The sequence below is a fragment of the Lycium barbarum genome, chromosome 7 (genome assembly GCF_019175385.1).
Source record: "Lycium barbarum isolate Lr01 chromosome 7, ASM1917538v2, whole genome shotgun sequence".
NCBI lineage: Eukaryota > Viridiplantae > Streptophyta > Magnoliopsida > Solanales > Solanaceae > Lycium > Lycium barbarum.
In genome coordinates this window covers 8,354,936-8,427,024 of record NC_083343.1, presented here as the reverse complement: position 1 = coordinate 8,427,024, position 72,089 = coordinate 8,354,936, and the positions used below count along the sequence as shown (strand labels likewise).

The window sequence follows — 72,089 nt, the reverse complement described above, 5'->3', positions numbered from 1 at the left end:
TATTTATGGAATAATTTTTTTAAAAAAAAAATCTGCGATTCAATTTAAAACTTCCCATAAATCACGTATAACGGTTGTTCTTCCATAACAGCTCACGAATATCTCTCAACTTTTATCACAATCAAAACTTTTTGAATTCAAAAACCACTAAAGATCTAAAACTTCCAAATACAAAAAAATAAGCATTGGAATACAATAAAATATGGTTGATTGTTTAAGAAATATAAAGTTGTAGTATGCGTATATACAATGGAATATAATGAAATATATTAGAATGGTTTCATAAATTAGAAATACAAAATGCAGAAATACATTGAAATACAGCGAGATACAAAATCTTGAAAACAAAGTGGAGCAAAAATAGGCTATATATTTGGAACATTCACTATATTTACGCAAAAAAAAAAAAAAAGATAAATACGTTGAAATACAACGAACTAATACTCTGAAAATTAAATATACTGTTTGTTAATATACTGAAATACATTGAAATATACTGAAACATTTTATCAAACACTAGGTGGGCATGAAACTCCACAACTCTCATCAATGGTGTATCTATACCAACAACTTATTCTCTTGCTCCTAGATGATGCTACACCACCTAAGGAACTATTAACACTGTAATAAAACATGTTTCAGCTCTCCTTTTTCTCTTATTCGACATCTCTATTTCCTTGGTCATCCAAAAAAGAAATCCATTAACAACATTATTTCTCCATGACCTTCATGTTTTTTCTCTTTCCCTTCACTAATTTCATCAACACTCTCAATATGAGTCATATACCCACTTAAAAAAAATTGTTAGTTTCTCAAATCTTCATAACGAGAAACTGATATGAGAATTGAAAAACGGATATGAGAATCGAAGATGTGATAGAAACTGATTTGAATAATGGAAGAAATTGAGAGAATTGGGGAGTTAATTGTTGTGTATTTAGGAAGAGAAAGTATATTTAGGAAGAGAGATAAACATGTAGTGTGTATGTAGGGATATGGGGGCAGCACAGTTAATTAGTAAAAAGTAGGGTAGCTATGAATTGTAAAATTTGAATAATATAGCTACTAAACTTAAATATTAGAAAGGATAGTTACTATTCATAAATAAGTCTTAGGGGTAGCTACACCAAGTAAATTTCCCTTAAGACTTTTACTTCTGTAGTATATTGGGTTTAGGCTGGACTAGAAATTTATTTACAATGGGCCTTTAGCCCTTTGCTCCTTTAGGCCTTATTGGTATTAATTTCGGTATTCGGTATTTACCGAATACCGAACGGTATAATTGTAAATACCGAATACCGAAACCGAAATATTAAATTTTATATTTCTGTCCCGAATACCGAATCGAAAACCGAATTACTGAATACCGAAATAGTCGGTTCGGTTCGATAATTCGGTTTTCGGTATTTTATGCCCAGCCCTAGTCTTTAAGTTTTGCACTTCGCCTAATATCTCGAGGTTATGGGTTTGAAACCCAGCTCAATAAAAAGAAAAAAAAACCGCAAGGCATAATTATGCCCATGCAAATTTTGCCTTGGGCCTTAAGGCAGAATTCTGTCTTAAAATTTATGCCTGAAGGGCAAAAGTTAACAACGACCATTTTGAGGGACAAAAATAAAGATCACGCCCAGCGAAGGGCAACCCTGCAAATTGCCCCAGACAAGTCCCCACATAGTAGCTTAATAGATTGAGAAACCACTTATAATGTATAGGATACTTTCATTTGGTACATGGAATAAGGTGAGATATCCTATGATTACGTCTGAGATTCAATTTATACTGTGTTTGGTTGATTGTATAAATTTATTCTCAAACTTAATTTTGGATATCCCACCTAGGGCAACGCCCAGCGACACTAACACCACGTATAGTGATATGTCACAATTCGAGGTATTTTGGGTTGTCACAATAGTGATATGGGCATAGGCCGACGTGGTTGCAGACTATCGACATAGGCCAACGTGCAGAGTCTTTGAACGCAAGTTGCCCCCGAAGCAATTAGGTTGAAGGCAAAAAAAAATTTGCTAACACCAACAAATTATAGTGATCAGTATCTAGAATCACAAGCTAATAAGTTCCCACTCGTATAAGGTAAGCAGAGGCGGATCTACATGGAAGGTTGAGAGTGCACGTGCACTCCCACCCTTCGGAAAAAATTATGTATATATATATATATATATGTGTGTGTGTGTGTGTGTGTGTGTGTATATACCTTGAGAAATTAATATATATTTAATTGTGCACTCTAACTAACGAAAGTGTCTTTGGGGCACGTTGGTTGCAACTGCTGCTTCCCTGACATGTCAACCCGGATCGAACCCGAATGTCAATTTTAATTATTTTTTTGAGCCTATTTTTAGGAAAACAATAAGCATTAAGTGAGTTCTCCCAGATTCGAACCTGCACTGTCACCACATATTGCACAGCCTTAGCCATTGAACTATCTCTTTCATTTGCTTCACTGTGTTAAATTTTATTTATTACACATATTTGACCTATGTACTTGTATTTTCGCCACTGCTACGCTATTAGTGACCGGTCCGACACAATATTATCCCTCAATCGTCATTAAATTTTTTGTTGGCGTTTATGTTAAGATAACAGTGCCTCCGCTGTCTTAAAATCCTGGATCCGCCTCTGAAGGTAAGTAAAGTCACTAACAGCCTAATGGCAAATTAGATTTTCCTATTTCTTCTTTTGGGTTATGTCTAGGTTTCATTTTAATTTTGAGTTGGATGAAAGTCACATCGTTTCACAAATCATATGAATCATGAAGTGTAATATAAAAATTATCCAAATAATTGAATTTTCCTGTTTCTTATTTCACGTCAACAAAATAATTCTCAGAGTCAGTATTATATGGGACCAGATAAGACAATGAAATCTAATTGAATTATTGAGAATTTTCTTTCATGGTGGGATTCAAAACAAGTCAGATAGTGATCTTTGGTTCGATTTAATTCACTTGTTTCAACTTCTACGCTATAGCCATAAGATAACTTATAAGGAAATCTTTCATAGAAATCAATTAGACCTTGTAGTTTTTATTTATTTATAATGCATGTTTTATTCAAAAAATTTAAGAGCAATGCGACTTGAATGTTTTTAACGAGAAAAACTAGTGTTACTTAAAGTTTCAATTTCGGGCGTGATATATCTTCTTCTTCTTCTTCTTCTTTTTTTTTTTTTTTGACTTAGAATGTCATAAAATTATAAATTTGGATTGGTTTTTTTCCTTCTATTTAAGTGTTTTAAGAAAGAAACCAAGCTACGGCAGATTAATTTAGATGACAAAGTTTCGAGTTAAACGAAAACATAAACTAAATAGACTATACTTTTTAGTAAATATGGACCGCAAGTAGAAAAAAACAATCTATAGGGATGTATGTATTTAATTTTAAATATATGAAATATGTTTAAAACTGAATCATGTTATAAAAAGTATTTAGCGTAAGCAAATTATATATTAACTAATCATCAATGCCAAATGGAGCATTTGGCAACTTCTTGAACTTTTATGGCAAATGAACTGGTTTTCCTTTATTCGAAGAAATTACTGAGAAGGGATGATGGGCGATTGTGTTTACTTTAGGTTTTATGCTTTTTAGAAGTTTTTAGCTCTAGTTAAAACTTTTTAGGCCAGTAGAAAATATAGCAACTTCTAGTACTCTTTATTTTTATTTTTATGTTATATAAAGCTGACCTGACATGAATTTTAACTGTTTCAAACATGTTAGTGAGATTCATATAGCTGACTCTGACTTATTTGTAACTGAAACATAATTATTGCAATATTAGAGATAAGAATCATTATAGATAAATTCTCAACTTCTTTTGATCTCCATTTTTTTACCCGTAACAGGTATTGGTATATAGCTGGATTTCGTTCTTTCCTTAGCATAAGGTCACAGTTTTCTGCACATACATTTCTTGAAAAAAACAAATAGTCAATAGCTTAATTACAAGAAACCTATTATCCATTTACTACATATTTTCCAGAAATCTTGCACACCTACAAACTGGAGACAGAGACATATCCCACTTCCTTTCGTTTTCTCGTGTCTTAATTATGGAGTAGTACTAGCTAGTTCTATTCAAAATAATTGCCATTCTGCAACATGGACAATGTGCATTAGATTCTAGCCATGGCACCAAACACTTGGAATGAAACTTGTGAGCACATGTCAACTGCATTAGGTTATCACCAATCTTAAATTGGTCTAAGCAAATTGCACATTCATCTTGTTCAGAAGATTTCCAAATCATTTTTGCCCAATTGAACTTCTTTGATCCACTTTTCTTTAGTCCTGAAAATACTTCTCTCTGCAAATTGTCCACCCCGAGATTTGGCCTATTATCCACCATCCCTTGCCTTTGGTTTAGTGATTGTGTATTTTTGAGGCTCCTGAATTCAATACCACAAAATGAACACACACAATTAGTGACTTTAGGATAGATGGTCAAACAAATGTTTGGGTAGAAAACTAAGATATTAGCAATCATATAACTTATCTAACGAATTCAAGTTATATACGCTGACCATGCAAAAACATTTTCCTCTGATGGCAGGCTATTACCATTTTTAACTGGTTATCAATTAATGTATATTATAGAAATTTACCTATAATTACCTTATATAAATAACTGTCAGTACGTTGAAGTTAAACTCTTTGATATCATGAGCCAATATCAAGAGAGGAGAAGTGAGATTTTCACCTTTTATTTTGTGATTTCCATCTTGCACTAAGCCTCTCATCCAACCTTTGCTTGGCTTCTCTAGCAGCTTCACCTAGTTTCTCATCTTGGTATGCTTGGCTTGTTGCACCCCTTTGCTGTTAATTCAATGATGCAAGGAAAAACACCAGAATTAGTATAACAACTAAACCTCAGTTCGGAGCAAGTTAGGATCGACTATATGAATCTTCATTGTCCAGATCGCTTCATTTAAGCTCGTCTCAATTCAATATTAGTATCATGTCATTACCTCCACATACAATTTTAACTAGGGTAGGTGCAAACTTTCCTAAGAAATACACACAAAGAATCAGAATCTTGTCATTATAATAGCCAACAACAACAATATCTCAATCTCAAGTAAGTAATTGAGGTCGGCTATATGAATCCTTAATTGTCCATATCGCTCCATTTAAATTCATCAGTTCAATACCAGTATCATGTCATTACATCCACATAAAAATTTAACTAGGATATATGAAAATTTTCCTGTAAAATACACACAACAAACATGTATTAATTAGTACCTTAGATGAGCTTGAGCTGAGAGAGTATTCATGGCTACTAGTGTATAGACAAAAAGAAGACCTTCTTGTGGATGAAAAAACAGAGGTTTGAGATGAATCTAACCATCCACTACTTTGATGAAATCTCCTTCTTCTAGCACATTCAACACCAGGAAGCATGCCAGCCATTTTTACAAAGAGTAAAGAGAGAAGGAAAATATAGTGGAAAATTAAAAGGTTACATTATACAGTATATAGGCCTAACTCTCTTGCAACTATTTCAAGTGAAATGAGAGACAGAGCAAATCTTTCTCTTCCCATAGATTCTGTGTGATTAGTATTCCCTCCGTGCCGATTTATATAAAGGCAACAGAGGGCGAGGTCAAAATACTTAATTTTGATTATGAATTTGTGTATAAATTTAAATTTTTAAAATAAAATTTAAATATTTCAAAACAACACAAAAAGTACTAAAAATCAATATAGTTAATAATTTAAAATATTTTAAAGAAAATATTGTTTAAACATTATTTGCCTAAGCAGTAACACTTTCACGTAAAATAGGACAAGGGGAGTATGGGATAGTTAGCATTTTCTTTTAAAAACATATGTCGCTGTTCTTGTTTTTGTTGTTTATGATGGAAAAGACAGCTCCTGAATGCATGAAGTTTCTTCGAAAGTGAAACCTTTCTTTTCATTTGAATCTTGAATACAAGGGCAAAAATAAATAATTTTTCAACTAAAGTTCTTTGGCAGACAGAAGAGGTCCCTACCATTTCATTCATTTTTTGATAAGCTCTCATTTTCAGCTGCACTCTCCTATTTTCACATGCCTTCCCCTTAAATAGAAGGATGTAATAGGAAAGACATCACTTTTTTCTCCTTTTATTTTTATTTTACTTACCCTTTTTTTCTTTAACTTTAGAAAAGATCCAAATTAGAAAAAAGGAAAAGGAAAAGGAAAAGGGAAACCAGGTAAGACGTGTGTGTTCAGTATTGAGGAAAATTTATTCTTGAAAAATAAGAAGTCGTTTGGACATGATTTGAAATCATACTATGAAATTAGTGATTTGAAATTGAAGTTTTGTTTAGACATGCAATTCGAATTTTTTAAGTTGTGTTTTTGATTCTAGATATAAAAACTCCACAAGTTGTGAAAACCATCAAAACTTTTCCAATTCTTATACAATCTTACCAAATGAGCAAATCATTGTTCATAACAAAATTCATACACTACTAGAAGACAGAAGGTCTTTCTAAAAGATACCACATCAAGTGATCGAACTTTAATTCAATAAAAAGAAAAATTGAATATGAGTTGTATAAGTAAATGCAGTTGGTAAATGCTTGGTAAAAGTAGATTTATTATGAATATACTACCAACTTGAAAATATTTTAATATTTGATATAAATGGTTGGTAAATATATCAACCAACTTATGGGTCAAATTTTACATTTCAAATGATTTGAAATCATGAAGTGGAATCCCAAATCAAACTTTTTTGGAGAATTTGGGATTTGAAATCATGATATGAAGGTTGAATTTGAAAATTTGTGCAAATTGCATAAACAAACGCTGATTTGAAATCAAAATATCAAATCATGATTTCATATCGTGTGGCCAAATGCTTACCAAGTGAACCTATTACTTATTTTCTCATGCTCGAATAGTTAGTGGAAAATATTTTTCAAAAAGCTCCCACCCTCACCCACCACCCACCCCCTATACCAAGGAGCGGGGTGTCGGGGGTAAAAAAATATCACTTTTTATAAAGTTAAAATAAAGTATATAAAAAGTGTCACACCTTGAAAATTTTGTGTCATTTGCATTATGAGTAAACTAACATAGGCTCAAATTGGACATGAAGCCCTTATAAGGTTAAGGAGGGTATCCAATGATTCTAAGTATGCACCTTGAGGTTTCAAAGTCATATAAAGCGGCAAAAGTAAGGTTGCTGAAAGATTGGAATTTCAGCCATGTTTTGGGAAGATTTCGTATCATTTGAGCTATATATTGCTTAGAATTACCTTGAGGGGTAGCTATAGGGACCCTTAGATAGTTAATGAAGTTTTATACAAGTGCCAAGAAGGTTCCAAAAGGATTGGAGGTCAAACAAATCGAAAAGAGCGCATTTTTGCGAAACCTGGGAAAATGGGGCCATATGCGGCCGCATACTCAGTATGCTGGGCCGCGTATTGGCAGAAAACTCACCCAATTTGCTGGCCTCACTTCCCAACCTCCTTCCCATGGAGAGGAAGGAAGATGCGGCCGCATATCCCATATGCTGAGCCGCATCTCCATCGCAAGTTGATGCGGGAGGAGCGACTTTGACAGCTTTTTAAATCCCAAAAGATCCCATTTTATATCAACCTCCCACACTTATTTCCCCATACTTATAGAGAGTTATTTAAGGTTCCATAACATTCCAAACCTTTCCATATCATCAAGAGAGAATACCAACATCAAAGATAATCCATGGAAGGTGATTGTTCTTGTTTCTCTTCAAGGTGGTGATGAACTTGATCTTGGAAAGAGTTAAGTAAGGTATAGTTTTTCCATTATAAGGTATGTTCTTCCTTGTATTTATATGATAGAGTTGATGTAAAGGTTAGTCACCCTTGGAAAGGAAAAAAATTAAAGTGGAGAAGTCATAAAGTGTTAAAGTGAAGATGATGACTATGAGATGAACTTGAAAGGGGGATTTTGGATAAATTTGAGATTAAATTGAATATAAATTCTTGACTATGATATTGTGGATGTTATTATTGTTGTTAGGAGCGGTTTTGTAATATGGTGGAAGTCGATAAAATAGGGGAAGTGTTGCTCAAATTTCGTTAGCTCGTTAATTACACTATTTGAACTTAAGAGTGTTTTCAAGACTTAACCTTAGTATGAATCCTCTTGAATGTAGATTTTGCGGACTTTGGAGGAGAACGTTAAGTAGTTAAGAAGACGAAAAGGTATGTTAAGGCTAACCCTTTCTTTCTAAAGGCATGATTTTTCCTTATTGTGAGTCCATCTAAGATGTCCATAATATCCTACTTTCTGGAAAAGCTAGAAGCTCATAACTCTCAATGTCCTCATGATATTGTTGACAAATACTCTCTATATTGATGATGATTTTGATGATGATAATGATGGTGATGACGAGGATGATTCCATAATATGAAATCGGAGGTTCACCGACCTTATGTCACTCCGATAGAGTTGTAATGTTTCCTTTGGATTCTCATGTATGTTATATATGTATATAGTTGTTTTCCAACACCGAGCTTATATGGCCGGGTATGATATCTATTGCGCGCGCACCACTGCAGTTGGGTACGGACAACACCGAGCCCTGATATAGCCGAGTAAGGACAACACCGAGTCTTATTATGACCGGGTATGGGCGCCACCGAGCCTATATGGCCGGGTATGTATTATCATATGTATATATGTATGAAATGTTTCCTCTAGAGAAAGGTTAAGTATGTATGACAATCGTCTTAAGAGGTATTATAAGGTACAAATTGTTCTCTTTATCTTATGTTATCTACATGCTTTCATCATGTTGCTATTCATGCCTTACATACTCAGTACATTGTGTGTACTGACGTCCTTTTATTTGTGGATGCTGCGTTCATGCCCGCAGGGAGACAGACCAGATCCCTAGGTTGCTTCATCGGTGATTGCATAGATGTGTTCCATTTGATTCGGGGCTGCAATTAATTAGTACTATTCTTTTGTGTACATACTTGGGCATGGCGGGGTCCTGTCCCGTCTTTATGATATTACATATTCCATGTAGAGGCTCGTAGACAGATGTACATAGCTAGATATCCCATAACCTTATCGGTCTACATTTGTATATCATTTTTGTGTAGCCTTGTCGGTTTGTATATATGGGCATAGTTAATGATGCTTACATAAATGTGCCTTTGTTCGATGGAACTTGTGTCTTTTTGGTTCGTGGTGATTATGAGTTAGTGATACGCTCAAATTACACCTATTAATGGCGTAAAGCGGACGTTGTCAAATATAGTAACCCAACAAGGTTGGGGTCGAATCCCACAGGGAATATGGAGAGAAAAGAGTACTAATCGTATGCGATACCAATCTTTAAATGCTTTAATCCTATTCCGGATAGTTTGAATTGATTGTTGAATAATGTAATTGAATACTTTGACTTAGAATGTAATTAATATGAGAGAGAGACTAAGGTTGTGTTTCCCAATTTGATTAGATATTATGCTTCGGATTTCAATGTGATATACTTCTAATGGTTGTTCTAAGAATATGCACTTGATCTCTTAAAGACTTCTTAATGTTTCCCAACAGTTAAGCAGTATTTCCTCTTTATGATTCTTCCGAATATAAAAGAGTTACAATCGAAGAGCGACCAATAATGCCAATTTAGACTTATTCTTATTCCTAAGTTAGTCTATTAAACGAGGGTTAACGCCTCGAGTCATTGTTATTCAATCTTACCAATATTGACTCTCTTTCCCAAGAAAAGTCAATATAATGGCTTCGGCTAATGCTTGCAATCATTACCCAACGTTACAACACAAAGATAGAATAAATAACAACAACCATTATGCATATATCAATAATAGAAATCCATTCACATAATACCCATCATGGGATTCACAACCTTAGAATTGAAATTAGCTACTCATAATGTTTCTTGACAGAAAAAGCTTAAAGATTAACATAATACACTTACAATACTAATACAAGATGGAATGAGAGTGAAGTCGTTGCCTTAAATGCTCCAATCACTTCAAGATTAAAAATCTAGGGTTTATGCCTCTAAAATAAAATCTGAATAATGAATTAAAACCCTACATTATGTATTTATAAAGCCAAAAATCGCGCCAAGTTTCTGGACAAAAATGCCCTTACGCCGCATTGTTACGGACCGTAACTCAGGTTACGGTCCGTCCTTCATTTCGTCATTTGACCACTTCGACGTTACGGCCACCATGCGACGGACCGTACCCTGTGTTACGGTCCGTCCTTCTGAAGCGTAAGTGGTGACAATTACTTGGCAACTCTCTGGAATTTTGGATGATGTTACGGTGAAGGGTTACGGACCGTAACATGAGTTACGGACCGTAACACTAAACCGTAACACTGAAGATTTTATTGAAACTCTCTGGAAATTTAGCTCATGTTACGGTGACATGTTACGGACCGTAACATGAGTTACGGACCGTAACACCTCACCGTAACACTGATGGTTTCAATGAAACTTTCTGGAAATTCAGGCCTTGTTACGGTTCAAAGGTACGAACCGTAACATGAGTTACGGACACCGTTACGGTCCGTAACATGAGTTACGGACCGTCGCTTAGCTCAAATTTGTCCGTTTTTCCAGCATTACTTCTCATTTCCGATCCTTAGTTAATCAACCCTATAAAACACAAAAATAACATAAGAAACAATATAAAAACACTTAAAATCAAGCAATATTTCTAGTTACAAAGGCATAAAATGTGCCAAAATTCACGGCACATCAGTTAGCCATGTGGCTCACCTAGGTATGATTATGAGAGTATGATGAGAGGTGCTCTGTAAGTTAGCTCCGAGTGCCCGTCATGGCCCTCCGGTTGGGTCGTGACAAAAAGAGAAAATTGGGAGTAAGAAATATTTTTTCCATTTTTTACAAATCTTTTGATAAGTAAAATAAAATATATTAAAATGGGGGCAGGGAGTGGTGGGTTCAGAGGGGGGCGATTAGGAGGTGGGTGGGAGGATAGTGGGTGATATAAGGGCAAGATGGGAGGTAGGTGGTGCGTGGAAGTGAAGGTGGGAGTGGAGGTCAGGGGTGGAAGTGGTCAGAATGGTTAGGGTAGGGTTAAACAGTGAGGTGGTGGGCGGGGATGGGGGTGAGTTTGAGGGTATGGAGAAGACAATTAACATGGAATGTCACTTGTCCGACTTTTTTCTCCCTACTTCCATTAGGAAAACGTTTTCCAAAAATTTTGACAAACCGAATATAAGAAAATTGAAAAACATTTTCTGAAATATTTTCCTGTATAATATATATATATATATATATGCAAGTTTTACAGAGTGGTGGTTAGACCACCTATGTTTTATAGGCGGAGCGTTGGCCAGTCAAGAACTCTCACGTTCAGAAGATGAAAGTTGTAGAAATGAGGATGTTGCGATGGATATTTGGCCATACGAGGAGAGATAGGACAAGAAATGAAGACATCTGGGACAAGGTGGGAGTGGCCTCTGTGGACGATAAGATACGGGAAGCGAGACTGTAATGGTTCGGGCATGTGCAGAGGAGATGCGCGGATGCCCCAGTTAGGAGGTGTCAGAGACTGGCTATGGACGGTTTTATGAGGGGTTAAGGTAGGCCGAAGAAGTATTCGAGAGAGGTGATTAGACAGGATATGGCGCAGGTCCGACTTACCAAGGACATGATCTTTGATAGGAGGTTATGGAGGACACGGATTAGGATAGAAGATTAGTTGTTTGTCGCGTGTGTCATACTAGTAGCCTTAGTATTACTCTTGTTGTCGGTTGTCCTTTGATTTATGCTACTATCTGTTGTTTCTTGTGCTTTGATTATATTATTTTCTGTGGTAGCTACTGCTCCTTTCAAATTGTTTTATCATGGTTTTCTCGCTTTCGTTATTTTCATTTTCATACTGCTTTGAATTGCTTGTCTTATCAGACATTTTCTTTGTCATGCTTTCTCTTGAGTCGAGGGTCTTTCAGAAACAGTCTCCCTATCTTTCAAGGTAGGAGTAAGGTCTGTGTACACTCTACCCTCCCCAAATCACTTACAAAATTAAAATTTAAAATTCATTTGAAATTTATTAACTCTAAATCTTACATTTTCTTGCCGCAAGAGGTCTACCATCATACCGTATTAACTATAGGTGTCATGACCCTAATTTCTTAAACATACGTCTTAAAGATAGTTCATAAGCTAGTAAATACTCCAGAAACAATGGCAATCAATATGTCTAAATCATAGCTTAATATTAATACATCTGAAACCTCAAATGGCACAACAAAAGATGTCACGACCCAAAATCCATAAACGTATATCTTAAACATAGTTCATAAGCTAGTAAATAACTCATAAGCAGGGGCAGGGGTCACGTGTCCCTCCTAACCTCGGGAATACCTTGTACATATATGATGTATATACCTTAACGAATGTATATGTATTTAAAAGGACCCCTGAGAGATATCCACTGCTTTGGTGCATTTGGTTGTTGTGCCCCTTACTTCTTTAATGACACTTAGGTTTGAATCTCGCTTGCAGCACCTTTATTTCTATTTTTTATTGAGTTTCTTTTGTTTCCTTTCTAAACCCATTTTCCTTTCTTCCAATTTTGAAGTTTATACTTTATACTACTACTACTTTACCAATAACTTAGCATAATTATTAAATTTTCAAAGAGTTGCATGCCAAACTTTCACATAATAAGTGACATATATATAATATATATTAAGGCAATGATCATTGGTGCCTCCTCCGCGTCAAAATTCTGGATCCGCATCTACTCATAAGCAGAGGAAATAATAAGTCTAAATCATAGTATCAATACCATCTGGAACCTCAAATGGTGCTAAATCAGAACTAATACGTAACGTTGTCATGGAAAATGTCACAATCCAAGTCTGTGGCACATATTATGCACTTCGGCCTAAGCCCGCATGGATAAGTCTCTCGGGTATGGAATAAAAACCACTTGGAGGATATGAATTTTCGCCCCAACTTTGAATCAAAATTATGATGACGCTTATGAGGCGGTGGTAGAAAAGCAAAGAGGCCAATTCTCAGGTGTCGCATCTTGCACTTTTTGGCCTTTAAGTGAGGGATGTCATTTTGTCTTCTTGGCATAGCAAACTTCAAAATGAAAACACATTGTTCTTCATCATCAAATTCTTTCATAACCTCGGGTAGTTAAATTTCCATATCCCCACCAAGTACAATGTAGAAAAATGATTAGAATATGGTCCAATGCGCTCAAATTTCAAACCTGCATGAATTTTGACATTCTCACCTACAAATGAACTAGAGTCCTCAAAAATTATTTTGTGAACCTTTTTATGCAACTCTAATATCATTTCTTCAACTTCGGCATCATTCACTACTTTTGGGTCGGTTGGTTGGCAATCCACCATTAGCTCTTCAAAATCAATCTTTGACCTCTTCTTCATTGAAAACCAACTCAAAACTACTGTAACCCATGGTCCTTTGATATTGAGCATCACATGCTTCAATTTTTGCATTCAAATCGGTCTCTAATTCTCAGATAGCAATTTCAAGTAGCTCTACTTCTTGACTTTGCTCAACGTGAATTTTTAGAAATTCTTCCATCATTCGCGAAATGCCTTCACAGTGGTCCCCACAGACTTCAAGTTGTTGAGCTTGATTCATTAGCTAATCTTGGCTCAAAATTTTCACTTTGTCAAGTTTTTCTTCATTGTGAGAGTCGTCTAAAGCTTGTAAAAATTCTCCCATGGTGAAATTTATGTTTCGGATAGTTTCATCATCTCCATATTGATCTTCTTCCCACAATTTGACCACAACTTGCCCATATTTTTCATTCCTCCCCATCATGCTATTTATTATTTCCTCAATTTCTTCTTTTTGAGAATTGGAGATTTCTTCTTCAAGATTTTGCTCTCCTTCTTCAAATTGAGCCACTTCTTCAATTCCACAACTCTCATCATGGTCACAAGAATTTCCGGCCTCACCTTTCAAGTTTGAAAGCTCTTCTTCAACCAATTCATTTTGAGAAGTGGACACATCTATGAAAATTGAGGAATTGACGTCCTCAAATGATTTGTTCATTCTTTTTATAGCTTCCAATTTTTTCAAAGTGGATTGATGGACTAATTCTCGCTACTCATCCATTTTAGCTTCCCGTTCCAAGTATGTTTGGAGCATTGACATGATGCCTTCATATCCGGCACTTTGCCCTTCACTTGTCATGCCATTATTCCTAACAAACTCAAAAGCACAATTAGCATTTTCGTTAGAACAACTTGGGGGAGGGGGAGCAAAATAATTGGCACAATCACTCCAATGTCAATCTTGACCACCACATATATTGCAAATACTCTCATCATAGGATTGAGATGGTGCACACATCTCTCTCCCGGGAGTATTTTCACAATCTTGTCAAAAGTGGTGGGTCCTCCACAATACGGACATGGGTTATCAAAATATGAATTGCAACCATCAAGCCCATTTTCATTCCAAGATGTCATAGTAAAAAAAAAAAAAAACTAACAAACACAAAGAAACACGAAAAATCACATATTCACAAATTTGGATCAAAGCAAGTAACCTTAAATTCCAAACTAACCCAATACGCCAAATTATTCCCCGGCAACGGCCCCAAAATTGATTATGTTCAAATCCACTCAAAAAGAAAGTGTACACAGTAGTATGCAATATAATTTACCCAACTATGAGTCAGGGTCGAATCCCACAGGGAAAAATATACTAGACAATCAAGCAAGTAAGAAATTTTCACTTTCTACTCTAAGCCAAACACTTTTTAATATTTGATTTTTGGTTTAACAACTAACAAAGATAAAACTAATTAGAAAGCGGGGAATGATCAATGGTCACAAGCATGGATACAGGGAAAATTACGCTCAAGTAACGATCCTATGTATTTTATGATTTTACAACTAAGAGCGAGTTTATGTTAATAGATAATATTTTCTAAAATCTCATTGAAAGTCTTTCAACCAAATCAATAAATTTCACTCTAAACTTTTCCAAGCTTTAAGGTGTGATATTAAGTACTACCAACTGAATCTCAAGTTAATTTTTCTATTCCTAGCTCAAGTTATTAGATGGGGTTTAAAGCCCCTAATCCTTGTTAATTAATCTTTCCGAACCTCAGTTTTCCTCTTCCAAGCTCAAATCGAAGTAAATGGGCGAGTCCTACGGTTAGCTAATCCCTTAAGAAACATTAAAGAACAAAATTAATTAAAGAAACAAAGACCCACTTCATTAGAAGTAAAAATCATTCAATACATAAGCAACACAAGAGTTTTGATCCAAACTTTAATCATGAATATTCCCATAAACAAGATACAAGTGAAGAAATAAATACTACACACTTAGATGTTCAATACAAAGCAAGAAATTAAAGAAATGAAGTAAAGGTTTACGAAAGTGCTCAACCAAATCTTCAACCTCAAAGTGTGGTGTAAAAACCCTAGCTCCCAAACTTGTGTAAATGGCCAAAGATGAAAATAATGTCCTCCAAGTCTTGATTTTGTAGACCCCAACTATTTCAAGTCAAAATATGACAAAATAAACCCAAAGTTTCAGATTTGCAGATCTGGCCGTTTTGTATTTTTGGGCAATTTTTCATTTTCTTCAATTTGGCCTTTTTTTTTACTTGTTTTCACTTGGTTCTTTCCCGGTCACTTCTAAATCACATAAACTTGTAAAATAGTAGTAAACGACATTAAATGCACGATTTAATCAATTAAACATAACAAAAATTTAAGCATAAAGAAGAGATAAGTTGGTAAAAATACCAACTTATCAGTTACGTCACATTGAGTTGAAAAGTGTGTGTATCATGTGAACATAAGTTATACCTCATAAAGTTCTTCACTATCCTCTCTTAGTCCGATGTGACCAACTTATCAGTTATGTCACATCGAGTTGAAAAGTATATGTATCATGTGAACATAAATTATACATCATAAAGTTCTTCACTATCCTCTCTTAGTCCGATGTGATATTCGCCTAAAGTGTCATATGAACCTCATCTTTAGAAGCTTGCTAGTTTAGAAGCATGTCAATCCTTTTTGACCCGCCATCCGACAAGAGCGTCACATATACCACCTTTTAGGAACTCAATGTCCTCGCTTATAAGGTTTTCCCTACCATCTATTGAGGGAGTACTGGATCTAATACCAACTTTGTCACACTCAAGTCAATGGGATATTTTTTCTGTTTTGGGCCCAGACCTATACAAATTTGTCTTTCGAGTTAAGTCACATCGAGCTTCGAACGTGCACGTAATATGTAAACTTGAATTATGCCTTATAAAAAAACTCTTCAATTTCTCCCCCGTTCTGATGTGTAATTCGCCTAAGGTTTCATGTGCATCTCAGCTTCAGAAGCTTGTCAACATAGAGGCCTGCTAGTCTTGCTTGAATCCCCTCATGTTGGCGACTTCCGTTAGAGACATCACATACGTGAAACAATATTGCAAATCTAACAAGTATCATATCTTATAATCTCATTGTATCTAATTAAAACATTTCCAAATGACAAATAATTTCCATAACCTAGCTAAATATTTGATGCTTGTATATACACTCATCTCCTTGTATATCACTCATCCCATACGTATAATAGCCGATTGACTTCTTGCAACATATTTATCTTGATACATTTAAAGGAAAAGTCTCAACATACGCGTGTTATTCGTGCAAGCTAACTATCCAAAATTGTTTTTCCCGCTCCTTATTCATCCGATTTTTTCAACCTATTCAAATTCATAAATCTTGAGGTTAATTATATCTATTGGTCCCATCTCTAAATTTTGGACTTTGGTCCTTTAAATTTTGGACTTTGGTCAAGTCAAAGTCAACTCAAAAAGTCAAGTATAGGTCAACGGAGTTAGAACACGCAATAAGTTTCATGAACGATTTACCCATAAATTAAGGAGTCAAAACCTATAATCAAAATTCATTCTTGCCACAGTTTACTTGGTTTAATCCCTTAATTTGTGTTTGAAGAACTTAGGGTTAAAATTCATTTTAGAACACTTGAAATTTCAAGCTTTATTCTTAAAAATCCATGGGAAGTCATGTAAGTAACTCAAGGAAGCTTCTAGGATTGTTACCTCAAAGTTCCATTGGTAATTCCTCTTTAAAGGGTTACCCATAGCTTAAAAGTCTCAAACTTGAAGAAAATGAGTACTTTTTTGAAAAATTAATACTTAAATAGTTACGGTTAACCGCGATCATATAACCGGTCACGATCATGGCCTAAATGGGCTTGGGCCTAACTTCTCACAAGTGCGATCATTTTTATCGCATTCGGGAGCCTAATTGATTAACGAACTCCTCGTGATCACGGCTCAAACTCCGTGTTCTAGGAGCTTTCGTAATTGCGACTAATGACCGCCATCGTGGTGCACCAACACTAGCGCCAACAAAAAACTATAATATCCATTTTGGGTCCAAGTAATCTGAAACTCACTCGAATTTCTCGAGTCTCGATCAATCCGAAAAAACCCAACAAATCCCATATGATAAATCAACTTGTACAAATTCTCAAAACACTAATTAAGATGTAAATACTCAAAAAGCAAGATTGGGTTATTACAACTGGTAACTATAATATTAATTACCTATATTTTGAGTATAGATGGCCAAAATTGATACTCGCTTTCTTCAATTTTATGAGTTTTTTTTTTCCTTCCTGTTTCAACAAAATAATTATATTTTTAACTTTTCATTTATTCTAATGACATGATTTTAATTGTCACATAAATATTATATCATATTTAAGGTTGCAAGTTTCAATAGTTTTCCTTTTTCTTTAAATTTTGTTTTCAACAAATATACTATCAATAAAATGAAGCTTTACGGGTAGTAAGGGGAAGTATTTTCAAATCATCTCTTTCTCCTCTCTTTATTTTAATTTTAAATTTTTAAACATGGATGTTTTTTAAGTTTTAACTGGTAGCCATTTGAAAGATAAATCTTATTTTTTCTCTTTTTTCTTGTAGCTTAATAAATTTATATCGGACAACAAGGGGCCAGTGTAAAAGCCAGCCACGTGACTAACCAAACGACCAAACTTTATCATTGGCAAAACTTTACACATGATTAGACATGTGTTCTGTCAGGTTCCATATTTCAATGAAAATAAAATTGTTGGGGAAAAAAAAAACACAAGAATCCTTCATTTAACTTTTTTACTATTTAAAATTTTATATTAGTTAATATTTTTATTTTATTTGAAACTGAACCTTTTCTCTTTTTAATATCTTTTTATGAAAGTTATATACACCAAAATTCGATCGTGTCCTAGAAGCAAAGGAACAAGTGGTTGAGTTTTTGTTCCAATTTTCTGATCTAAAAATGATTTATTTGCCATTTTTATTTGTAAATTCTGTTGGATCGTGTTGAATCCGCGATTTGCAAATATAAACATAAATCATAAAACCGCATTGCATACAAAAAGAAAAAAAAATCATCAAAAAGTTTTTTAATATTAGGGTCCTTATAATTAGGAATGGATGTACCAGCTACGGATTCAGCCAAATCGGTAATTTTGGCTTAGATCTTGTATGTATTAATAAATATATTGAATTGGAACCAATAGCTTAAATGGTTTATGGTTCAGTGGTATTTCGAACCCATTAGATTTAAATATTTATTCTGCGTCTGCTTATAATTAAAGTAATGTTGAATTATAACATCAAGAAAATCATAGGATGGAACTCTTAATATAGTTTAGTGTTTAACTTGAACGAAGAAGTTTTCTTAGAAAATTTGGCCAGTCTACATTGTTAGCCACTAACTTGTATGAGCAATTTTTTTAATGAAATATAAGTCAATGGTCATTTACTATAGTATAGGCCAGTCTTCATTGTTATAATCGATATAATCAAGGTTGAGATTACATAATTAAAGATACCATATATTTAAATAAAAGGGATGGCTGTCAAAATCTTAAAAAATATAAAGGCTGACAATCAAGAAGGTATAAAATAGAGAAAATGATATTCTACAAGCTTTTAGAAATATTTAAAGGAAATGAAGCTTTTTCTATTTAAAATAAAGCAAATAAAAGGGATTAGGGGTAATCAATGTGATGCCTTGCAGAAGAATAGGCTATTTTATTCTTTCGTATATGAATTATTATGAAGGGAGATTGATTTAACGATTGATAAAAAGAGAACAAGTGGGCAAATTTCCTAATTTAGTTTGTTATATTTAGTTTCTCATACTTTTATGGGATTAGAATTTATTCTAATCTCTCTTTCTTCTTTTTTAGAAGGACAACTAGCTAGAATTGGAATCGTATTATACAAATTAACTAATTAAGGATTGTGCAAGATATTTAATTTACCTTGAAGCATCTTTTACAACACTTTCATTTCTAGCTACTCCATGGAGAACCTTTATTTAGAGATTAATTTACTTTTTTTATTACTATAAAAATTCTAGAAATAATTGCAAATTATTCGTAAATGCAATCACATGCATTTTTAGAAATTCTAGAAATAATTGCAAATTATTCGTACGTGCAATCACATGCATTTTTTATTCTTTTTTCTCCTGATTTTTTTTAATTAAATTTGATGTTATTAGGAACAGATAAAGAGGATTATGCGATTCTATAGAAAAATACAACAGAAATATTAATTGAGCTACAGTTTGAGCAGCATTTTATTTTTCTCTGTTTTTAACCCCTAATAGTTTATCATTTCGACAGATATTTACTCAATTGTTAATGGTTGAAAAAATCTCAAAATTTGCAAATTATTGAGATATTGTTCTGTAGTTATGTATAGATCAGAATTTGATCTTATTGTTTCTCTGTTTTAATTAACTGATCTTCCTATGACTAAGAATAAGTGGTTCTAAAGGACGTTAATGATTGTTGCTTTGTGTATAGTTGTGAGCTGTATATTCTTCCATATGTGATGTGGGGCTCATGAATACTATATAAAGAATCTAAATCATAATCCCATCGACATAGATTTGTACACTCAAACCACTGAAAAAGCTAACAGATATTTCAAAAGATGCCAATAATTTTGTTTCTTGTTCATGGTTTTCTTGACAAAATGACAAAAGAATGGAAGAGAAATAGAAATTAGACATACTTATCATATTTTCTGATAACTCATACCTAACATTTGTATAGCAAATTAATGCGCTTGCATGACGTGTAATGTCAGATTTTCAATTCTTAATAAAAAACCTAGGTTTGCGTTTTGGGAATGAAATTTTTTTTGTTAGGGGGTTATTCTCTAATGAATCTTAGGCGATGCACATTCAAATTAATCGAAATTTCAAAACGGATACTGAACACTGAGTGAGAAACGGAAGAAAAAGCACCCTTGTTACCGGAAAACAAAATCTTATGTGTTAGTCCTTCTTGTTTTCTTCTTATTTTTCCTTTTCTTTTTCTTCCAGGAAAGAAGTAATACGGAGACATAAAGACCTATATGCATAGGACAAAAAAAACGTATATGCCAGTTAATCCATCAATAAATTAGGTGAGAGAAAGGGAGAAATCACTAAGAAAAATATTACTCCCTCCATCTCAAAAAATTATCTTAGTTTGACTTGGCACGGAGTTTAAAAAGTAAATGAAGACTTTTGAAATGCGTGGTTCAAAACAAACTTTAGATATTTGTGTGACTGTAAATCATCCCATAAAGTTAAATTGTTTCTAAATATACAAATGTGTCAATCTTTTTGGGACAAACTAATAAGAAAAGTAAAACAATCTTTTTGGAAAACAATCTTTTTGAGACGGAGGGAGTAGTACACTTCATCTTCAAATTTGGGATCAAGAACATATGAGTCAACTCCTCAAATGGTCACTCAACTTAAGCAAATTACCTAGTAAAACTATTTAACTTTTTTTTTTTTTTTGTTCCTCATATGGGAGTCCGGAACAAAAATGACTCAAAAAAAAAAAAGACTTGAACCAAAATACCCCAGAAAAAAAAAAGGTACAAAAGTACCTTTAACGTAGTATTTTACTGCGTTAAAGGAGCACCCTTTTTTTTTGGTTAAACTCTCTTTGTTTTACATTTCACACTTTTTTACGTATTTTAGCTATAGATTAATCATGCTTCGGGAATCCGCAACTTCAATATTTTATATAGAACCTGACTTATTTTTGTATGATTAATAAGGTAGGCTCAATACATCAAGGATACGTAAAACTTCGGATAGTCATTTTAGTGGTTGAAAAGTGCTTAAAGTCCATTTTTGTTTTAAGACATGTTGTCATTATCTTTAAGTTATTTATGTTTTAGGGTTTAGATTTAAGCGTATTATTTTTTAGTCAAAATTGCATCATTCATACCAATCTCAAAATAATTAAATTGCATCATTCATAACAATATGAAAATACTTAAACTTTTTCATTAATAACAAACCCAAACTTGTTAAAATACAATCATCAAAGAAAGAAAAAACTTAAAATACATTCATCAATTCATGCCCTTGAGTCAATGCAAAACTAAACATACTAATATTCTTCAAATTAACAACATCATCATAAATTAAACATATAACTAAAATCATAATATTCTTAATCATCATCAGAATTGAAGTCGTCAATATCGTCCTCGGATAAATATCTTGGGTTTCTTAAGACAGATCTTCTTTCTGTAGATGTTAGTTCCCTACCGATTGATGATGTTTGTTTTTCAACCATCCTGACCATGTAAAATCTACAATGTCGTGCTAGCATTCGGTTGTTCTCTTTCCTAATCCTTTGTATCACAACCTCGCAAAAATCTTGATCAGTTCGAGGCATGCTCAATGAAAATCTTGTTGGGATTGGAGCGTTCAGATTTTCCTAGTCAAGAATAAAACGTTGTGATTCGGTGTACCAATATGCCCATTCGCGACGTAAACCACAATAATATTCACGTGGATCTAAATATTTCAGCTCGTGAAAATCGACATTATGCTCTATTAAAAGGTGAGACTTGAAATCATCTAGCACGAATTCACTGTTATCGGTTGAGGAATTACCGAATAGTTGCTTTGATTTGAGTTGTCATCACCACTGCTATTTGAATCCTTTAGAAAAAATACCAACCAATCTTCATTTCTACTATTCTACATTGAATTTTAAGTAGATACTAAGTAGCAAAAGGCTACTTATATAGGTATCAAACTCAATAGGTTGTGCGATCATAACTATGAACCCACCAACTTTATTTAATACAGTACAACTACTAATAATATCATGGGGAATCATCATCATCGTAAATCTCACAGTCTGAATCCCACTTGGATCTGAATCTAACGTAACCATGTTGACCATATTCTACCATGAGACAACGTATTTTCATCTGATTATTCTCTTCGCGAAAACGGTTAAGAGCAAAATTCAATTCTTGTGGAGTGTCACGAGGCATTGATATAGCACGATTTCTTGGGCGTTTAAGCCCTAATGACCTTAAGTTTTGTTCCAGTGCTGTAGCCTCCCTAACACTCCAATTCCACTCTTCTGTCATCATATTGTTGTAACGTCGATTGTATCTCTCGTTTGGGTTATTCGAGTATCAAAATCCTCACCCAATTCCCATGTCCTACCCATTGCTTTGAATATATCTCCTGGAGAGAACGTTGTAATACGACTAATATCTCCAAATTGGTTAAAAAATGACATAATAACTCAATTTTGTGTGGGTTGTAGTTATTCGTCAATTACATTATATAACAGTCGCTAGCATCAAACACGTGCAAGGTGTTGTCAATCATGTTGATGTATAACGCAAATTTTAGATGCGTTATGACGTTTTTCTGTATGACAACTCCGATTGACAACACACTGCACTAATTGACAACACGAGGCACGCGTCTGACCAGCTTTAGCGCAGTAATTTAATGCATTATGTCAGAATAACGCAGTAAATTCATGTGTTACAAATTCATGGGTTATGCAACACTGCATTGAATGACAACACAATCCATACTTGATTTGACTTGACATAACGCTGTAGGACACACTAATTGCATGCGTTATATGATACAAACGCATTCAAACCTTATATAATAAGGATTTTGGATGAAAGGAAAACACAATTTCTAAGTTTCATCCAATTTTTGCATTTTATCCAATTTCTAAGTTTCATCCAAATTCTGCATTTTGTACTCCTCAATTAGTCAAAAAATGCCAACTATTAGGGTTTCTTTATTTTGGGATGGAGAAATTACATTCGAGGATAATAGTTTGCGTTATGACTCTCCCCTAAAATACCATGTTAAGTTTTCACTTAACTTAAAATACTCAAAACTACTCCAAGCCTTGTATAGTAAACTAAAAGTGAATAGGGGAGATATTGATTTAACTATAATTGGAAGATATCCAATTTCATTTACGCCGCAAGGTGTAGTTAGTTATGGACAGTGACATATTGTAGACGATGATTCTTTGACGGATTATTTGAAGGTGCCTTACGATTATAGGGAATGTATAACTTTAAACGTCCTTGAGATGTATGTAGAGAAGGTCCCTATTAATTGTGTTGAAGTCATGGCTACAGCTCCTCGGGAAGCCTGAAATAGACCTCGTCAGGAAGCCCTGTCTAGAATTCAGGCTGAAGTCACTGAAGCGGAACCTAGTAATGAACACAATTACCCTGACATGAGTACTTATGAAGGCATTTTGAGGAGTCAAATGCCTCTAGAAAGTTTAAGTCAGCAATTTGATGGGCAGTGGTAAATATTCATTATTATTATTATGTGTAGTAAGCATATGTTTATTACTTGAATGCTACTAATTATGTTGATTATATTTTTTAGGGGTTATACATCTGATATGGATTATATTGGACAGTCCTCTCAATCGGGATGGATGAATCAGGTTGGAACAGTCCCCTAGCTTTTGCAATTGCAGCTAATGAGAGCACAGAGACGTAGGGTATGTTTTTGAACTACTTAAGGCAACATGTTATTAAGGATAGTATGAGCATATGTGTTGTATCAGACATAAATGTTGCCATATTGAGCAATATGTTTCATTTGCATGGGTATGTTTCATTTGCATGGGTAGCAGCCACTCTTTACCTACCATCGTTTTTGTTTAAGGCATTTGAAGGCAAACTTCCAAAAGGCATATCGAAGCCTAACACTTTGCAATTGGATGTGGGCGGCTGCAACAGAGCATCAGGAGAAGAAGTTTCACCTGCAAATGGAGATTATTAGGCGGGCGGATGAGGAAGCCTTCCACTGGTTGAATATAATTGATAAAGACAAATGGGCATTACACCAGGATGAAGGTAGGCGAAGGGGGATACTGACAACAAACAACTCTGATTCATTCAATGGCTTGTTGAAATCTGCACGGGGACTACCCGTCACCGCAATGGTGAGAATGACTTTTAAGCAGGTTATGGAGCTGTTCATCACTAGATCAAAAGAGGCCAAAGGACTTGCGGCAGACGGTCTAAAATGGATGCCAAAACCGTCACAATTGTCCGAGTATCATAAATTTAAGGCTCAGCAACACGACCGGATGGAGTACAACTTTGTCGAGCGCATATTTGAACTCACAGCAAGTGTGCACCAAGTTCATGGAGGTAACATCCACACGATTTGTGAGATTCCAAGAACATGCATATGTGGCAAGTGACAATCATATCACATGCCATGATCTCATGCCTTCAAGTGTTTTATCACAATGGGAAAGAACGCCTCCACGTACGTGGCTAAGGAATATACAATTGAAAATTATGCAAAAACGTATGTTGGAAGGTTCTACCCACTTGGTAGTGAGAATTATTGGCCACCGGAGCCATTTTCCATGGTTGCAAATGAAGCATTTATCCGTAAATTCAAAAATAAAGCATACTCCCGTATTCCTAATGAAATGGATGTTCCACCACGGAGATACATTCGAAAATGCTCATTTTGCAATTATGTTGGTCATGATAAGTGTAAGTGTCCCTTCGGCATGGTGATCAAAATACATCTCAAGTAACTCTCGTGGTGGTAGAAGATCTAGTGGTGGTGGCGCATCTAGCGGTGGTGGCAAAAGATCAACTCAAGGGCATGAATTGATGAATGTATTTTAAGTTGTTTCTTTCTTTGATGGTTGTATTTTTACAAGTTTGGGTTTGTTATTAATGAACAAGTTTAAGTATTTTCATATTGTTATGAATGATGCAATTTAATTATTTTGGGATTGGTATTAATGATGCAATTTTGACTAAAACATAACACACTTAAATCTAAACCCTAAAACATAAATAACTTAAAGCTAATGACAATAAGTCTTCAAACAAAAATGGACTTCGAGCACTTTTCAACCACTAAAACGACAATCCGAAGTTTTAATTATCCTTGATGTATTGAGCCTACCTTATTAATTGTACAAAAATAAGTATGGTTCCATATAAAATATTCAAGTTTCGAAGTCTCGAAGCATGATTAATCTATGGCTAAAGTAGGTAAAAAAGTGTGAAAATGTAAAAGAAAGAGGAGTTTAACCAAAAGAAGCAGAAAAAGGAAGAGTTCCTTTAACGCAGTATTTTACTGCGCTAAAGGACTTAACCGCGCTGTTACGATTAAGTCCTTTAATGCAGTAAAATATTGCGTTAAAGGTACTTTTGTCACACTTTTTTTCTGGGGTATTTTGGTTCAACCCCTCTTTTAATGGGTCATTTTGATTCTGGACTCCTCATATGGTCATTCTAAGTGTATACATTAGTCTCATAAAATAACAATGGCTAGAGTCATTTTAAAAATCAAAGAAAAATGGTCAAAGTAATCCCTTAAGATTGGACTTTGAGTTAAAACATGTCTTATTTTTTAACATAAAACACTTTCAACCTTTCAATTATACAAAATAGTACAATTTTATTTTCACTCAAGTGTGATATTAAAAGTAACGGAAAAACACAAAAAATTGTGACTGAGAACTTTAGAAATGGACAAAAAAAAAAAAAAAACTCGGTAATCAATGCTAAAGAAGAATGTATGAAATAGTAGCATATATGTTCTCCATTTTCTTAGAAACTTAGGAAGACTATGAATTTCTTCAAAGAAAAAAAACCAGTTCCTAATAAGAAAAAATTCATATGTAAAGACTTTAAAGGGTTTTCCTAAAGGAAAAAAATATAGATGAATAAGGACATCATGATAATATAAATCATTCGACATCACATAAAATGAGAGGATTCTACATCATCATTATGTACTAATTTCTTTTTTTTTTTTTTAAGTTTTCAAAATATTATTTTTGTCAATCTCGTAATATTATTTGGGTGAAAATTATTTCCTCCCCCCCCCCCCCCCCCCCTCCCCCTCCAACCTTGATTAAAAAATTAAATATCTCTCCTAATTTCGAACGATAGTTTTTGCTCCCCTTTACTCATTTAAAATTTTTAGTACCTATTTTACCCTATACGTTAACACTTTTTTTTTTAATTACTCTTATTTTTTTAATTACTTTTGAAAATTAGGGTTTATTTTTTTTTTTTAAATCTATATTATGGACTTACAATCTAATTTACGAGTAAGAAAGTAAAAAATAGTTGCAGAACTATTATTGTTCTGAGTTAAAAAAAAAAAAGATGTTTTAACTCAAAGTCTAAACTTAAGGGATTAGTTTGGCCTTTTTTCATTTTTAAAGTGACTTTTAATCGTTGTTACTTTGTAAGCAAATGCATAAACTTGAATAATCATATGAGGAAAAAAAATTGTACTAGATAATTTGCTTAAGGTGAGTGAGGATACGAGGAATGACTCAGAAAATAGTGATTGTAACTTGCATGAACCCTGTTCTTGGACATGCTGTTCTCAAGAATATGAAAATTTACTATAAAAAGAATAGGAGAAATAGTCTGGGAGACCCCTGTACTTAACACTTGTTGACATTCCGATGTTTGTACTTACATGTTTGTCAACTGAACCCCTCTACCCATCAAAATTGAGCATTTTAAACACCTCTCATCCTATGTGGCATTTGACTCAACTGTGCGTGTGATACACTCACTTTAGGCGAGTGAGGCCTTGTAAAAAGGCATTAAGAGTCAATTTTTACCTTTTGAAAGCCACCTTCTTCTCCAAGCATTAAACCACCATTGTTGAATCAATTTTGGGCTCTATCCCATAATTTATCTCCAAATTTCTTGTTAGACCCCGAATTTTTTTATACGTCGAGTTATTCGCGAAGGAATCGACGTGAGTTAAAGACGGAACCCTTCCCGGACACGAAATAGAAACCTTTAATCTTTAATTTCTAGATTAGAACTAATTGGTTATAAATTTTACTTAGTATAAAAATATTATTGGAAGACTCATTTCACATTTTAATATTGGCAATTCATTATTTTATGAAAGCATGCTAGTGGAAGACTCATTACACATTTTAATATTGGCAAGTCATTATTTTATGAAAGCATGCTAGTGGAAGACTCATTACACAATTTAAATATTGACTCATCCGCTACACATTCAATTGCATTGTAGACAATTAAATTGAAAGAAGTGAGAGTGTGAGGCTCGACCATGTAGCCGAGATAGTGGAAAAAAAATTGAAATTTGGTTCAAGGTTATTTGATTGGCTCAAGCCTTGAGTGGGATACTTGTCACTCTTAGGGGCTGCATATATAATGTGAAATTGATGACTAAGAGCTCATTTTATCATCTTCAACAAAATAGAAAACTTAGAGCTAAGAGAGAGAGGCTCTCGGCCATGGCTGGCCAGAATTGGAGCTCTCCAATTTGATTCAAAAAAAATATTTTTCCAAAGTGTTTCAACCCTTAGGAAGGTGCATTGCAACGTGGAGTAGCCATTGGAGCAACAAGAACAATTATTAGTTCAATTCACAAATTCTAGCTAAGTTGAGAAGTCAAGTGTTTAAGGTAAGGTTTAACTTTCTTTTGCATGTATTAAGGGTGGTTTAAAACGTGTGGTAGATGTGTAAATATAAGTTGCATGTATGAAATTATGAATGTTGGTGTTGGAATGTTGTTGAAGCCGTAGGGGCTGTTTTAAGGGTGATTTGGATGTGTTACGAATGTGTAAATGTGAATTGCATGTATGAAATTGTGTGTGTTGATGTTGAGGCATGGTGGAAGTCGTAGGGGGCTGTTTGGTGTGGAAATAATGGACTGATTTTATTTAGTAATTATAGTTGTTGCTATCATAGATTATATAATAAAAGAATGAAAAGGATTAGAAAGATAATGGTGAAGTTGTATTAATATGAACATGTTGTTATTCTTGTTGAATTAAGGCCGTGTAGGGACTGTTTTGTGTGGAAGGTGGTGAACTGATTTTACTTGATATTTTGATTGTTGTTGTCATGAATTTTATGATGGAAATGAAGGTATTTAATGGTTAGAGTTGGAGCTAAAATTGTTTGTGGGTTGTTGTAAGGATTATAGTGATGACAATGTAGCTTGTTTGCGTATGAATTGATGATGTAGTTGTCGTGTGGCTGCTGGTCGTATCTTACTGAAATTATATGAAAAGAAGATATGAAATAATGTGTAAGAATCGTATGTGGTTTGCTTGGTATGTTCGTAAACGTTTGCAAGAATTCCGAGCATCTTTTGTGTAATAGTTAGGGGTTGTTTTGGATGTGTCGTTGTTGTTCTTATTGAGCTTGGGAGATTGATGATAATTGAGATTATGCATTGTATTGTATGTTGGTTGGGCTGTTATAGAATCGTTTTGACGAAATATTATGACTATAGACTAATAAGAATAAAATGGATGTGTCATAATCGCATGTAAACTATTATCGAGTGTTGTAAGGTATGGGCTGATTTGAAATCTCATGCGGGCTGTTTTGATACGTTGTTGTTGATCTTGTTGAGCTTGGAAAATTAATGATAGTTAAGATTATACATTGTTTTTATGTTGGTTGGGCTGTTGTAGGTTGTTTCGATGAAAACGTAAAGATTATGGATCATTAAAGATAACTAGAATAAGTAGTAGTCGTATGTGGATTGTATTCGAACATTTTGAATGTGGACTATTTGGAATATTGTGTGGGCTGTCCTGAACGCTTTCGAATATTGTCTTGAGTAGTCTCGGATTAGCACTTGAACGTGTGATTATTCGTTTCAAGGGAAACGTCGTCTAATTATCTAGAAAGGAACTACTAACGTTAGAGTGCGTTTTGAATCTCCCCGTAGTTTAACCGTAGCTCTTGACGTCTTAATATAGGTTGAGATATTATTGGGCAGCGTATACGTATTGTGTGGCGAATAAGCGCTAACGGTATGTAAAGTTAACACTTCTTTCTTTTGGCATGATCCCTATGAAACGAATAGACGATATATATATGATTCCAACAAAAGCTCCTATTCTTAGAGCCACTAGGATGGCTAATGTTCTTGATTTCCAGAATCTATTTTGTTATATCTTGTTACGTATACATGATTCCAGGAAGTCCTATTTTGATGTAATCCACTATGACATTTGAAGGGTATTTGATATGACTATTGTCCTGATTTTCACATGATAGTTCGTTTTGATTATTCCATTGAGTCTTTGATAATGTTTTGAATTGCATATGGTTTCTCACTACTCTGCTCGTGCATGCCTCAATATATCTTTCACCGAGTCCCGGGTCGGGTATGTTATCGTGCACAGTTTCACTGCATTGTTCACCGAGTCCCTCACTAGAGGGCCGGGTACGGTATATATATATATATATATATATATATATATATATATATATATATGATGATATGATGACATGATGATGAGATGATGATATAATGACATGTTATGGCGGCCAGGAGGGCATATGATGACTTTATTCACCGAGTCCCTCATTAGAGGGCCGGGTACGGTATATATGTAAATGATATATGATATTGACATGCATGATTTATGTTTCAAAGGCAAGCGTTTTGGTCTGCTGAACATTGTACTTGTTTCCTGTACTTCTTATTTCAGTTATGATCCTTTTACTGTATTTCATGCTTTACATGCTCAGTACATATTCCGTACTGACCCCCTTCCTTCGGGGGCTGCGTTTCATGCCCGCAAGTGCAGATACTCGCCTTGGTGATCCGCCAGCTTAGGATTCCCTTTCTGCTGTCTTGGAGAGCTTCGTCGTTCCGGAGCCCAGATTTTGGTATAGCCTTCTCGATATGTATATATATGTATATGTTTTTGCCCGGGGGTACGACGGGGCCCTGTCCCGTCATATGTTACTGTTGACACTCTTAGAGGTCTGTAGACATGGATGTGGGTTGTATTTAGATGGGATCAGTTGTGTGTATGATCAGTACGCGTGTTCTATCGTTGTAGCAGCCTTGCCGGCTTGCATATATTGTCATGTTGTGATAGCAGCCTTGTCGGCTTACTTGTGTTATTGTTTCGTAGTGGCAGCCTTGTCGGCTTGCGTATATATATATATATAGTTGGGACGTTCCCACATGTTATGACAGTCTTGTCGGCGTACGTACTGCGTTATCTGTTGATAGTTGTGACTCCTCAGGAGACAGGTTGCGGCACAGCTCCGAGACTATGCTTTGGCCTTCATAAGTTCCATGTTATGTTTGTGTTGATTGATCATATAGCTAACAGGTGTGTATACGGGTGTCCAGCTCGGGCACCAGTCACGGCCTACGGGGTTGGGTCGTGACATTTCTTCCCTACTTTCTTTCTTTTCTTTTCTGCATCTATTATTCTTCTCCAGTGCTGTATTTCACGCGTACAACGAGCGTGATGAAGATTTGGACTAAGAAATAATTAAATTAAATTAAAATGAGCTTTTTCTCTTAGCTTTTTTTTCCTCTCTCTTCAATTTTTTATGTCCAGTTCTTAGAACATGATATCTTCATGTCAACAAATTTTCAATTTAAGCAGCTAACAACCGAAATTACTTCTAAACGCCAATTGGGGAAAAGCTAATACCTACCAACTAAAACAAATTAAATCATTATCATCCAAAACTTGGACATCTCTTTCCCGTCCAATTTCCTCAACAATCTTCTCAAAAAGTTGTACTTAAAGCAATGAGGTGTGGCTCATGAAACAACCATTGAATCAGTTTTGAGTTCAAAGCAGGGATTTTGAAGCAGAAATTATGCATCTTTTACCAATTAATACCTCAAAAAGATTTGAGCTTTTTGAGAAAAATTAGCCCCAAATTTCAAAAATCAAACAAGACCAAAAAAAAATCCAAATTGGTAGAAAAACAGTGAATTACTCTCCCACTTTTCGATTAGACAAAAAAGTTTTGGCATACTTATGGGCAGACTTTTAGTTAAGCCTTAACTAAAAAAATTCCCTAGTTATGCCTTATGGGGCAAATTTTTAGTTAAAGGCATAACTAAAAGTATGCCCCATAAGGCATAACTTTTCCTTAAGATATAGACTTTGTCTTATAAGGTAAACTTTTAGTTCTGCCTTAAGGAAAATGTCCGCCTTATGGGCATACTTTTAGTTATGCCTTATGGGACAGACTTTTAGTTAAGGCATAACTAAAAGTAAGCCCCTAAGGCGGAACTTTTTCTTAAGGCATAAATTTTCTCTTATAAGGCGAAACTGATAGTTATGCGGGGTTCGGCATAACTTTAATTATTACTTAAAGAAAAGTTCCGTCTTATGGGGCATACTTTTAGTTATGTCTTATGGGGCACACTTTTAATTGTGTCTTAACTAAAAGTTTACCTTGAAAAGTAAAAAAAAAATGTCTCAAAGCAAAGTCTGCCCCTGTCAACAGACTTTTGGTTAAACATAACTAAAATCCTGCCGGCGGAGGCATAGCGAAATTCAAATTCTGCCTTGCGAATTTTTTAAAAAAAATTTACTGAGTGCAAGTTCGAACCTGGAACCCATGAATTTTAACCGAAGGACAAAATTTAAAGACCACCCCAAAAGAATATATAACAACAACAACGCGTCAATGAAACTTCTAATCAAGCCCATTGTTTGCAAATACCACATTTCTCAAATACTCAACAGCTAGTGAATTAGCTTCAGACAAGAGAGTTTATACTTCTATAGTATTTTACAACTCTTGGCCACCTTTAAAAGGCAAAATACTATTTACACCCGATATTTCACCAAAGCCCAGTTCTGCTAAAACCCATTTTAGTAGTCAAAATTGCAGTTGTTCCTCGATCGACTTGTCACATCATTGCTAAATGAAAACCTAAGAACACATTTCAACTAACTACAAATAAATGTATGAAAGATACATATTTTGCATTATGTTGATTTAGCTTAAACACCAATTGAAGTCTTAAAAACAGGTTTTCATTGGTCCAACCATTTGTCAGCAAATCAGCGCCCTCCATTGTCCTAGACTTTTGAATCCCTTGACACCCCTGAATTCAATAACACACAAAAAAAAAAAAAAAAATGAGAAACTCAATCAGCACAATGAGAATAAAGGTCAAAAAAATGAAGATAAGTGGTGATCCAAGGTTTGTGTTTGTGTGTGTGTTGCTTTGGGGGGCGGGGGGGGGGGGGGGGGCTTAGGGGGTGAGTAGGCGCAGGTTAGCAAACACAGTGAGATTTTGCTAAAGTGCGCCAACAAGAGAAAGTTTGGATAAAGATTTTTGACCTCTTATTTTGTGATTTCCAAGAGGAACTCAGCCTCTCATCCAGCCTTTGCTTGGCTTCTCTTGCAACTTCACCTAACTTCTCATCTTCATATTCTTGGCTTGTTGCACTTCTTTCCTGTTCATTAAAAAAAAAAAAAAAAAAACACACACACAATAATTTTAGTTTCATGCAAATTCAAACACAAAAATCTAATCTTGAATAGATCCATAGAGGCAAATTTAATATGATAGGTTGAATGATTATGATCTTATTAATTATATGTATAAACGGATAGATTGATACACGAAATATGTTGTATTTATGGAGGGCTCGAGAAAAGACTGCACCCCAAAAGGGTCCGATTTAATTTGTATTATGCCATCAATTACAAACACAAAAATCTTAAAACTTGAACCTATATCGATAGAGGCGAATCCAATATCTAAAATTGGCGGATTCAGAATGAGTGTGATAGTATTATAGGTGTATATTTTAAATATTTTTAGTTAATGTATATATAGTTCTCGAGCAAAAAATAAGAGATTCAACCACAGATTTTGTCCTAAGATTCATCTGTGCAAGTACATCTAATCCAATCAGACAAAAAAGGCACAATATATGGGGCGAAAGAACTTGACATATATACATAATATAATATTTTGGTGAAGGGTGTTCACCTGACCCACCCTTCTGTTACATGAATAGAAGTAATTAATACCTTGGAAAGTCTTGAAGTAAGGTTATGTTCATGGCTGCTTGTGTATAGACAATGAAAAGACCTTCTTGTGGATGAAGATGTATTAGATGATGAATCTAACAAGCCACTGTTTTGATGAAATTTTCTTCTTCTAGCACATTCAACACCAGCAAGCATTCCTGCCATTTTTAATCTCAAGACTCAAGCAAGAAAGAAATATGAATATATGTTTTGTTTTCTCTTTCATTTGTCAAATGTTTAATAGAGTTGATTAAATAGAAGTACAGTAGGAAGGTGGTAGGAAGGATGTGGGAAACTTCACAAGACTTTGGTTCAATTTTTTATTGCTTCTTAGACTATACTACTAGTATATTTTCCATCATTAGTCATTTTGTATCACTTTTAAACAGTATATTCTCCATCTTTGGTCTTTATGAGTATGGAAGATAATTCCAATATAACCTCAGCAGTGTACATTTTTCATAGGTCAAGGCAAAAAATAAATAAAAGAAAACATGTTTGGTATGAGTTCTCAAAAATAACAAGAAAGAGATTTTGGGCCAGATATGCCCCAATGAACTTTTGGGCTTCTTAGAGTGCGGGAAAGATGGGCCAAGAAATAGATATGTTTTGTTTTACGGGCTAAGCTAATCACATATTTTCCCTTACAATATAACCGATGTATTTTATGACTACGCAAGCAGTTCTAACGATCATGTATGATTTGTGAGTAATTCAACATGACAGTTAAGTTACATATAACATGAAGTTGTACTGATTGTCATGAGCTGTACTTTTTTCCTCCTTTATTTGTTGCTTTTAGATCATGATGAGTAACCCAACAAGACAGTTAGGTTAAATATAATATAAAGTTATACTGATATGTCACGTCTTTCATGCCACATTTCGGAAATGTATTTTTTCCCGCTTTTCTTTGTTTTGTTTGTATCCTTAAAAACATGCCGATCTGATATGATTTGTGAGTAATCCAACTATCGAGATAGCTAGATTTTATATAGCATGAAATCATACCGGTCTATTCATGACTTGCATGTCACAAACTCACAATTTACTGATTTGGATTCTGCTTGTTGGTGCCTCACCATCTCTCTTGCTCAACTTAAATATATTTTAGTCCAGCATTTTTTTATCAAACTTAAACGATGAATTATGTACAGATATCGAAATTAAGGATACTAATCCCAATGTATCCCTTTTGTGCAAATCACCCCGAAATATATTTGGCCAAGTTGTTAAAATTAACTATTGGGCTAAAACATAGGCCCAACTCTGTTTAAAAGCAACGGGACCACGTGAATACTCCAATCTTCTCCATCTATGGATTTCTGTCTCTCTATCTACACTTATAACATGGCCACATGGTAGACTAAATTACATTTGGGCTACACATGAAGCCGTGTGGTATAATCTATAAACTATGGACTTTTATTTTTTCATTCAAATTTTACTTGAAAAATCAGGCTGTCCTTTTAATTTGAATATTATGTATTTGCCCTTCCTATTTAAGCAATGTCTATGTTGCCTTAGCATTTCCAACTCCCTAAATTTAGGTGGTCGTATTATTTAGCAAATTTATTCTCCTCATTAAACATCCATGTTTTAGGCTTCTCCAAGCATAAATAACATTGTATGTTTATATGTGCAAAATTATTACCCGTTTTAGCCCATATTTTATTTATTACCTGAAGAGGCCCATATCCGTGTCATTGTCAACACTTATTTCTCTCTCTCCACCCGTTCTCTCTCCCCTCTCTAATGTCTCATTCTTAACTAGATTCAAACGGCCAGATCTGGCCCAAGTTCATCATCATACTCAGAATAAGTTAATGTCACATTCTTAATCAGATTCGAATGACAGATCTGAAAGAAGAGAGAGACATCGCCAGAGAAATGTTTTCCGGCCAGATCCATCGCTGGCATATGGAGAAAAGGAGTGACATCATCGGAGAATCTTTTTATGTCACGTTCATCAAGAATTTTTTGTTGAACTTTCAAATTTGAGATTTAAATTGGAAACCATTTTGGATTTATGACATCTTCTTCTTATTCTTCTTCTTGAGTGCGGTGAATTTGATATTGAAATGGAGATTTAATGGTGGATAATAGGTGCTTTCTAGCGTAAATGTGAATAATTCATGTTTATACACACATATATAATGTAGATACATTGATTAAACATTATATATACAGGTGTACAAATTTATGTAATTGTGTATAACTCTGTATAATATTGTATAATTGTGTATATACACCATCGTATAAGAGTGTATCTATACTATATTTAGTGTATAATTGTGTATAAGAATGTATATGAGTTTTTTAAGCTCAAGAAAATAGTACTTTTTTCCTTTTTGGTGAATTTCAGAACAAATAAGTATGAAAAATAAAAATATGACAAAAATAAAATGAAACATTAAAATGTGATCTGATTTAGGAATGAAAAAACGAAAATAAGAAAAAAATCATCAAACTACTGGTATGAGCGTAGATGAAATGAGAGAGAAGAAAACTTTGGACAGAAATGGTGAAATTTGTAGATTGCTGAACAAATCTGAGTTTTGGGCATTTGGGCTATATTTTATAAGGCTACAAGATCGTAATTTTTTAATTTGGCTATGTAAATGTAATATACTGTTCTAAGTTGTACTTTTATGAAATTTCCCCAAAATTTATTATGAAGATGAACTAGGTATGGATACGTCCTGGATTTTGGGGCCACCATTTATTAGTACAATGTAAAATACTAAAAAGTTCTAAGATCGTTCGTAAGCTACACTGCTTTAAATCTCTATTTCCTGGATTGCATTCTCCTGTACAAGCAAATCTTTGTCATGTTTGTGACCTTAATTTGTCAAAAAGTATATGTACTGCCTTTTCCAAATGTGAATAATAGTCGCTTTGTTGACTTTCAACATATATTTATAATCTTCAATAACAACTCTTAGAGAATGAAATTGTATGTCGTCTTGTTTAATAAGCTTGATACCAAGTGAGCTGTTCGTTTCGTTTTTTCAATCATTATATCCCATTGTTTTTGCTAATTGTAACCCTTGTTTGATGCTCCACAATTTTGTGATGAGCATGCCGTTCAGCGTGAAGAAGCTAAAGCAAATAACTTATGATCATTGATTTTGAACGCCCTATTTTTCACTTGTAATGAATTATTTTTATTTTTTTTAAAAATCAGTACTTTAAATGGAAAAGTAGAACGTTTTTATATAAATAAATAAAAGGGAAAATGTTTTAATGATGATTCCAACGATTGAGTATTATTTTAGGAAACAGAAATAGTTATTTGGATTGAAAAAAAAAAAAACTTTTAAAAGATCTGATATGAAATGAAAATATCCCCATAGAACTAGATAAAACTCAAAAAAAAAAACCTTCACAATTCACATGCTCCACCCAAGTTTCTCTCACTCCCAAGCTTTACACACTCCAATGGAAGATATAGACGAATTCAGCATACCCACATCACCACCTCCATATTCTCTCAAACAAAAACTCAAGAACACCCTTTGCTTCTCTTGCTGTTTCCCCCACAACCAACACCCTCCTCCTCCGTCGTCCTCAGATGAAAAGCCGTCTCTAGTCTGGATCAAACCTAACATCAAGGACAAGTGCCGTACGATCAGCAACTTCATCAGTAACGGGAATGGAAATCGTTATAAAAGGCATTCATCGTCTGCTGAGTTCCGTTACGACCCTTTGAGTTACGCCTTGAATTTCGAAGATGGATATGGAGATGAAGAAACCGCTTTCAGGAATTTCTCTTCTAGACTCCCCCACTCCCCGCCACCGCCTGTGAAGCCTCTGGCTGTCTAGGGGTATAGTCTGCGTACATCCTACCCTCCTCAGACTCTACTTATGAGATTACACGTAGGGTTACTAGTGAGGGTTTGTTTGTTCTCGTTCTTTTTTTTTTTTTTGGGAGTATTTGTTCTAGTATTTTCTGCAAATTTATTACTATAATAGGGGATATATCATAAAAGTTACACACTTCTGAGCTTGAGCTTTGTACATAGATGATACTTTTGGGGATCTTGCCTTTAGATTACTCCATCCCCATCCTTCTGTTTTGCGTTTTTTTTTTTTTTTTTGGTGTCCGTCCCAAAATGAGTATTTATTTATATATTTAGTAAGTTGACAATTCAAATAATCTTCAACTGATTTATGAGTAACGGCTAAGGGTATATTGAAAACAGTCTCTCTATCTCAAAAAGATAGGGATAAGATCTGCATACCTCCTATACTTCCCAAACCCTGAGATTATGTTGGGTTTGATATTGTTGTTGTCGTTGGTGGTTACTGGTGAGGGTTTGTTTGGTTTCGTTTTTTGGAGTATTAGTTCTAGTATTTTTGTTGTTTTGTTTATATTTCTGCAAATATATTATTATTATAGGGGATATATCATAAAATTACACTTTTTGAGCTTGATTTTTGTACATAGATGGAACTTTTGGATCTTGCCTTTAAAAAAGATTCTTCGTACTACTGTGTGCAACATAAAATTGGACAGGGAGTATATCAATTAAACATAATTATTTAATCATGATAAAAAAAAGTGTGGTGCTCTTTATTTCGAACTGCTTTCATTTCAAAGTCGCTTGAGATCTCTACTTAAAAGCTAAAATGATTTCATCCATTGGATCACATTTTTGATAGGTGATAGATGTAATAGGATATGTGCTTATAATGGGCATCCCTATGTCACTGGCAGAGGCATGGTCACTCTTGTTCAAGGTGTATCGATATTTCGTTGAAAAGTTATATTTCGGTTCGATTCAATGTTTTAGTTTGATTAGGTACAAATGTTAAGAAGGGAGACTTTTAAATATTATGTATAATTTTTTAAATCTTGTCATCTTAAACGTGACATGTAGAAAGTTGAAATTAGAAGACTTACCAAATATAAAAAGATGCATTCTTTTTTAGACAAAACAATAAAAAGAAAATAGAACACTTAAATTGGGACGAGGGAGTACTATGTGAATAGTTAAAATAATTACGTATATATTATATTTAAGTTTTCTTAACTTTTTTGTATACTTACTTTTTTTTTATCAGAATTTAGGATCCATCTTCGGTTACAAATTTGTCTTTTTCGTGAGTTATTCACCGTTGGAATTATTTTCGTGGTGGTTGGTTCATTGGTAAAAATAAATTAATCTTGAACTGGAAATTGTGAATCTTAATTGTTTTGGTGCAGTCAAAATGATTAATAGACAGGACAAATCGTAAAGCAACAAACAACTATGATTATTGATGATTTCTATGAAAGATTCTTTCATTCTACCCTGGTCCCACAGCTAAAAAGGTGATTAGATTTCACAAACATGGAAGCCCAGGAATGCTACTTTGATATTCCTTACCCTCATAATACTAAAAATATCTTTTCTGAATAATAGCAGTTGTTTCTATGAGATATTTCTTAAAGCGGGTTAATGAAAAACGTGAAAATGAAAAGAGAGAAGTTCGACAGGCAATCAAGTACATGGTAAATTTGAAGGCTATTAAGATCTTAATTTTGGTAATCTATTATATAGATTGGCAATTTGGTTTAGAGGCCCAATTCCTAGTTCAAGACTTCAAGTTGGTCTCTTGTCAACATCAAAGGGTATATGTGCTTTCCTCTTCAATTTTACTACGTCTCCTTTAACTATAAAAGTAAGAACAAACTAATAGAAATTTGCCAGAGTATTTCAGTAACATTATGATATATAGGTTTTGAAGGTAGATGATATTCTCCGTCACTTTCACTGTGGTCTTTAATTTCCTGTCCCATGGTAGGTATATGGCATATACAAGGCATAATGCTTTGCCAAAAACGTGTCCCTTTGTATATTGTAATATCTCAACACCAAATATCTTAAAGGGTGTAAAATATATTAGGTTTTACAATAGAAAATATTTGCCCATTTTTGCAATTACTATTGCTCTTTTTAATTTTTAATATTTTTTAATGCAAGCTTGGTTCCATCCCTTATCTTTGTATATATTGGTCACTGAGTGGTGGTTTGAGATAATATGGAATACAAAATTCTTTGACACGCTCACATAAGAAAAAAAGGATTTTAAAGTTCTCATATAATGTTCCGAAGTTCAGTTTTTCAATTAAAACTTCAAAACATTATGTCCTTAAATCTAAACGGTATAATCAAACTTCAGCTTAAACAAGCGTTATGCAATATAAATTTTAGGCTTAATGCATATGAAACACCCTAAACTTGTCCTTTTTTTTCATTTTAGCACCTCAAGTAAGTGGTGTTTCTATTGAACTCCTGAACTTGTCCTCAAGTGTGTCTACCAAACCCTCTAAATCTGATTTTTATTAGAAGCAAAAATTAAGTTATGGTATGAAGGTGAAGTAATATTTTAGACATGTGGTAAGTTATTTTTAAGGTCATGGATGTGTCGGTTTCTGCTGGTTATGCTCTTTCACTGCCAGCTTAATTAAGAGCTTACTCTTTTTTTTCCTCTCAATTGTTGCTAATCTTAGCTAAAAGATGGCATAATTAAATTAAAATATATATTAGCATGTTGCTACGTTGAAGATAGAATACTATGTAAGTTAGATTGTGGTTGATAGATACACTTGAGGACGAGTTCAGGAGTTCAATAGGAATAACACTCAGTTAAGGTGACAAAATAGAAGAGAGAAAAAAAAAAAAAAAAAGGCAAGCTGAGGAGATTGCATATGCATTAAGCCTAAATTTTAATTTATTCGACCAATGAATTCCGACTACCATAAGATTAAAAAAAATTAAAACTCAGTTGTTGGTAGTTCGAATCTTGGGTAAAAAGCACTAGAAACTACTAGTTTGGCTTTGGTTGGATTAGAAAAAGGCAAAAAATATGGAAAGCAAAATGGTAAATGACCAGAAATAAGATGTTCACAGGATAGCTTTTAGTGATGATGTGAGGGCATGAGTCAGCATCATGATGCCAATTGGGAACTACCCTTGAAAGTTTCATTACAAAAATAAATATCTATAAGGAATAATAATAATATAATCATCAACTACACTGTAATAATTAAAACAAATCAATGACTTCATCATTATCTCCCCACATTACCGAGCAAACCTCGATGAAAGAAACCAACTAGAGTTGTGATGGAATGATAATAAATTTGAATTTAATCAGATGTTTTACTGTGCAAAATCGTCTTTATTACGGTGTGTTTTATCTTGTGAAATAAACTTAAATTTAATCAGATTCAATGTGAATGTCGAACAACAAGTGAAGAAAAAAAGAATTGACTAGAGAGATTACGTTCTATATATTAACAGTTTAAATACTGTAAATTATATTTGTGTATCAGGTTAAATTTATTTATAATTATCGATCAATACACATATCAAGTCTGATTTTATAATCTAAAAACAAGGTAATAACATGCTATAATAGATTAGTTATACAAGTTACATAAAAAAAATTGGTAACTAGTAATATAAATATTATTTGCAAAATTAGAATATAGTGTTTTATAGAATTCCATGACTTTACTTATTCATAGTTGTTCAAGCAGAATTACCGGGGGAAAAAAAACTGTTTCAAGCAGTGTTAATTAATATATAATTATACCATCGCTGAAAAGTTACAATATAGATAGGTAATAAAATTTTATGTATTTTTTCTTTTTTTTTATAAAAGCACAAGCCATCAGACTTGTGTAGATAAAATTTTATATATATATATATATATATATATATATATATATATATATATATATATATATATATATATATATATATATATATATTACATGTTGAATTTTTTATTTGTTCATAATATTTATGTTTTTTATATTTTTAACTCACTTAGGTGAAAATTTTAGCTCAGGGTCGACACACACGGACCCAAAAGAAATATGATAAAGAATATTTACCAAACCCACCGAACTTGATAGTCAAAAATCAGTATAACTCGCATGACTTCCTCTTAAACATATGTAGGCAGAGTCTGGACAATTTTGGTGCATGTGTCTTTCCCCTCTTTTAGTGCTTTGAATCCTTGTTTTATTTTACCATAATATTGTAATCATATTATCCGGGCATTAAAGGAGTCAAACGTGACATCACCTTTACAAGTTATATCGTCTTTAAAAAAAAAATGATTTTCAGTTACAGCTTTGGATCGTTGTTTTACATGTAGTTTTATAATGTATTACTAGTTATGCCCGTGCATAGCACGGACCCAACATGACACATATTAAACATTAGATTATAGTTTTCTTTTCATTTTAAAACAAAACGGATTATATGCACTGTTTATTTTCTAAGTTGTTATTTAAATTTTGATTTCCGTCAACTCGGTGATCTAAATGTTTGTTCTTTCAAATGTCCTTAGTAACTCTTATGTTAGGAATCAGGTCGAAACGCTCACTTAAGATCATCTAAAAAGGCAAAAATATCACAAATATGTCAACCACAACTATTATATTACCTATAAACTAAAATTTTGAAGGAACTTTCATAAAATAATTTAATAATAGGGCATAAAGGCATTCATAGTTTAATCATATACGTGAGAAGTTTTAGCAAGTGTTTAAATTGTTGAGGGGCAAAAAAATGAAGGTGCTAGTTCTATGCATTTGCGTTGCATACTGTACTTGCTAATGTACCATGGTGCTTCCTCCCAGAGAACCTTTTTACGTTTTCCATTATACGTGTGATATCTATTTTGAAATTTTGATTATTTGATTTGCACCGCATAAAATACTTTCTACCAATTTTTTTTATTTTGATAATTCAAACTCGAAATCTCTTGTTAAGAATGAAGAAATTATTTCTTTCCATGATTTAATACCACAATCCAAATTAGGATTCTTTATATTTTAACTTTTGTTATATATGTTGCCTTCTAATTCTCATTTTTTTTTAGTATAATGTGTAATTGTTTAAACCTTGTAGTAACAGAAGTAAAAAGGAAATAACTAATAAGTAGTCTTGATTTAATTATTTTGCAGTAACCAATGATATAACCCATCTATTCCTTGCGTTTCTGAGTATACACGTGAAGTATTTTTTTAATTTGCTGTAATAGTTATGCAAATATAATAGATCAGCAATCATATACACGTGGAAGCAAAGAGTAAACCAAATGAGATAAAATAAAAACAATAATTACCTTTGAAAAACAGCAAATGCAGTCAGTGCAAAGTTAGAATTCAAGTGGGGCCCACCATTCAAAAGGGTTAGTAAAAAGGGTGATTTGGTCAACACAGCAAAGATTTTATACAGGTGCTCAGGGGTGTTCATGGTTCGGTTTGAGTCGGTTATTGATTAAAATCATAACCAAATCAATTTAGTCGGTTTTTAAATGTCTAAAACCATAACCAAACCGAATAAAATAATAACCACCGGTTTGGTTATTGTCGGTTTGGTTCGGTTTGGTTCGATTTTTCGGTTTATGACTAGCAGCCATGAGACTTATTAGTAAAACATTAAAAAGTTGAAAAAGACATGTTTTTTTTGTTCAAACGATAACTTTTATTTATAGTTTAAGGTGGAACATACATCATAGCAACATTTTCACTATTAGTGATAGTGTAATACTCAAGTTATCCAAAGTTGTTTTACTATTAAATATAGAGCTAAAAACTAACTTAGTAGTGACTGCACCATTTTTGTCATCTTAATACACATACCTGGAAATAAAGTAGAACATAGGAGCTTTTAGTTGTTGTTACAAACATACATATTAATTAAACATAAAGACTACCTAAAATTAAAATGAAAATATATGAAATAAAAAAACTTTGTGTAATGATCCCAAACTTTGGGGCAGTACTTGCATTTTGCCCTCAAGTCTCCCATTTTATTAAAAAAAACTTTGTGTAATGATCCCAAACTTCAGATGTTTTTCTATCATTATCCTCAAGGCTATGGTCTCGATTACAAGGAGTTGTTCTTTTCTGGTTTTTAGGAGGATTACCCACGGAAGAAGTATTAGGGCATTACCATGTGCTTGAGTTGCAGCAAATGCTGATGTTACTGAAGTATCTTCAATAGGAACCTCCAAATCTACAATCTCTGTCCTTTTCATATGAAAAATATTACTCCCTCCGTCCTAAAAAGATTGTCCTCTTTTGACTTGACACAAAGTTTAAGAAATAAAGGAAGACTTTTGAAATGTGTGGTTCAAAACAAGCCTTAGATATTTGTGTGGTTGTAAATCATCTCATAAAGTTAAATTGTTTCTAAATATAAAAAGGGGACAATCTTTTTGGGACGGACTAAAAAGGAAAGGAGGACAAACTTTTTGGGACAGAGGGAGTAGAAGTTTAGGACCCACTCAGACAAGAAAAAAGAAAGGTATAAATTCGAAAAAAAAAAAAAAAAAAAAACCTAAAATCAAATGGCTGACAAAGAAAGGCTAAAAATTTAAATTAAAGACATTAGACTCTAACGTGAGCTTCTGTTAGTAGGTTTACACTTAAAGACATGGGCTTAGACATATTCTTAAAAATATGGGCCTGGACATATTCTTAAAAACATGAGTCTTAAACAATCATGTGAAATAAGTAGACCAAAAGTCAAATTAATGATTAAAAGATATAAAATATTTATAATTATTTATGAAAAACTAATATTATACATATAAATAATTATAAAATTTATGTATATAATTTATCGGTTTGGTTCGGTTATTTTTTAATAGAACCATAACCAAATCAAATATTATCGGTTTTTAAAATTTAAAACCAAATCAAACCAAACCAAACCAAATGTCGGTTTTTTTATTCGGTTTGGTTTTGGTTTTAACCAAAACCGTGAACAACCCTACAGGCCCTACAGCAATCTATTTTTTCAGCCAATAGAACTGCTTGACTTCGTTACAATTACAGACATACCCTCATGGGTCCATATTATAAAAGGTAGGATTTATTTGACATTTTAGTAAAGATGAGTGGTGTTGAAATGCCCTTGGAACGATGTCGACGATCCTGCTTCAAAAACCTGTGCTTCTATAATAATAGAAATATGATGTTTTATGTTACTTTAATAAATATAATATTTAAATAAGTGATATTGTTTGTTATCGTTTAACTATGTCGCACACCGAAATTTTGAAAGATAAGCTTATAATATTACAAAGAAAAAATAGGATATGACGGATTATTATTACTTAAAAAAAGGGGTAAGGTTGAGAATAAAACAAGAATATTAAATAATAAAGATAAGATGAGAAATAAAAAAGGTAAGATTCAGTCACACCAAAAAAGAGGAGCATAGGATACGAGTTGTAGTACGTAGTACAAGAGGATGACTAGGAAGAATATTTATTGCAAAGTGAAGGGACAAGAGCTTGTGGCATTTGCTAATTTGGCCATGAATAATTGTAGCAATTTACCAAGTGTTCCAATTCACCTGTCTTTATTGTCTAGTCCATGTCTCTGCTGCTTTCATGGGTCCATTCCCCATCCTATTAACCATCCTTCACCATCACATAATAGCAGAGATAAAAAATTTATTGGGGAGTTTAACATCTATATACATAAAAAAGAAAAAGATTAATCTTATGTATAGAGAGAGCGAGAGATTCTTCGAGAAGGGATATTTTAGGTTCTGTCTAGTTTCCATCCTTCATTACCATCCAATGACGGATGCAAGCTTTTCACCAAGAGGTTTAATATCTATAACATTCAAAAGAAAAGGTTGTCTAGGGCTGGTTCTGGAAAGGGGTTGAAGAGAATGTAGTTATTCCAGAGTTATAGACACATAAAAAATTGACTTTATATATGAAGTGTAATTTTTCGCTCTTGCCACCACTTTCCCGTTTTAAGCTATTGAAGACTCTTCTAAACATTGAGCAAGCATTTGGACAATACTTGGTCGAACAAGAAGAAAAAGAAAAAGAGGAGAGATTTGAAGTTGATGCTGATATAGAGTATTTGGATGTCAAAATTATGTCCCTGCATAAATTTCACTTGGAAGAAAAGTTAAAGTATTTTGAATAAAAATCGTTATTTCATTTGAAATACTCCTTAAACTAATTTTTCAATATTTCATGTGTATTTCAAATAATGAAGTTCATTATTGGAAAATTATGATGACCAAATGAATATTTGCAAATAATGAACTTCATTATTGTAATAATCAAATAATAACATATAATGTCAAAAGGAACACTATACATTTTTGTAAGAGGTCATGAATGATCAGAGCTTTCTACTTGCACCTCATAGGTGATTTACCAGGAGTACAGTGGAAGTGTTTGAAGTTTGGTAACAAAGCTAGACCAAAAGCCTGCTTTGCTATGTGGTTGTGTCTACAACATAAAAGGGAATGGCTAATTGAATTTATTATTGTGTTTTTTCTGTGATACATGACAGGGTATATAAAGGATGATACCCTAACTACGCTAATTGAATTTATTATTGTGTTTTTTCTGTGATACATGACAGGGTATATAAAGGATGATACCCTAACTACTATCCGTATAAGTCTCAACTACTCTCCCTATCTGAAATAGAGTCCTAAGATTAGAAAACAAGTAAAAGATGTTGAAAATTAAAATATCCCTGAAAACTAGGAAACAAATAACAAATATCAGTCACAATAGGTCTCTTCCGCTGTTACGCCCCCGCAAGTTGGTGGTGACATTGACAACACCCAACTTGTTGAAAACCCGTTCAAACGAAGCACGCGGAAGCGGCTTGGTGAGTATGTCAGCAACCTGATCTGCAGAGTGTAAATGTTTCACTTCAAGTGTGTTGTTCTGCACTTGTTCCCGAACGAAGTGAAAATCAATTGCAATATGTTTCATTTTGCTGTGGAACACAGGGTTCTGGCAAATGTAGGTTGCACTAACATTGTCACACATGATTTTGGGAATTCCAGTGAGAGGAAACCGAAGTTCTCGACAGAGATTGACTAGCCAATTAAGTTCTGCAGCAGTAGCTGCTACAGCACGATATTCAGCCTCCATTGAAGAACGTGAAACTGAGCGTTGTTTCTTGGAGGACCAAGAAATAGGAGTGTTGCCAAGATAAATCACGTAACCAGTAGTAGAGGTGCGTAGGGTCTCCAGTCCAATCAGAGTCAGAATAAGCGACCAACCGTGAATCTCGCTCCGTAGTCACTCGAATACCATAAGAGGAAGTGCTATTAAGGTACTTGAGCAGGCGTTTAACCACCTTCCAGTGATCTTGGTTAGGACAATGCATAAACTGAGCAAGCTTGTTTACAGTAAATGCAATATCTGGCCGAGTGAAGGATAGGTATTGAAGCTTGCCGATGAGTTGCCGATATTTGGATATATCAACAGAAGAATCATTCGTCGAAGGAGCAAAAACGGTGGTGGAGCACATCGGTGTAGGCACACCTTTGTTGTCCTGCATATGAACATCATGCAGTAGGTCCATAATATAATTTTGCTGAGACAACAAAACACCATTAGTAGTGCGAAGGACCTCAACTCCGAGAAAGTAATGCAGTGCACCAAGATCTTTAATAGAAAAACGATTGGACAAACCATTAATAACATGACGAACACCAGAAATGTGATTGCCAGTAATGATAATATCATCGACATAAACGAGCACATATGCTGTAAAGCCAAAGTTATGAAAAATAAATAGGGAGGAGTCAGACTTGCACTTATTGAAACCTGCTGATATTAGATAGTTTTTTAGTTCGGTATACCAAGCCCGAGGTGCCTGCTTAAGACCATAAATTTCCTTGTTCAGTTTGCAGACTTGATGAGGAAATGAAGAGTCTTCAAAGGCAGGTGGTTGTCGCATATAAACCTCTTCCTCAAGATGTCCCTGTAGAAACGCATTATTTACATCAAGCTGATGAAGTGGCCAGTTATGTTGAGTTGCGATGGAGATGACCAATCGCACCGTAGTGGGTTTAACCACTGGGCTGAAGGTGGAATGAAAGTCGACACCAGGTCGCTGAGTGAATCCTCGAGCAACTAGACGAGCTTTATACCTGTCAACAGAACCATCAGGATGATGCTTTATGCGAAATAACCACTTACAGTCCACCACGTTCTTCGACGGGTCATAGGGCACCAATTTCCACGTCTGATTTCTAATAAGTGCATCGAATTCAGCCTGCATTGCAGCTCTCCACTGAGGTTGAGATTGGGCTTGTTTGTGAGTTCTGGGAATTGAAATATTTTCAGTAGTGATAAGAAACTGGGAAGGTGGATGTTGGATACTCTTGGACCGAGTAATCATAGGATGGCTGGAAGGTTTGGAAGATAGGTTTGTTGACTTGACTTGTGATGTCTTAGAAGGAGAAATAAAGGGAGAGACTGTTGGCAGGTTGGAAGAGGGTAGAGGTTTGGCTACAAACTGAGAGTTACGGCGTCGATAGGTGATTAGGGGGCGGTTAATTATGGGTGCAAAAGTGGTTGGGTGGGATGTAGATAGTGGCGGGACAGAAGCAGTGGGAGAGATACTGCCAGATGGAGATGAAGATGGATTAGGAGAAGTATTTGGCAATAAAGATGGAGAAGTACCTGAATTGTTGGAGAGGCCTTGGTTTGCGACAGATGTGGATAAAAGTGGTTGTTGAGGAAGTTGCACCGCTGGTGGTGGAAGATCATAACAAGAATTTAAATCCAAGTTATTATCCTTTGATTTGGGGTTATCAAAACAGATTTCCCAAGATACATTAGTATTAGAATTATTTTTAAATTGGGAAAACATGTGTTCAAAAGGATAATTTTCTTCAAAAAATAATACATCCCTTGATAAATAGATTTTAGAAGTGACAGGATCAAAACACTGGTGGTAGTAATATTTGTTAGAGAATCCCAAATAAACACAAGGCGTTGAACGAGGTTCAAGTTTATTTTTGGCATAGGGTCTAGTCCAGGGGATAGCATAAACAACCAAATATTTTTATGGATTCATAATTTGGAGATGCTTTGAATAAAATCTCATATGGGGACTGGTCTTTTAAATTGGGTGTAGTTAACCTGTTTATGAGATAAACTGCTTGGTGACAAGCAAAACTCCAAAATTTGGATGGAAGTGAAGCTTGGTGTAATAGAGTTTTGGTTGTTTCAATAACGTGTCGGTGTCTCCGTTCAACCAAAGCTACTCTTTGTGGCGTATAAGGAGAGGATACCAAGTGTTCAATACCTTGTGTTTTTAAGTATGAGGATAGACTTTCAAATTCACCGCCACCATCGGTATAAAATGAAAGAATTTTTGTTTCAAATTGGCGCTCAAGCAAGGGATGTAAAACTTTGAAAACATCGGCAACTTCGTGCTTGGATTTTAGTGTGTACAACCACATATATTTTGAAAAGTGATCAACAAATAAAACGTAATAGCGTTTTTTATCAACAGATAACACAGGGGAAGGGCCCCATAAATCACTGTAAATTATTTGTAGAGGTCGTTTGCTTTGCAAGGAATTTGCAGAAAAAGGTAACCTGTGCATCTTATTTGAACAACAAGAATTACAAATTGAAGAAATTTTTGAATCTAAAAATGGAAGAGAAAACTTCTGCAAAAGCTTATTTAAAACGCGGCTGTTGGGATGTCCCAAGCGCCGATGCCACAGGTGCAAAGGAATGGCCACATTGCATTGAGGATGGGTGCTTGTACTGCCTGATGGCCACTCGTAAAGTCCACTTTTACTCTGCCCGCGCACCAGAGGCGCCCCCGTAGTCAGGTCCTTCACAAGATAATGAAAAGGGAAAAATTCAATAGATGTTTGATTGTCACGACAAAATTGTGAGACTGAGATAAGATTTCTTTTTATAGCAGGGGCACACAGAGTATTAAGTACGGTAAATTGATAATTCGATGCACGTAAATTAGCGTTACCAGTGTGAGAAATTGGTATAGTGTTACCATCACCCATTGAGACCGTTTCAGGATCGTGATAATCCTGTGTAGTAGTTAGGCTGTGAGCATCAGATGCAATGTGATGAGTGGCTCCGGAGTCGACAATCCAAGGTTCCTGATGTTGGAGTAGACGTCCAGCATAGTTGGAAAGTGCTTGGAGGTGATTATGGGACCGTGACCGACAAACTCTTGCTAAGTGACCAGGACGATCACAAAGTTGACATCGTAGTTCATTGCCTGAAGGTTGTTGCTGCCATTGCTGGTTTCTCCTTAGGTTCCGTTGTTCCCTGTTTTGTTGAGGGCGCCATTGTTGATTATTGGGCGAGGCATTATTTCCTTGCCTGCGGTTGTTGTTGTTGCGAGGAGAAGCTATACTGGTCCTTTGAGCAATTGTTGCGGTTATGGGTGGTGTTTTCTTAGATTCTTCATGTTTGAGAAAAAGTTCATGATCAATTAGCTTCTCGTATAATTCCTCATAGGTGACAAAAGTGTCACGTGATCTGATAGCAGCAGAAATCTCTCGAAACTCTGGGCCAAGACCACTCAAAATTTTGACAATGAGTTCTTCATTCGTAACTGGTGCTCCGGCAGTCGCGAGTTCATCAGAGAGTGAGCGAATCTCGCGTAAATAATCTGCTACAGATCGAGATTCCTTTTGAAGCCGAGCAAGCTGGTCTCGGAGACTAAAAATTATAGTCTGAGACTTGTTAGCAAAAGCAGTATGGAGAAGGATCCATGCTTTGTGAGCAGTAGCTGCTGTTGCAACAGTTGATGCTAGTGTTGGATCAACTGATGTCATGAGGGCATTTTGTATAAGTTGATCCTGGCAGAACCAGGTCTCGTAGGCAGGATTTGGCGTGCTTTGGTTGTCTTGAGTTATTGTCTTGGGTGGTGCAGCGGAGGAGCCATCAAGATGGCCAAATAATTTGTGACCATTCATGAGCATTGAAACTTGAGCCTTCCAAGTTGCAAAATTATGACTGCCAATGAGCTTGATTGGTAATTGAGTGGCGGGATTGAATTGGACGATGGGGTTGTTTGCGGCAGTGTTATCAGCATTAACAACGTTGGTAGGAGGAGCCATTGAGACAACAGATCAGGTATTGTGTAAGAACTGTAGAAAGGAGAAAAAAATCAGTCTCGTGTGAGCAGTGGCTCTGATACCATAAAAGGGAATGGCTAATTGAATTTATTATTGTGTTTTTTCTGTGATACATGACAGGGTATATAAAGGATGATACCCTAACTACTATCCGTATAAGTCTCAACTACTCTCCCTATCTGAAATAGAGTCCTAAGATTAGAAAACAAGTAAAAGATGTTGAAAATTAAAATATCCCTGAAAACTAGGAAACAAATAGCAGTCACAATAGGTCTCTTCCGCTGTTACAACAAAGGTTATTAACTGCTAATAGGCTGATCAAATGGGGTATAGAGGCTTCTCCAACATGTATTAATGTGTTCTCCAACATGTATTATGTGTCAACAAGAGCCAGAGTCACATGAGCACTTATTTGTTACCTGCCCTGCTGCACAAACACTATGGACGAGAGTCTTGAGATGGAGTAATAATCAGTCATGTATTACTACAACATGGGATGGTTTGTCCGATGGGGAATCAGATATGTTAAGGGAAAGGCTTAGCCTGCACAAGTGTTCAACATGGTTTTTGCTGAATGCACCTATGCTTTGTGGACTGAAAGGAATTAGAGGATGTTTGAGAATAAGAGTAGACATGTGGATCAGTTGGCTAAGGACCTGGCTATTTTATGCACAGTACGAGCACCTTCTGGACTTCAAACTCTAATCCATAGCTTCCAGTTTTGATTTTCTGTTTGCCAGAGTTTTTATTGGTAGTTAGAGTTTATCTTTGAGATCTTAACACAGCTGCGGTAGCTTTACTAACTTGTAATGAACTCTCTTGGTGTTTAATAAAATATGTTAGTTACAAAAAACCAAAAAAAAAAAAAAAAAGAGGTCATGAATGAATTCCACAAGTCTCACATGTGCGTTTTCTCTAATTTCTTTATAGGTTGTAGTTGTCCTTATATTACACATAACAAAAAGAATACGCATTATAAAATCATGTTCACTCTGAAATATTGACTATCTAAATCATGATTAACCTCTTGCTTGAGTCTGGAATTCTCCCATGAAGCTAGATTGATTGTCAACTAGCAGTCAAACCACCCTTGAACGTTGATTATAAAGAAGCATATCTACCATATATATATATATACTAGTTGCGGGAGGCCCCTGCAGCCCGGCCCAAATTCAAGATATAAAAATAGTACGCTAATTTTATCAAATAAGTATAATTTATGTTACATTTGTCTGCTACATAATTAATTTAATGTAATTGTAGGTTAAATATATTTTATTGATAAGTTTTCATAATAATTGGATAATTTTTAAAGAAAAAATTATTTATGAGGAAGCAAATTTGGTAGGAAACTTAGCAAATATCAAAGGGACACAAGTGATTCGATATTCTATAAACATGATAGAGCATGATAATTACAACTGGACGAAGATCATTTAGTATTTTCATGATTTTGTGAGAATGCGATTTTTATTTATAGATAGATATCTTTAAATATTTATTAAATTTTCACTCATTTATTTTATGTTTCGAGGCTTTATTCTAGTTAAATATGGGTTTTAACCTTACTTTTAGATGAAATTCAAGAAACAACCTAAATTCATTAAAATGAGCTTCAAGAATCAATTTAGTTTTTCATATAATTAGTTTTTAGTTAATCAAACAAGAGATTATGAATATAATTTAATTTTGAATTTGACTGGTAATGCTACCTTCATCTTTAACACTATACAATACCATCCAATAATTTTTACTTTTTGTATTTGTAATCACATACAATATTACTAAAGAAGCAACATGTTGGAGGTTTAAACTAATAGAGAAACATATGATGTGAGAAATGCTTAAATGTAAAGTAAGACCTCATAAATGCTTCAGTTGAAAAAAGAAAATTTGGCGCTAATGTTACCTAAATTTTACTGGTCTAAGGACAAATAATTTAAAAGGTACTTCACCCGATTCATATTATATGGTGTTTTTAGCTTGACACCCCTAAAAAATAAGAAATCTTTTGACTAATTAATCCTTAATTAAATACTTTCAATTTAATACTATTTCTTGCTTTTGAAATTATTCACTTATCGAAATAAAGGTAAATTTGAAAAAATAATAATGCATGCTTGAATATATAAATAATTAATTATTTTAAACTAAATATAAAAATTAAAACTACATATAATACAGATCAAAGGGATAAACTAATAAGCAACAAGAAGAGATTTTTGAAAAAAATCAAACAACACACTAATTATAAAAGCCCATGTGAAAGTGGTCTTCATAGATAATGAGAGCAAAAATAAGCAAATGAAATTTAGCAAGGACAAATCAAATCAGCCACTTGTAAGAGTTCTATATGATGATGTGAGGATGTGAGGATGACAAAACCCTCACATCCTCACTTATATTAATTAGTAATATATATATATATTATACTAAAAGTGGAAAACTCCTACCTTTAAAGTTGGGTTACTATTTTGTTCCTGCAGTAAATTAAAGTGTAATAAAATATTTAATTAAATAGTAATCTTAAATTACATAATGACTGAATTAAAAGTTAAACAACATTAATATATATACATTTCAATTGTCAAAAGCCGTTTCTCTATATTGAAACCGTAGTAATCCATTGCTCAATTATTAAAGAGTAGACATTAAGGGTGTGTTTGGTACGAAGGAAAATATTTTCCGGAAAATGTTTTTCAAATTTTTCATTTTTGTTTGGTCAAAATTTTTGAAAAATATTTTCTTTAGAAAAACAAGCTCTTCAAAAATGAGAAAAATAACTTCCCTAATCAAAGTAGGGAAAATAACTCCACAATTGGCATTTCACCAACCACCCAACCCAACCCCAACCACCAAACTCCAACAACTCCCACAACCCCACGCACTCTCCCCCACCATCCACCCCCCACCCCACCACCCCCTCCCCCCTCCCCTTCCAAAAAAAAAAAATTATTAAAGTTTTTAAATTATTTTTTTGGGTTTTCTACACCCATCCCCCTCCAAAAAATATTTTTTTCTTAAAAAAAGTTTTAAAAAGTCTTTTTGTTTGGTTTTTTATACCACCCCGCCCCAACACACCCCTCCAAAAAAAAGTTTTGATTTTTTTTATAAAAGTTAAATAAAATATATGAAATAGAATTGAGAGGGGGTAAGTGAGTGGGAGGGTTGGATAGAGGCAGTGGTACGGGGTGGGGTGGGTGGTGGTGTGGGGTAGGGGTGGGTGAAGATAAAGTGGTTGGAGGGTGGTGGTTGCGTGGGGGCAGGAGGGTGGGTGCTTGGTTGGGTCGTGGGCATGGGGGTGGGAGTGGGAGTTGGTTAGGGGTGGATAGGTGCTTGGCGTGGGTGATGGGGTGGGAGTGGGTGTGGGGATTGGTGTAGTATGGAGTGGTGGGGTTGATGGGGCAAGGGTGGTATTCTCTGTTTGCTACCAACCAACCGAACATGAAAAAATAAATAAGAAATTCACTTATTTTCCACTACCAAACCGAACATGAAAAAATAAGTACAAATTCACTTATTTTTCAAGAACACATTTTTCGGGAAAACATTTTCCTCCGTACCGAACACACCCTAAGAAGAAATGAACGCTTGAAATGATCGAGTTTCAGTTTCAAAACTGTCTTTGTTCCTTTTAGCTTCCTACAATTAGTACAGACTAATTCATTTCAATCTTTTCATTTCTTTCTTTCAGTTATAAAAATAGATATGACATCGATTAAGTTGGAGAAAAGGACCAAAATCATCCATAATGTTTGGGTTTGGATCAAAATCATACATATTCTTTCACATGGTGCACTAATAGTACATTATGTTTGCATAAGTGGTGCACTTTTAGTCACAATCCCAAATAAATTTAACGGAAAAGAACAAAAATGCCCCTGAACTTTTAGAAAAGGTATAAAAATACCCTTTATTCATCTATTTTGCTAAAACTACCCCTCAATTCAACTTTTTGAGAATTTATTCCCCTTGACTAACGGACAACACTAATTTTTTTAAAAAAAAAATAAATTAAATTGCACATGACATTTTATTACTGAAAAATTAATTTATTCTTTTAAAAGAAATTTGAAAAATCGTTATTTGTAGAATAAGGAAAAATAATTTTTCAACATCCATTTCTTTAAAAAAACAAATGTAGTAAGCCTTATATATATATATATATATATAAAACAGAATTGGATTTTCATTAAAACATGTGGAATTTTTTTAAGTTTGGAAAAAAAAAATTAACGGGTGGAAACCCCATTTTTTTTTTAGAAAATTCAATTTTTAAATCTGAAAAACTGATTGTTTTTTTAAGTAAAATGTGCAAAACTAATACTCCATAATTTTCTTCTAGATTTAAAAAAAGATAGTTTTCTGTTTTTTTTTTTAAACACAGTTTTTCCATAAAAAAAATAATTTTTTCAGATTTTTATAAAAATCCAATTTTTCACATTTTGAAAAGAAAAAAAATTAGTGTTGTCCGTTAGTCAAGGTTTTACTCGTTAAAAAAAAGTTTTCCAAATTTAAAAAAAATCCAAGGTTTCAGATTTCTTTTTAAAAGAATAAATCAGTTTTTCAGTAATAAAATGTCATGTGCAATTTATTTTAAAAAAAAAAAAAATTAGTGTTGTCCGTTAGTCAAGGGGAATAAATTCTCAAAAAGTTGAATTGAGGGGTAGTTTTAGCAAAATAGATGAATAAAGGGTATTTTTATACCTTTTCTAAAAGTTCAGGGGCATTTTTGTTCTTTTCCGTTAAATTTATTTGGGATTGTGACTAAAAGTGCACCACTTATGCAAACATAATGTACTATTAGTGCACCATGTGAAAGAATATGTATGATTTTGATCCAAACCCAAACATTATGGATGATTTTGGTCCTTTTCTCGATTAAGTTGACTTTACCAAAAACCATTCTCAATTGGAAAAATATTCTTTTCATTTGGCATACCTGCTTATAATCTACAACACGCACACCTATTATAAGTTTCACATCAGGTAATTTTTTTTTTCTGTTACTTTTAATTTGTTGAGTGCCCTTTAAGTTTATAGATGTTCCTCTTAATTCTATATATATTTTCATAATTATTATCATGAAACTGAATTTGGTTATATAATTAATCTATGATTTAGTCCTTACTGATAATGATGAGTTCAAGCCATAAAAATGGAATAGCCTTTGATGAGAAGCGCTTTCAAAGTGGAATTTCACCGATCAAATCCAAATTAGTGGGACACTGGATGACGAACAAGGGAGGCTCAAAAATATTGGGGGCCTAAAGCTAAACTTTAATAAAAGGCTTTATTTAAAATATATATATATATTGAGTAACTTGATTCATGCTTTATAATTGACGTACTTGAATTTTGGTAATAATAATGATAAAATAATACTACTAAACTATTATGAGATTAAAAAAATTAAAAAATTACATCTTAAAGAAAATGATAATAGTAAATTGATATCTTGATATCAAAATAAATTCTATTTTTCCATTTTAGCTCTAAACTCTTTATTTTATCCTTATTGAAATGATTTGTTGCCACAGATTATGCGTTGTTCTACATCAACACTTTTTAAAAAGTTCATTATTAAATTTCATATCAAGTTAAATTACGTCACATAAAATAAAACGAAAAGGATATTCGGTAAAAGAAATGGGGCCTAAAAAATTGGGTGCCTCAAGCCTTTGCTTGACTTGCTTCGCCCTTGAGTCGGCACTGATGACGAACAAAAAGAGGTATCATACATATTCAGTTAAATTTCCTTCTTTTAGCTTTTTGTCATTCTTATTTTAAATCAATTTATATTAAATGTCAGTGATTAGTAAACCACATTTTCCTTAGAATCGTAATTTTTTCCTTCAGTTAATTGTGCAACTACCAATATCTGTAAATTTTATATTCATTCTTTCACAATGATCATTTCATTTAATGGATTTTCCATTTAGTGTTCAGTTTTCTCTCATTTCTATATGATAAGTATTTTCAATTACATAAAAAATCAAGAAGATTCAACATATATTGTATATACCTTACAGAAAAATTACCTATCTACATAATGTAGTTTTCCAGCGAAGGGATGTCATTGACATCCATTTCAGCAAGATGGCTCTGCCACCCGTTTTCCCTCTCTTCATTTTATCAACCTTTGTCTGTTCACTTTTAAAAGGGTGAAGTTTCAACAATAAAGATGATGAAATATATAATTTACGATCAATGATAGTAGCAGAAGTTTTACATTAATATTTTCCCCATTAAGAATCACACATGGTATTGTTCATATGATTTTTTCCTTTATTATATTTTTTGGGGTAAAATATATGGATATTCTCTTTCGCCTATAAGTTTCTTATATCGCTATAATTCTTCCTTTCTCTCATAAGAGTTCTTTCCTTCTCTTATTTAATTCTTCTTCAATTGTTGCGTGATTCGTTATTTATTGATGTTCACTAATCGTTGAAGGACCTGCCAATGATCGCGATATCTTTCATGATATAATTATATTTGTGCAATTCAAGTAATTTGTTTTCAAAGTTACAAATGAAAGGATTCATATTTTTAAATCACGCAAAGGGTATATGTACAAATAATTATGATATATATACATCAATTAAATATTTCAACACTTACTATCTCTATCACAAATTGACAATGTTCTACTAGCCATTTTAAGAAAGGTACGCGTTGAATGAATTTTTATACAATTTTTACAATTTGATAGCCTCTTGATATGTATGCGCCATAAAAAGGGGAGGCTACAATCTCTTTAAAAAGGGCAAAAATTTTAAAGTGAAACATTTGCAACCATATTCAAGATGACTCAACTTCATATTTAAATCATATGGTTTTAGCGACTGTCAAGTTGAATACTTGATATATTGTAAGGATTGCATAATTGAAATCGTTAGGCCATTATGTTTCGATATAAAATTTTCAGTATGATTATGCTTTACAATGCTAATAATTATCGATCAAATAGACTCACCATTTATCAGTTTGAGCTTGCATTTTCCCGTTCAATTTCAGTGCAACTCATTGTACACTTATTATAATGTTTTAAACATATTTGTACTAATTATCACTAGTTATATTAAAAGCAGGAACTCCCGAACTTAAAAGTTAAATTAATTAAATATCCTTTTAAATAATCTAAATGTCTTATTTTAAAAATTAAAAAAGAAAAAACTGAACAGTTGCCATACTGAATAATCACAATGGTTGGCAAATCCAATAACACGCTGGCTTGGCACAATAATAGGGACGTATAGATTATTCATCCGCTGGTGTCTTTTCCAATTAGATATCCTCTCAGTAAAATTGCACTGCCAACTCAAAAAAAATATAGTAACAATGAATACAACAGATTCAACTGAGGATCATCCCAGACTATTCGTTCCTTTCCGCGGCAGGCAAACACGTACTCCCTCCGTCCCAATTTATATGATACACTTTTTATTTTAGTCCGTCTCAAAAAGAATAATACATATCCTTATTTAACAACAATTTAACTTTAAACTTTAACTTTTACGTTTAACGAGATGATCTATAAGCACACAAATATCTTTAGCTGATTTTAGAACACAAGATTCAAAAGTCTTCCTTCATTTTTTAAACTTCGTATCCAGTCAAAATATATCACATAAATTGTGACGGAGCGAGTACGTTTTTTGACTTCAGTTTCTTTTCTATCAGCGATCTCAAAAAAAAAAAAAAAAAACTGAAAAAAGTTGAAAATTTTCAAATGTCATGACACTTTGTACAAAGAAGAAAGTACTAGACTACTAATTACATGATGAAAATAATGAGGAGAAAATTCAAAAAAAAAAAAAAAAGAGTATTACGACGATTAAGGAGTAAACAAATAATGTATAACAATTTAGATTTTCTACATATAATTAAAAAAAAAATGAGGACAACTGTCATTTTGTTCAGGGTTGCAATTAATTAATCTATACCTTCAGTGGCGGCAGATGATATGAAGAAAGGATATATCACACAAAAGAAGATTTATAATAAGGGAAATCTTGCACGAAATCAACCGATTTGCTCATCTATCTTAATATATGCAGCCTTGCACAAACATATTGTATGGTAAATCTTCTTATACGTCTTTGTGTATTCTCCTTAAAGCAAATTCAGCCAATTCTCTTTCATGAAAAATTACAACACAGTGATCATTTCCTTAAATCGTTTCACCCCGAAAAAATTCCCAAGTTAATTCTACTAAACCATCTTTTTCTTATTGGATTGAGTTATTGTTGTAGAAGGAATGTACAATTTTGATTTCTTGAGTAACCATTTTACCTGGATTTTTTTTTAATTTAAGTATTTGTACCGTGTGAGAAAATTACTATTCTAAAGATAGTTTTCTCGAAACGTCTTGCTTACATAAATCTCATAAGTGTAGTCAAAATTCTGTTACACAATTTTACTCCTTGGATTATATATTTTAATATTGCTACTACAAAAGTACAATATATGTGCTAGCTACACGTGAATAGTATCGGAAAACAAACAAAAAGAAGAACTTTATGGTTCAAGTTGTTTGATTCCAATCAGGATGAAGCAAACATGGGTAATAAATAGTATTATTTGTTGGAATAATCACAGCCTTGCATTACAAAAAACATGCAACAATTTTTACACTAATAAGATTTGATATTCTATTAGAAAAAGAGTATCGGTGCGTTATTTTGAAATCAGGATTCCAATACATCAAGTTTTGATATTCATACGAGATTAGGAAAAATCTGTTATTTTCTGTAATTTGATTATCTTATTTTATCTGTGATAGCTACTGTCCCTTTGCAAACTGCTTCATCATAGCTTAGTCGCTTTCGTTATTTTCATTTCCATATCGTTTTGAATTTCTTGGTCTTATCTGACCTCTTTTTATGCTTTCTATTGAGCCGAGGGTCTTTCAGAAACAGTCGTCCTACCTTGGTAGGAGTAAGATCTGCGTACACTCTACCCTTCCCAGACCCCACGTTGTGGGATTTCACTGGGTGGTTGTTGTTGTATTAGGAAAAATCTGTCATAATGTTCACGAGATACAAGATTCTGATTTCTTTCTTCTAAAATGGTGATTAGCAAAGATTTGGTGCTATCAATATCGGGTTTGAAAATGAATCTCTTTTCATATTCGTTCTAAAAAAAAATCATGCATGCTTAGGATTTATAACAACAACATACCCAGTGTAATTCCACAAGTGGGTCTTAGAATGCTTAGGATTTATAACGACGATAAATAACACAAAGTCAAACAATCGCAAATGTTCGATTTATTTGTCATAACATATTCACACAACGTCAATTTACATTGCACTTTTAAGAAGGATATAAATGTTGACATCATAATCCTCGTCATGACAGAGAAACTATAACATATGAAAGGAACAAACATCAAGAATATCATCTATAAGGAGGTATTATGTTAGATACGCTTCATTACATGCCCGTACCTCATAAAAATCAAAATAAGTAATTAAAGACGGATGTATATATTTAATTAAACATTGATTAACCTCAACAAACAAGTCACCACACCACGATCCATATTAATCACTTAAATTAACTTGTATTTTACTCTTTTAAGTGTAATTATTTATTCAAATTTTATTTTGATAATATTGAATTATTTTACAAGATCGTGTGCTACATGAATCGATATACATGTGCAACATACGTGTCGAGAAACTAGTTATACTATAATTATTACTATATTACATTAACCATAAGAGCTTAACTTTTGTACAATAATAATGTAGTAGAGTTCTACGCTATTAATAGTTAAAATTACCTACAATAACAGGTAAGTATCTATAACAGACCTAATACGATGACCTAATAATATTATAAAGAGAAATAACATATTATAACAAATAAAAAATACGCTAATAGTAAAAAGAAAATTTGTTATTTTTTTTATGCATATAAGATAAATATTACAATAGATTAGTGACGTCATCATTACCTTTCCACATTAAAAAGGCCCCATACACTGCTAGTCAATTGTCCATATAATGTTTACGATGTCACTCTAGTATATCTTAGAAAAAAATGGGCAGGACAAATTTGGTGCTTGCCTTTTTTCCCTCCAGGACTATAAATCATAAACTAGTGCCTTATTTAATTCTGCCACATCCAGACACAAAAAGCAATCAAGGATGACATCATATCGCCCATACCATTTTGCTACGTCTTTCAAACGTTCCCCCCCCCCCCCCCCCCCCCCCCCTCTATATGTTAGAAATTTGATTTGAAACTTAAAGGGAAATAGCATGTATAATTCTCTTCCTCCACTAAATTAAGAGTTGTTATAGTAGAAAGTCACTTTCTTTGTCGAAGAAAATTGAAATCAAGACAAAAAATGACTTTTGAAATAATAACTACTAACTAGTTGTTTGATCATTTGAGAAATCAACCCTGAGTCAATTTAGAACACTAGTATATTTTGTCCTTAATTCATGAGATGTATATTTGATCCTTGGTCTTATTGGACTTTTCTCTATAGCTCAAATCGAATAATTGGACCACCCTTCCTCTTGGCTTGGTTGGTTATAAAAGAAAAATTTGAGAGAAAGCAAGTTAGAATTTATTTAGGGCGAACAATTTATTGGATGGTTCATTTAGTCTAAAGCCAGTCAAGTTATGAAATTGGTAGAAATTCTTGTTTTTCTGTTGAAGGAAAGAGGCTTTAAGCCTTCATTGACACCAATACACTTGCAAGGGGAGCATCATGAAAAGCGGGACTTTACAGAAGCAGATGCAATTGAGTTCATCAAGTTTACAACAATAATTATGCCTGAAACTCAAACAAGTTGACGTCGATTATATAAATCTCACTCTTCATTTAAATTTATTTCATATCACCATTATCATACAATATTTTTTTATGCGAAACATGTGTAAATATGCATATAATTTAGTCTGAAATTACTAAATACAAATTGAAGAGACAAGGGCTCGTGGCATTTGCTTTGGCCAAGAATATACAGCATTAAATTCAGCAAATGCTCGGTGTTCCCACTCACATGTTTCTTGTCCAGTCCTTGTCTCTGTTGCTTTCACGGGTCCGTTTTCCCTCTCATTAATTTCTGTCTTCTCCATCCATCACCACAAGGTCCATAGTTTAGTCATGAATGGGTACTTAATTAAAAAAATTAAAAAAAGTACCCGATGCACTAAGCTCCAGCTATGTGCGGGTCCGGATAAGGGCCGGATCACAAAGTTCTATGTACGCAGTCTTACCCTATATTTCTGCAAGATGTTGTTTCCACGGCTTGAACCCGTGACCTCTTATTCACATGGCATCAACTTTACCGGTTACGCTAAGGCTCCCTTCTTGTGAGTGGGTACTTAATTACTCTCTTTTACTTAAATTAACTATGTAATAAGTTGATTTTAAATAGTGCATTATATTGAATACTTACTCATTGTTACAAAGAAGTAATGGGTATAAACGTTCTAATGGTTTGATTAATTCACCTTGAGTAAGAGGAAATATTGTACGAATTGTTGTTAGATGCAACTTATAGGTAACATGGGAGCACTGATTGATGAACACTTTCACCACATTACTAGAGAAAACCTTATTTGTACACATAACGGGTGTGCTTGGTACGAATTGAATGTTTCTCACGAAAAAAATGCTTTTTTTTTTTTTAAATAACCAAAAAAATATTATCCTAAAAACATTTACATATAATTTAAACAAACATGATTGGACTAGGGATGGAGTGGGGGTAGGGAGAGAGCTTGGGGAGAGGGGTGTGTGAATAAAGTTCCACGTTGGTAGTTAAAAATAAAAGTAAATTACTTATAGTTTATAAAGTGTTGAATACTCTTAATAGTGTGAGACCTTTTGTGAAAAACTGTATAAATTGGTCCAAGACGGAATATCACACCATGTAAAGAGTATCTTTGGGTTGTTGTAGCCCTACAACTGGTATAAGAGCCAATAATTTTGCAAGACCAGCATGTAGATGGCGGAATAATGGTGTGGAGTCCCGCTTAATGCCTTTGCCAGTCTACAAACCGATTTAATAGATTTATCCGTAGATTTATAGACGAGTATTAAGGGGATGGAGTGGGTCAGGGGTTCAAGGTGAGGGTGGGAATGAGGGTGGAGGATAAGGTGGGGTGTTAGAGGTGAGCAAGAGACAATAAGCATGAACTATTTACATATAATTCAATTTTTCAAAAGTACTCTATTCTCCCAATAGACATGCCACCATTTGATTAGAGATAGAACACAACAAAGCATACTTATAAGTATCACTAGGGAGTAGAATTTTTCTTTTTCTCTTCTCATTTTTATGTGATTAGGGATTTGAACAAGTTTAAAGAGGTAGTGAGGTACCAATATAGATCATTCTCTTTAAAAGGAAGAGAGCAAAGGGCCAATAAAGTTACGTTGAAGAGAGACCCTACCTACCATGACCACTTGAACCCAAATGGGACATGATTTTGCCTTTTTTTTGGAGGTAAAGCTCATAGAAGTGTCACATTAGGATAAGGTTTGTTGAAGTTTGGTGGGTAAGTAGACTAGAAACATTCAGCAAAACAGATGCCATAGGCCCATGGCCCATTAGCCCTACCCCACGACTCTGCATCATCATTTCATCATCAAGTCATATTTTGCTAACATAGATGAACTTACAATTAGCGACAAATATTACTTCATCCTTTGATTAAAGGTCTCAGATTTGAGTTTCTTTTAGTATGGAATCGCCTTTATTAGGAAGCGCTCTGTCCCCCAATATGAATTTTTTTAGCGCAAATCCAAATTTAATCGAATTTTAATACGAGTATCAACCGAAATAGAAAAAAACGATTAGGTGAACTTGAGAATTGTGATAGGATAGGGAGATCCTCCTATGTACTTTAATCAAAGATTTCAAGTTTGACGTATATTGAGAGCTCGTTTGGGTTAAAGTTTCGATTTGAAATTTGTGTTTGTTTAAGATATTTGAACAAGACTTCAACTTCAACTTGAAATTTTAGCTTCAAAATCCCAAATTCACCTAAAAGGTAAAACATAATTTCAAATTTTTATTTCAATTTTTTTTTAAATTTAAAACTTGACCTATAATTTTAACTTTAGTAAAAAGAGAGCCTTAAGTTTCAATTTTGTTAAAAAAGACATTCTCGAAGTGAAGAGATTATCTGAACCATGTAGGAGGATTACACCATTTCTCTTTGCACTCTGAAACACACACACACAGTTCCATTGTACTACTTGCCTGAATCCAGCATTTTCACATGGAAGCTAATTGTTTGCTGATCTAGGAGTGTTCTTCAAAAGTTTTTATTACTTTTTAGCCTCTTTTTTCAATTTGAAATAATGCCGTAAAATATTGTTTTTTTTCAAATAAAATGTCTTTTATTATGTGTTAACGTGATTAGGTAAAAAATATGTTTGCACCCAAGCTTACAAAATCTTTTTATTTTGAAAAGAATGTTTTGTCGAAAGTATTTTTTTAAAAAGTACTTTTGAAGAGTAATAGTTTGGATAAATACTTACTCGCGCCGAATAATTACACCTAACTAAACAATTAACCTTAAGAATTAACAAAGTTAAGTGAAACACATGTTTTACGTACATTCATTGGCTTAGTGTAAAAACACCCAGTGTAGTTAAAAACTTTTGTCAATATTACATCAGCGATTTGTACTTGGTTTCTAGAGAAATTATTTTTTCAACTTCTGAAACAACAACTTATGCTATTACTTAAAAAATACTTTTTTCCCTTAAAACCTGGTCAAACACATCAGCTCTCCAAGATAAGTAATTTTAGCTTCTCAGAAGCTTGACGAAAAAGGCTATTACCAAAGTCACTCCCTAATCTCCAGTTTTCTTTCTTTTGGTTAATCTCTTTCGTTATTTGATTTAAAGTAAAAGCTGGTGAAATGGTAGTCAAGATGGAATAGAGACAGTATTAACCAAATTGCAGAGATTATATCAAGTTCTGCAATTGTTAAACATACATAATTATATATTGTTTGTCACGTCTAGATCAAAAAATTGCGCGGATTCCCTTCAAAGGAACTGGTCTTTAATTTTTGGCCCTCAAATCGATGGTCTTTAATTTTTGGGCCTACTTCTCATTTAATGAAAATTTGTGGGTCAGAGTATCCTTATTCGCGTGTCTACGAAATCAGAGATACGGATTCGAACCCCAGCAAAGTCAAAAGAAAAAAACATTTTCGTAAGACAGGATTTTCATAGAAACTATGTCTATTCGGGTAAGGCATAACTTTTGTATAGAGATATGCTGGGCAAGGGGTAAAAGCATAACAGATGTGCAAATATATCCCTCAACTTTGAGCAGATATACCCCTCATTAAAAAAGTGGTGCATATATACCCCTGTCGTTACACAAATGTCACAAATATACCTCTATTGTTACATAAATGGTGCAAATATATCTTTTTCGCTGCCAGATCTTTTTTTAAAAAAAATCATTTAGCTTATCTTTATATTAAGAAAACGACATGTGAATTTAAAAAAATAAGTCTACCCATTTTTCTTAGTAGATTTATCTTTTTAAGGCCACGAGGCAATTTGTTTCTAGTGGGTTGTCTCATTCGTTTAAAAAAAAAAAAAACTCATTGGCTTTAAACAAAAATAATTCTACCCATTTTTTTAAAAGAACCAAACCCGACCCACCAGAAAAAAATTACCATGTGGCTTAAAAAAATAAGTCTACTAAAACAATAGGTCGAGTTACTTTTTTAAAGCCACATGAGATTTTTCTTAATTAAAAAATAAGGCAAATGATTTTTTTTTAAATCTGTCATCGAAAAGGGTATATTTACACCATTTGTGTAACGGCGTATATATGCACCACTTTTTTAACAAAAGGTATATCTGCTCTAAATCAATAAGTAGAGGGGTATATTTGCACATTTTCCCTACATACTATGCCTTAAGGCATAGTTCTGTTCGGTAACTTAATTTCTACAGAACTATGCCTTAAGGCATAACTTTACCCTGAATAGACATATTTTGCTATGAATCTTGTCTTCCTATTTTTTATTTTTTATTTTTGACTCCGCTGGGTTTCGAACCCAGAGTACCGAGGTATTTTCGATCACCTTTTTAGCTGAAGGACAACTATTAAAGGCCAGCAATTTGAGGAGCAAAAATTAAAGACCACCTCGAAATAAGGACATTCCTGCGAATTGCCCCCGCTAGAAAGATATGAATATCAGCATGGGCCACAAGCCCGTATATTATATTGGGTCTGAATGCCTGATTGTATCTCTTTAAGCTTTTTCAAACAACTAGGCCATATCACCTTTGGGCTTGTCAACAACATTATCCAATAGGTGTAAATGGCTCAGTGCGTGGCCCAAACCAAAAGCTCGACTCTTGTTTGAAGTTTGAACATGAGCAGAGGCCTTATTTGTTAATTTTGTTCCAAGTTTTTTTTGTCTAGTTTCTATCATTTCAATTTTCAAGTATATATTGGCATACTTCAATTGTTCTCGTAAAGATTAAAGTCAAATTCTATCGAATGATTCAAATGGAAACTAAAAGGATGATTTTTTACTTAAGTATATTCATGATCAATTAATTAAAATCCATAAGAGTAACTAGTATGGTCATCATTATTTAAGTGGTTCAGTTCACATGCATCATTTAATAAAAGCACTTTAGTTAAGTCACCTCTATTAATTGTATTTTCTCTACCTTAAATTATGTTATTCGCTTAATGTCACTCCTGATGTTGGGTTAAGTTTGAATTTAGTAGTTCGCTCGAGGATCTCACCTTTTTCAAGAGAAAGATGTATTCGTGTGGAGCTCGACTAAATCTAATAAAGTTCATTTTACTTTAGTCACAAATTACCCTCTCAATATATGAAAGCGACTTGAAGTCAAGTCTAACATGATAAATTTAGTAGGCGTTTTGGCCATAGAAACTAAAAAAAAAATCACTTTTTTTTTGAATTTTGGAGTTAGAGTTATGTGTGGCCATAACTTTTGCAAATAGTTTTTTTTTTTTTTTTGGTTGAAATGTTCTTTTTCAACTAGGTGAAAAACTTGTTTTTTCTTGTTTTCAAATTCCAAATATAATTTCAAGTTGTATTTGAAATTTTTATGACCAGATACTAATTTTTGAAAAAACTAAAAAAAAAAAAATCCAAAAAAAAGTGTATAATTCTTAAGGCCAAACGGGACCTAATTTTACTGCAACTTATTCTCTCTAACTAAAGAATATGTTAAATCATGGGTCCCTTTAAATAATGCTTCTTCTAGAGTTTGAGAAGAGAGTGAAGAATAGAAAACAAATTCAAACATGAATAAATAAACAATCTCTTTCAATATCGACATGAAAATGACAACTTGTACGTGTAGGGCTTCACCTTACCATTATCACTTAATCACTAAGAATCCCAACAACCAGACAAAAATAGGTTCCATTATAATATCCAAAATTGAAAATTCAAGCAAGGAAATAGATTAAATAAAAATAAAATATTAATATGGTCCATCTACTAGTTTACTAGTCAATGTCAAACCCACAATTTTCCAAATGTACGTTTCTTTCCATCTTTATTTTTCTTTCTTTTTTTCCTCCTTCTTGGTTCTTTGACTAGAAAGTAGAAACATCATTTTCTTATCTTATTGATGGTTTACTTAATTGGAGGATTAAAATAGAGAAGAAGGTTCTCTATCTTGACACCGAAACCTAACAAATTTGGATTAATTTGTTTTTATTGTATTGTGATGGGATATTTGTCCAAAATCCTTGTAATATTTAAAAGATACGTTGTTTATTCTTTATAGGTTGACAAAAATCTGCTATCAATAGAATCGATCAACTAAACTAAGTTAACCTAACATTTGTTTCTTGTGGGATTTCGTCTACCCATATTGTACTAGTATTATACTTAATTTATTTAATCATTTGTTTATTTATTTATTTATTTTATTCTTCGAATAAAATTAATCAAGTTGCGAGTGGATTATAGTGGTGAACTTTCTATACAATTAGATGGCTCAATACAAGGATGAAATAGATGGGTCGACAAGAGAACAGACATATTATCTAATAAGAATGGAATAAAAATAGAACTAGCATCCAACATTTCAAATAGGATTAGATATAATCCAATGCTAATTTCAAAGTTGTCGAGCCAACTTTAACTTTATTAATGGAAGCTTCACCACTAGCCAACCTAAATTATAGCTAATGAAAGAAAAGTTCCTCAATTTCCATTAATGACCACATAACAAATAATTTTCCGCCACATAACAAATTTTACATAATCAACGTGTCAAAATTTTACAGAAAGATACCACCCATCATTTTCACTCTAAAGTGAAAAATAAAATCAAAATCGAAAATGATAATATTGAAATGTGTGCCAACAAACCTTATCAAATTCAAAAACTTAAACAAAAAAGAGGGAAAAAGGAAATTGTCCTCTTTTTTGTAATCCCACTATTTCATTTAGCTTATGCGCACCGCTTAAAATTGCTCACTCTTAAAAAATTAAGAGTATTTTTATTAATTTATCCATAAGCAAATGCCTAGAAAAAAAGAAAAGTTATTTAATGATTCTTAATTATGCAAATAAGAATAATTTTAAAAAAAATAAGATCAATTTTTTCTTAAAATCCTACTTATTTTGAAATAAAATGAAAGGCTTAAAACACCATTTATTTTAGAAATGCAGGGAGTATGTTTGAAGCTTCTTCAAAATCTTCGAATATATTTGTATCATCTTCGAGAAAGCCTTCATATCCATTTCTATCGGGAATTCTGTGTGAATTAAAAAGAAATTGAACTTTTTGGAGCACCGTCAAGAATTATTAAGAGAGAGATAGGATTTCTATATTCTTGGTCAGAATTTTCAGGTTTGAGTCATAATGTTAAAAAAGCCTTGATAAAAAAAAAGGTTTCTTACTTAGTAAGTCTTACGCAACACAAATTTGAGTTAATTGAAACTCTAATATGAATATCGGACACCGAATGAAAAAAAAAAAAAAAAAAAAAAAAACGAATTGAAATCCCTTTTTGGCCTTTGCAATCGTCATTGTCTCCAAAATACTGGAACTTTTTTGAAATCCAGGTGATTTTCTTTTCTTGCGTTTTGACCAAATTGATAACAAAGTATGAAATAACTAACCATATGTTGTAGACAACCATAAAAGTATAAAACACTTTGTTTACTATAAAAAGGTGCAATAATAATTAATTGTCCATATCCGAAAGTTCAGCTGAAGCAGAGGAAAAGTTTCCAAAGTGTGATTAATTAAGTAATTTGTTGATTTAGATTTCTTTAATCAAAGAAAAGAAGAAAAAATAAAGTGCTCAACTAGTGTTAGTGTGAATTAAATTTTCAGACTTAATGACAAAATAGCTGGAACCAAAATTGAGTATTTATTGCATTACTTTAACTTAACTAGTTAAATTGGTTTATTCCCAATCCATTTGCATTTTACTTCTTTTAATGCAACTACTCAAGCTAACAAATCTAGAAATCAAGTTAGTTTTAGAAGAGGAGTAGCTTGTGGAGTCTGTTGTCAAATTATGTTGAGGATATATTTAATCATACCTTCCAAATATACATACAAGATGTTTGGATAAGCTCAAAAGTTTGATGATCAATCACATTTTAACTTATGTAAAGCATTTGATATTTATTAAAAGTGCTTAATTTATGACTTTTCAGTTTATAAACACTTTAATTGGATCGAATTCTTCACAATTTCATTTCTAACTCTCTCCATATTCCATATTTGCCATAGCTCTTTTATTTTTTGTGTATAAATACTTCTAAATTTGTACTTTCTGTACATACTTAGACATTTAGTCATTATAATTTTAAAGAATACTTATCAACATATTTTTATCAAACACAACAACTTTTTATTATCAATTTAAGCATTCTATTAAAAAAACCGAATCATTTATTTATAAAATCAGCTTCAACGCTTAGAAATCTTTTCAAACAACTTAATGCTTATAGTATAACCCAAACCGGCTCATAATTTCCAATTTCTGAGAGTCAAAACATGTCCTTCCTCTCATTTGACAAATCAAGAATTCCTAGTTAAGTTCATGTTTAAACTCATGTATAAAAAAAACAGCTACTTAATTTCCCTTCCAACTAAATTAATAATGCATTGATTTATCATTCCCTCATAAAGGGGTGGAAAAAGTTAATTAGATCACTATAGATAGATTTCATTTCAATCCTCAAAAGCCCCACACAGTTGAATAATTATCCATTTGCATACACTTTGTACTTTCTGACAATAATTTACTAAATTCAAGAGTATAAAAAGGATGACATGCGTAAGAAAATCTTCAACTTGCACAGGGAGCAAAGAATCACTTTTCCCCAAACATTTCAACTTGTTTTTCTTTATGTTACTTACATTTTTCTTTTGAAAGAATTTGTCGCCGGACCCTTTTTTTTTTTTAATAATGATGTATTTGTGTCAACTTGCTCGTACCTTGATTTTCAACGCATAAGGATTAGATAAATTTTTTTCTTTTTTTCTGAAATTTGAAGCCTGATTTTTAATAAATTTTGTTCAACTTATTAAATGTTAGGTCATATTTTTAACTGTAATTTGTCATTTCTTTTTGTTCTTCATTCGATGCCCGATACTCGTTTTGGGCCTCAAAAGGTTAGCAAAAAGAGAAGAAAATGGGTCATTTTTCCTTTTATCACTTAGGAGCCGTGTAAGATGAAATGACTAATGAGAACAAATTAAATCATATAATTTTATTTTTCAATCTTTTGACTTGTCCTACGACACCGAGCCCTAATTGAGAAAATCAGTTATTCACAATCATTCATGAATGAATCATTTGAAAAGTTAATGATTACTAATCCTCAACTAACTTGAGTTCGCGTCGTTAAGGCCCATAAGAAAAAAAGCGCTCCATATCAAAAAAAAAAAAAAATTGAGGACTCGAACTCAAGTCCTCTGATTAAGATTATTTGTCTTACCACAAATCTTGGTAATGTTAACTGCAATCTGTCACCAAACCTTATTTGAACAGATGAAATTTGCTTCACTATAAAATTCCATCTTTTCCAGGTTGAAGTTTCCACTGGCTTTCCAACATCATTTATCTTTACAAATTAATAGTAGTAAATATGTGGGACATGTTTTTGGCAGTTTTCTTTTCTCCTTTTCTTCTTCTCACAACATGTGAATTTTGTCTCCATTTAGATGCACCTTTTTATGCAAATGAATGATGGAATTTTCCAAAGTGCATTTTGCTTGGTTGACTAAAAGATATACAATGTAATTATATAACCGACCACCTTGCTTCATCCATAACAGTATAATAAAGTATTTTAATATTCCAACACTTGAATCTAAATCATCGGTGAAACAAGGTACCTTATCATTTAAACTTATATTCTTCTTTATTTCTCCATTTTATGTACTCAACTGAAACTGTTAGACAAATTGAATTAAGTTGGTATTGAATTCTATGTTGCCAACTACATTCCAAATTTAAAGTTCCAACCAACCTCTTTTGTTTCTATTGGAAATAATAATTCAAAATTGTAAGAAATCAAAATTGATTAGGATTTAATATTTCAATTCATGTCCAATTAGAATTTATATTTAAATTAGTATAGGAACAGGTTTTCCAGTTTTGAGTTGAAGTAGGCTTTATACTATTATAAATAGGGTTGTTGCTAGTTATTTTATATTGTGGAGATTGTAGAGAGCATTAAGAAATTCATAGAGTTTATCAATAAAATATTTTCCTTCAAATTTGTATCAGAGCTTCCACGGTCCTGATAGAAAATCAAAGAGCTTCCGCTGCTGACGGGCGGCTATGACTCATATATGCCACTCGTCTGGCCAACGATGATATGTTGGCAAATGTCGGGCTAATGAGATGCATGAAAAACAATCATGTTGAGAAGGACTGACAAAAAGATTGTAAGTTTAAAGAGGTGCAAGCACATATGGTACAAGAGGAAGAACATCTTCTCTAAAAGTTAAAAGAGAAGGTAAAAAAAAAATGGAAGGTTGGTGAGAAAGTACATCAACAAAATTGGAATATTGGAGAGAAAGTGTTCCAACGATTGTGAAGGTTGAAGAGAAAATGTTTCAACAATTGAAGGTTGATGAGAAAGTGCATCAACAAAATTGGAATGTGGGAGAGAAAGTGCTCTAACGGTTGAGAAGGTTGAAGAGAAAGTGCTTCAACAATCGAAGGTTGAAGAGAAAGTGCTTCAACAAATTGGAATGTTGGAGAGAAAGTGTTCCAACGATTATGAAGGTTGAAGAGAGTGTTTCAACAATTGATGGGTTGGAAACAAGTGCCACAACAATTTGAAGATGGTGACAAGTGGATCAAGAATTAGATATACAATTTTGAATTACGGGAGAATGTTGGAAATAATAATTCAAAATTGTAGGAAACCAAAATTGGTTAAGACTTGATATTTTAATCCATGTCCAATTAGAATTTATATTCAAATTAGTATAAGAATAGATTTTCCCGTTTTGAGTTAAAGTAGATTTTATACTATTATAAATATGGCTGCTGCTAGTTATTTTATATTGTGAAGATTGTAGAGAGCTTTAAAAAATTCATAGAATTTATCAATAAAATATTTTCCTCGGTTTCTTTTTCAACGTTTTTATTGCAAGAATTAGGGAAGGAGAATGGGGACGATGCCAGAAATGAACCTACATAATTTACAGTAATAACGTCTCAATAAAAAAAAAATATTTAAATCACCCTTATTCCATTAAAACCTACACTATTTTCCAAAAATCACATGTCGGTACTAGTAAATTGTAGGTTTTAGTGATAGTCTACCCTATATCACTCTAGGGCATGTGTGTTTCTTTCTTTTCTTTTTTTCTTGGGTGGTTGGATGTAAATTTACAAAAGCATATGTGTAACTTAATATAATTTTAACAAATAGAAATGAAAGTACTTGTTAGACCCGACCCATAATAGTGGAGGAA

At 33.4% G+C, this 72,089-nt stretch overlaps 3 protein-coding genes across 3 annotated transcripts; 1 reads left to right on the top strand and 2 right to left on the bottom strand.

The window, feature by feature from the left end:
- Positions 1-3,810: 3,810 nt before the first annotated feature.
- On the bottom strand, positions 3,811-5,586 carry LOC132603072 (probable E3 ubiquitin-protein ligase RHY1A). The gene is made up of 3 exons (XM_060315952.1): positions 5,262-5,586; positions 4,717-4,832; positions 3,811-4,405 (listed from the first exon to the last, which is right to left on the bottom strand). The coding sequence occupies exons 1-3, from the start codon at positions 5,427-5,429 to the stop codon at positions 4,081-4,083; spliced, it is 609 nt and encodes a 202-aa protein (XP_060171935.1). The 5' UTR covers positions 5,430-5,586; the 3' UTR covers positions 3,811-4,080.
- Positions 5,587-31,835: 26,249 nt separating this feature from the next.
- On the bottom strand, positions 31,836-33,557 carry LOC132603071 (uncharacterized). The gene is made up of 3 exons (XM_060315951.1): positions 33,201-33,557; positions 32,502-32,617; positions 31,836-32,262 (listed from the first exon to the last, which is right to left on the bottom strand). The coding sequence occupies exons 1-3, from the start codon at positions 33,363-33,365 to the stop codon at positions 32,211-32,213; spliced, it is 333 nt and encodes a 110-aa protein (XP_060171934.1). The 5' UTR covers positions 33,366-33,557; the 3' UTR covers positions 31,836-32,210.
- Positions 33,558-36,641: 3,084 nt separating this feature from the next.
- Positions 36,642-37,025, top strand: LOC132601233 (uncharacterized). The gene has a single exon (XM_060314336.1). It carries the CDS (start codon positions 36,642-36,644, stop codon positions 37,023-37,025), a length of 384 nt encoding a protein of 127 aa, XP_060170319.1.
- The last annotated feature ends 35,064 nt before the right edge of the window (positions 37,026-72,089 follow it).

What these genes read in the sequence shown, in the direction of transcription:
- LOC132601233 (XM_060314336.1), top strand. Translation starts at nt 36,642, where the DNA reads ATGGAAGATATAGACGAATTCAGCATACCCACATCACCACCTCCATAT.
- LOC132603072 (XM_060315952.1), bottom strand. Translation starts at nt 5,429, where the DNA reads ATGGCTGGCATGCTTCCTGGTGTTGAATGTGCTAGAAGAAGGAGATTT. An exon ending in TCAGCTCAAGCTCATCTAAG is followed by an intron (nt 4,833 to 5,261) that starts GTACTAATTAAT and finishes TTGAATTAACAG; the next exon opens with CAAAGGGGTGCAACAAGCCA. An exon ending in TGGAAATCACAAAATAAAAG is followed by an intron (nt 4,406 to 4,716) that starts GTGAAAATCTCA and finishes TATTGAATTCAG; the next exon opens with GAGCCTCAAAAATACACAAT.
- LOC132603071 (XM_060315951.1), bottom strand. Translation starts at nt 33,365, where the DNA reads ATGGCAGGAATGCTTGCTGGTGTTGAATGTGCTAGAAGAAGAAAATTT. An exon ending in TTACTTCAAGACTTTCCAAG is followed by an intron (nt 32,618 to 33,200) that starts GTATTAATTACT and finishes TTTAATGAACAG; the next exon opens with GAAAGAAGTGCAACAAGCCA. An exon ending in TGGAAATCACAAAATAAGAG is followed by an intron (nt 32,263 to 32,501) that starts GTCAAAAATCTT and finishes TATTGAATTCAG; the next exon opens with GGGTGTCAAGGGATTCAAAA.